Source organism: Crocuta crocuta, unplaced genomic scaffold, assembly GCF_008692635.1.
Source record: "Crocuta crocuta isolate KB4526 unplaced genomic scaffold, BGI_CrCroc_1.0 scaffold131, whole genome shotgun sequence".
Taxonomy (NCBI): Eukaryota; Metazoa; Chordata; class Mammalia; order Carnivora; family Hyaenidae; genus Crocuta; species Crocuta crocuta.
In genome coordinates, this window is record NW_027528977.1 from 15,964,734 (window position 1) to 16,036,822 (window position 72,089).

A 72,089-nucleotide genomic window follows, 5' to 3' on the forward strand; every position below is an offset into this window, starting at 1 on the left:
CTCCAAGATTAGTTTTTTTTTTAACCTATGCTACCATCACACAGAGGTTTTAAACACTGTTTCCAACATATGGAGAATTAACTTCCCAGTTACCCTTTGATAACGTGATTCCACATTCAGGTAGATTTACTGCTACCATAGCCACCTCCTAGCATATTGCCATGCATTGCAGTGCACTTTGGCATGTTAAGTGCTCTGGAGTAAGTTTGTTTTCACTCTGTCTTCCCAAAGTTTGACCATAGCATCATATGTTTCACTAAACACCTAATAAATACTTCATGATTTGGGGAATGCTGATGTCACAGATTGTTTTCTAGACAGCAGGCATTACCTGGGGGAGGATGCCCTTGGAGGGCTGATGTGCTAACACTCTGGAACCAGAAAATGGAGAAGTTGAAAGGGATGTTCATCAAAGTGACCAAGATGTGGAAAGGGACAGCTGGAAGATGATGAAAATGAGTAGACATTTTGGAGTGGGCTCTGGGGAAAGGAGAGGCAAGGGGCTTCCTTTGGAATATGTATTCCAAGACCTTCCAGGTTGCCTTCTTTCTCTCCCACCTTCGCCAGCTCCATGCAGAGGAACTGCAAAGTGCTTTTCTTCATATCCGTCGGTCTGCATATTCTGCTTGGCTTTGAAACTGTTTAATTGTACTTTTAGCAGATGGAAGTCTTTCTGTTGACTTGGGTCAATATCTCCCATTGTGTATGGAAGAAGGAGGTTTGGTGCGGGTGGGATTTGGTAGGACCAAAGTTCCTCTGAGGCTGCTGCTCCCCATCCAAGGCTCACTACTTCTGATACTTGAGGGTATTCAGGTCATATATCAGACTAAAATTAATCATTTTCACCAATGAAACTAGCTTGCTTTTATTCCATACATAGACTTATAAATACTCAAAAAGATAAAACTGTATAAAATTTTTTAGGGAAAAGGCATAGAATTGAATTTTACTGCCTGTGATCATTTTGATGACCATCTTCCATTTTCCATAATACACACACACAGTTTATGGGGTCGTAAATTTTGGTAGGCAGTGCTCTCACAGATGTTCATGTCCTGAACCCCAGAACCTGTGACTGTGTTACATTACCATAGTAATGTAACATTCATGGCCAAGGTGATGAAGGTAGCAGGTGGAATTAAGGTTGCTAATCAGCTGACCTTGAAATAGAGAAATTATGCTGGATTATTCTGGTGGCCCAATATGGTCAGAAGAATTTTTCAATGTGGAAGTCAGGGACAGAAGAGTTGTTGTCAAACTGATGTGACGCAAGAAACATTAGACCAGTCATTGATGCCTTTGAAGATAGAAAAAGGAGCTTTCAGCCAAGGAATATGGGTAGCTTCTCAAAGCTGTAAAAGCATTTTAAACTAATACATGATGTAAATACTGTTATTATGAAGAACACCTTTTTCCCCCTTCTTTCTTCCTCCTTTCTTGGTTTCTGCTTCTCCATCCCACATAAACAATTTTAGTGACCTATTATGTACACTTTCATGCATTTTAATGCTTATACATACATACACAGACAGATGACTTTGAAATTATTTTTTAAAAATAGAAGCACAATTCCCATTTGCATCATATTTGAACATTTTGGATTGTTTTACAACTAAATATAGCTGAAATGACATAATTGAGGCAGGAGTCAAGCTCCCTTACAAGGATTTTCTTGGTTTTGGAATGGAGCACAGGGATATGACTGAAACATAGAAGACAAAAAAAGAGTGATGCAAAGGGTCTGAACTATTGGGGACAGTGCTTGGGCTGTTAGATTGAGGCTTGGCTGTCTGTATGTGATAGCCACTTCTGGACTTTTCAGCTGCGTACGTCAGTAAATTCTCTTTAGTGTTTTTTAGCCATTTTGAACTGGTTTTTTTTTTCAAGTAACTTAGCAATACATGGTCCGGAGATATAAACTTCAAAAACTTGTTCATCTTTGGCTACTATACTATTACAAGGTTTGGGAGATGAGCTACTTTATCAGCTCCTTCTTCTATCCAACCATATTTCAAACTTTGGCAATTATTTTAGTCAAAAGACCAAAACAGCCTGGCTTATACCAAAAAAAAAATTATTTGAAACCAGGAAGTAGAGAACCTATTATCTTTCCATTTTCTCCGAAAAGCTCTCTTCAGTGGTCTGGAAATATGCCAGGAAGTACTTAGCTCATATCCTCAAAGTATGCCAACCAAATAAGAAATCTTTGGTTTCTTTGGTTTAGAAAATCCAGGGAAAGTTTTCTGATTGGCTGGCTTGGATCATATGCACAGGTGATGAGAAGCTATGATTGGTAATCCTGGACACCAGTCTACCTCAATGGTCCTGATTGGGGTCAAGGTCTGTTACCAATTGAAAGAGTCATAGCATAGACATTTCCAGAGGATTATTGCAAATACATTACAGGCATACTTGACCTCCAATGAGAGACCGAATCAAAGAAAGGTAAGTCAGAGAACTCTCAGATTTTGAGTGTGTCCCTCTTGGGTATTTGGAGTTTCTTGCTAATATATGAGTAAAATTTAGGACAGAGTGAACTACTTATGATGCATCATTAAGTGAGGAAAAAGAAGACACAGACAAGTGACATGGAATGCATGATCTGTTCCATATATTTAACTTTTAAGGCAGTTTGAGGCCAGAGGCTAATAGTGAAGGCCCCTATTGCCCTATGACATAGTCCCTGATAGGCTGGTAATTTTCAGAGATCACAGACCCACCTCTAGACAGAAGCATCTTTTAGATGCTCATGTTCCTAGAGTTCTCCTGTAAGGAGGATTCTGGCCATCATCTTTTCTTTCCCTCCGTGCTAGAGAAGTCCTAGTCCTCTCTCTGGCATAGGACTAGATGACATTTTGAGTCAAGCTGTCTCTTGGAAACTGAAACCATTATGAGAGGCTGGGTTGGGATAGTGGGACAACTGGCTGAGTGGGAGGATGAGAAACAAACAGCTTGCCAGATGCTGAAGAAAGTATAAGTATTTGCAAAGTATATGAAAGAGTGATGGAAGAAAAATTGTGAAAATGTGTGTGTGTGTGTGTGTGTGTGTGTGCACATGCCATTCTCCCATCCGAGGTTAGGGAAGAGACAGATGGCAGGGGAGCCCCAAACCTCCCACAGATACGGTAGGACCCTTGTGTGGCCTGGAAGGTGGAGTGGATGGTCTCTTTCTTGCTGAGGCCTCCATCAGACCATTTAAAGCCTGTCAGTGCTTGCATTACCTCTGTGCCCGTGAAGGACTCATTGCCTTTCCCCCATTTGTACACCTTAGGTGTGTAATTTAAGCTGCTTTGTGGGTTTGTTTCAGTGACTTGTCCATCCCAGGTTCTCCTCAGCTACTATCCCTTATGATGATCAAATAGGTACTGTTTATTGATCTATTATGTGCATGGACTATGGAGTCAGACACCTTGACTTCAAATACTGGCCATTCCAAGCTGTTAATTTGAATGCATCACTTAAATGCTATCAGCTTCAAATTTCTCACCTGGATAATGTGACTAAAAAGTAGTATCCAGTTGCACAGAGATGTTGGAGCAGGGAGATAATAGAAAGTGTGTAGAAGGGTAAAGTCTCCATAAATGTTACCTGTTGACATACCCAACTTGATCACTCTTCTTTGGAACATCTGACAGTCCCTGCTTGTTAGTAACAAGACATTGTGGAGGGCTGGACTTGGCATCTACTGCCGCAGTTCAAATTCTACTTTCAGGACCTTAGCAAGTCACATGTCTTCTCTGGACTTAACATTTTCTTTTCTGTGAAACTGGAATTATCACCCCTGCCCTGACTACCAAAATATTTGTCATGAGGATCTGATGAGATCACATATGTGAAAGAGTTTTATAATCTGAATGATATCATGGAAACTATATAGAACCCAGATGGAATCATCCTAGGAATTTCTGTTCTGTGAAAAGAAGGCTTCTGGTTTTTATTGTCACCTTGAGAAATTTACAAATTCTACCACATTCCCTATTCTCTCAGTCTTTACATCCTTTGCTTCCCCAGCTCAGAGATGGTACACCATCCCACTAGCTTTGTTTGTCTTGAGTGGTGGCCAAAGGCAAGTTGATGGTAACATCTAAATTGGCCTGGTGGCTGGTGTTCAGACCATCAGATGCTCAGCCAGGGATACTTAGGGGTGAACAAAGCAATATAGGGGAGGAAAACTTTTCCTTTCTTTCCTTCCTTGGCTAGACTAATAATTAATTTGAGATAAGACAGATTAACAGGAGGAAAAATAATTTAACCTTGTCTATACAGGAGCTCATAAAAATATCAGACTCAAAGAGTGACAAAGCTTTCATACTTTAGACAAATAAACAATGAAATTGTGAAGAATGGACAAGACCTAAGAAGTCTAGGTCTGAGATAGTGAAGAAGTAAAAGGTTTAAATCTTTCTTGGCCCTGAATCCCATCTCTGTGATAATGATGTCTCTTTAACTCCTGGTACAGAGAGAGAAACTTTAATATGGGAAATTTATTTCCTGTTTTCAGGGGAGATAAAGGAGGGCCAGAATGTCCTTTTTGCACTGGCTGTTTCTCAAGTAACTTTAATTTCTAAGTTATCAATATGCCAAAATGGCATCTTTTGGAACAGCTTGCCTTGAACTCCATTAACAAGGAAGGGTTTGGATAATAGCAGTCCCAGTATAGGCTGCAGAGTAGTAGAAATTTATGCCCAGAGGTGATAGTAAAAATATTTAATGACCTATAGGACAGAAGGATTGAGCAATGCCACCCGTGGTAATGGATCAGGTTTGGAGAGACTCCTGCAGTATAAGGAAACACCCCTTTTGTTGCTGAATAGTGTAGAAGTGTTGATCATAGATGGTGGACCAAGCACCCGGTATGACAGTAGAACATTCAGGGGGCTGGAAGCAATGGACATTCACTAACCAGTTTGCAAGTCAGCATTTTTAGTGTGTAACTATTTTTCAGTACTGCCTTAGCTGAGACTACCAGATGAGTATCAGATTTGCTTTTTACCCAGACATAACAAACATCTTTGGTATCTTCAAACACTAGGACAATATACCTGAAGCTGCTTCTTCCTCTTCCTTCACCTTCACCCCTCTCTCCTCCTTCATCATCTCCACCCACACCCTTTTCCTCCTCCTCCTTGTTACTTTTAACACAGTTTGAAAGAAAAACCCAAACATATGGAGAAAAAAAAAAGACGGATACATTCCTATACATTTGGAGCCCTGGTCAGAGTTTGGTCCTGTCCCTTCTAAGTCATTTATTAAAACAATTTCATTCTCTCTTTAGTCTTAACAAAATATGTTTATAATTCACCCACAGGGTTAAGTAAACACTTTATTCAAACAGGAACAAGATTCTTCCTTTTCTCCCCCAGCCTTCCTCTTAAGGCAATATTTGAAGGTTCTCTTTCTGGAGAAGGAGCCACAGAGAATAATGGGAAATCCAAAAAGATGATTAATTAGACCATGATGCAATAAAAAGCATATATGGAGAAAATTCAAATATTTACATGAAAAAGTTGAATTTAAAACTGTAACACAAGAAGTGATGTTGTTGTTCCCAAGATGAGAGTATCTGATTTGAGATCTAAAAGGTCACCTAAAGAGTTCTGGGGAGTATGGCAGCTTTACTGGGCCATTTTGTCTGAATTCATGCTCTGCCACTTACCAGCTTTGTGAACTTGGGAAAATAACTTATTTTCCTCAGTTTTCTCATCTGTAAAATGTGAAAAAAGGAATAGTTAGTATCTCAGAGTTGATGTGGGATTAAATGAGATCATTCACAAGCATGCTTAGAGCATTGACTGACATGTAGTAATTGCCTAGTTAATGTTTGTATTAATTAAGCTTCTCCAGGGAACAAAACAAATAGGATATCTATTTCCATATATCAAATCTATCTCCCTACATATATGTATGTATTTGTGTATACACATAGATAGATATAGATAGATAGATAGATAGATAGATAGATAGATAGATAGATATGTAGGGGGGCGAAGAGAGAGAGAAAGAAGAGGGATAAAGGGAGGGAGAGAGACAGAGATAGAGACAGAAAAATATCATGAAGAATTGTCTCACACAATTACAGAGGTTGAGAAACCCCACAGTCTGCCATCTACAAGCTGGTGATCCAGAAAACCAGTGGTATAATTCCATTCTGAGTTGGAAGCCATAAGAACCAGGGGAGCTAAAGGTATAAATCCCAGTCCAAGGACAGGAGCAAAATGATGGCCCGGATCAATCAGTGAGGCAGGGAGAAAAACATGGGCAAATTTCTCCTTCCTACACTTTTTGTTCCATTCAGGCCTTCAAGAGATTAGATGATGCCTACTCACAATGGATAGGCCAAAGTACTTTACTGAATTCATGGATTCGAAGGTTGATATTATCCAGAAATACCCTTATAGATACACCTAGAAACAATGTATCTAGGTACCCGATAGCACATCAAGTTAACTTAAAATTTGCTATCACAATGTTCATTATATATTCCACATCCTTACTGTGGCAGAGACAATGCTATGTGTTCACTAAAACCATGTTTTCTTTTCCTCTTGAAAAGTCACATAGCTTGACTTTAATACCCAACTTTCCTTATTGTTTTGTTCAGACATACAACTGAGTTCTGCCAGAAGTGTTAGTATAAGTGATGTGACACCTCCAGGCCAAGAGAGGTAAGAGAGGGGTAGTTTGTCCACACCCTTGTGAGCACTCTAGAATCTGAGGTAAAAATGTGGAAGGCAGCTTGTCTCTGAATGACTGTGAGGAGCAGTGCACCTCTCTACCACCATTCTCTTTTGAACTGTGACACTAATAAGAAATAATAAACCTGTATTGTGTTTTCTACTGAAATTTGTGCAGGAGGGGGATGTTTGTTATACCAGTTAGCATACCCTGCCAATACAAAGTGAGTCACTTTACTTAAAAGTTATGTAGGGAGTGATTAGGACTCTGTTTTTTCCTTCTTTTCCTTCTAATGGGCATTGGCTGTGGTTCAGCTCTGGCTCTTCCCGGATAGCATGACATCATGGAAAACATAGGGTTTGAAATCAGATATCTTGGGTTTGAATCTTGACTCTGTCACTCTTCAGTTATGTGACCCTGGATAAACTTAAACTCTCTCAATATGTTTCCTTATCTTAAAAAATCAGGATACCACAAAATTTAAAATTCACTGCTCTTGACCCCGAAATCATAATTTTAGGAATCAGTGTCACAGAAGAATTCCCACATGTGTCCAACAAGGTATGTACAAAGATACCTGTTGTACTGTTGTGTAATAACCTAAATTTAGGTCCATCAGTTAGGGAAAGCTACATAAGTCATGGTGTATCCATATCATGCAAATACCTGAAACTTTTTTATGTGCTGGATATGGAAGAACTATCCACAATGTATTATTAAATGCAAAAGCAAATGCATGATAGTAAATAATATGATCTTATTTATGTTCTTTAACATGTATGTATGTATATACACACACATATAAAAAGCTCTTGAAAGATGTAGAACATCAGTGGTACATCTATGAAGTATAGTATTCCAGTAGGTGCTTTTGAGATGTTATATTAGGTACTTTTGAGATGGGATGAATAATTGAGTCAGATAAAGAAATAAAAGAGAACTTTCATTTTTACTCTAAGACTTTTAACTTTAAGAAAAATTCATCAAGAAACTGTTAAGTCTTTTATGATAGTAAAAAATAAAATGTAAAAGGTGATAGAAGGTAAATACCTCACAGAGTTTTTGTAAAGTTAGATTGGCTTAATATAATTGGAAGTTTGGGGCATATAATAGTCCTTAAGAAAACCAACTTATTTTTTATTATTTTTACTCTTCTTGGGGATCCAAACCTACAGTGATTTGTAAACACTTTATTATATTACTTATGGTTGTATCCCAAGTGGATGTCTTATTCATTTTACTTTGTTAATCCCAGTGTTGTGTAGCGTTTTTTCTTTGGAGGCTCTTCTTATGCTATGTGACCCTGATTTCCTGCTGCCATTGTAGTCTTGACTACCCCACTTTATGTCCCCTTAACTACTTTCTACTAAAGAAGCAACATCTCACGTACCAAGCATGACCTCAAAATCCTTGAAAATTCAGTCGCAGTCTTCTTTCAACCAAGGCTAACTCCTCTGGTCATTTTATTAACAGATTGCTGAGGCCACAATGACTATGATTGAAAACCAGCAGAAGGGTTACAGAGCACTGGGGATCTTGACCCTTGAGATTCTTGAGGTTCTGAGGCTGAGTTTACATACTAACTCTCCACTTTCTTATAGATTTAATGAGTTGGAAATTCAGACAGGGCAGAAATGGGACAGTTTGTATTGCTCCAGGATGTATGGGGTCTCAACTGGAAGACTTGTGGGCTGGAGGCTGGAATTAATAATCTGAAGGCTTATTTACTCACATTTTCAGTGGTTGGTACTGGTTGTTGGCTTATGGCCTCAGTTACTCTCCTTGTGGGCCTCACCAGATAGTTTTCTCACATGGGCTTGATTGGACTTCCTCACAGCACGGTAACTGGGTTCTAAGCTCAAACATTTTGAGAGATAGCCTTTTATAATTTAGCCTCAGAAGACACAAATATCATTTCTACTGAACTGTGTTCATCAAATTAGCCACAAAGTCTTCCCCAATTTTAAGGGAAGGGAAAAGAGATTCTACAAGCTTCTGGAAGAGCATGTGGGACTAGAAATATTGCTGTGGCCATTTTTGGAAATTATGACTTTTCATAGTTTATAAGCTCTAAAGTTTGGTTTGGGAGAGATCATGACATACTTGCAGGTTTGGGAATTACAGCTGAATGAAGTTATTCTGGGGCCTCTTAGGGTGATGATTTGAGCTTATAAAGTATGCTGAAGGCTGAATATGGCCTTGTTCTTTTAGAGTTTCTCCAGTTGTTTGTTTGTTTGAATCTTTTCTGGTAAGAAAGTGAAGACCTACAGCAGCAAATCTTTTAGCATGTTTCTTGACTTGCTCCAGGCTGCAAACCTTCCACAGTAAATGTGGTCCTTTAAATAAGTTAAAGGATTCAGCTGACTAAATCTTCTGCCTTTTTGCTTTAAGTGTATTTAATTGCTGCCCCCCAAATCCCAACATTTGGATACCAAGGTCCTACTAAGTTGATGACAGGGAAGGAGTCCAGGCTGGGGATCTGAATTAGGGACCAAGTTAGAAAAGCAGCCATTCTTCTTGTAGGACAGCTTGTAAGGAACGTTCATCACTGTCCATTTCATGCTCAGTTCTTTACTCAGAAACATCCCACATAAATGTTTTAATGTGGAGATGATGATAACACATTCTACTTTTTTTTTCTTCCACAAGAGTAAAGAATTCTGTCACAGTGGCCAGTTAATGTATGTTACTGTCTTTAGTACTCAAGCTACTGAGGATTGGAAAGTAAAATTAACTTATAATGGATTTGAATTAGATATTTCACTCTTTATTTCTTGTTCTTAAATTATCTGCCTCTGGTTTCACTCCATCTGCAAAGAAGACAGGAAATTTTAATGCAGTCATGATTGTTGTGGTGGTGGCAGGTCATGGGGGTGAGTTCAGGTGGGGAGGATGCTCTTCCTTTCTTGAGGTTGTATATCTTGTCTAGAATACCATGGGTTATAGCTTCCCATCTTCAATTCATTGTTATTGCCATTGATATACTTACCATTCAAGCAGAAGAATCAATAGCTACCCAAAGGAAGTTCTTCCTAAGACAAGGACAGGAGTAGAGGATGGTGAGTGAACACCTAAAAGGGCTCTTAAGGCCTTAGCTCAGAGCTTTACAGTCAGTTCTGCTCCATTCATTCTATTTTTTAAGCAACTTTCATTGTCAGGCCCATGGTCAAGGGCAGGGAAGTACACTTATTCCACAGTGAAGCCATGTCATGGATATGGATGTAGAAAAGGGTAAATAGTGGAGGCCAACAGGTCAGTTGATTACAGTTTCCTTCCTTCATTTCTTCCTCCCTATAATTTATTTGTTGAAGAAACCAAGTAATTTGTCCTGTGGAATTTCTTGCATTCTGGATTTTTCTGATTGCGTATCCATTGTATCATTTAACATATTTCTCAGTTTTTTGCATTTCTGTAAATTGGCAGTTAGATCTAGTAGCTTCGTCTGACATGACTTTTTACAAGGACCTTTTGTAGGTAGTTATGTGTCCTTTTGCCAGGAGGAACAAAACATCTGATTGTCTCTTTTAGTGTTATTAGTTGCCATCATTGATCTTTACCTAGATCACTATTTAGTTGGGGGTTTGCAAAAGAATAATACCATTGCCTGATTTCCTACAGGACCTGTACCTCAGATAAGAGTTGATGAGGAAAAGTTTTTTCTTTATAGAAGGGTTCCAAGTAAAAAATGAAGGAAAAATGCTATTATTCTTTTGCAAACCCCTAACTACATCCATATCCATGACATGGCTTCACTGTGGAATAAGTGTACTTCCTGCCCTTGACCATGGGCCTGACAATGAAAGTTCCTTAAAAAATAGAATGAATGGAGCAGAACTGACTGCAAAGCTCTGAGCTAAGGCCTTAAGAGCCCTTTTAGGTGTTCACTCACCATCCTCTACTCCTGTCCTTGTCTTAGGAAGAACTTCCTTTGGGTAGCTATTGATTCTTCTGCTTGAATGGTAAGTATATCAATGGCAATAACAATGGATTGAAGATGGGAAGCTACAACCCATAGTATTCTAGACAAGATACACAATGACATTCCAGGGTCATCTTGTACCTTCTCTGCCTATGTTTTTGTTGTTGTTGCTCTGAGTGTTCCAAGGAAACCCAGTTATATTTGGGCACTATATTGGAGAAAAATATCAGACTTTTTTGAAATACTGCTTACGCTAATATATTTAGAGTTGGGCAAGGAAATTCAATGAGGAAATGGGTATTGATAATGGATAAGACTGAGACACTGAGAGGAAAATGGCAGATCCATACTAAAAGCAGTTTTGGGGTTTCAGGACTCTGATATTCCTATTTACCTCTTTGTGGTTCTGATTACCTGCAGATTCAAGACCCACTGTTCTCTGGGAGCTTATGGTCAAGCCAAAAAATTTGTGTATCAGCAATTAATGAGCATAATGGCTTCATCTCAAGGCAATGCCATCTCTGGACAATAAAACATAGCTTTTAGGCCCTGAGGCACAGCTTCATTTTGGAGCTGTCTGCCTGCTTGTTCAGGTAACCATTTATAGACCAGCCCCTCAGGCTTGGGTTTTGAACAGCTGGTAGTAATTTTCTTGCACCAAATGACTGCTAATTATCCTATACACACACTTAATTCATGCGTTGTTGGCTGAGTTTTGAGTTCACCTACTCATTATAATTACTTCTTGCCCTCATCCTTTTTTTAAAAAAAAATTAATGTTTATTCATTTTTGAGAAACTGAGAGAGAGTGTGAGTAGGGAAGGGGCAGAGAGAGAGGGAGACACAGAATCTGAAGCAGGCTCTAGGTTCTGGGTTGTCAGCACAGAGCCCGATGTGGGGCTCAAACTCACAGACCATGAGGTCATGATCTGAGCTGAAGTCAGATGCTTAACCGACTGAATCATCCAGGTGCCCCTACTGTTCCTTTCTCTCTTATTCTTCCTTTCATTTCCAGCACCACAATGCAGGGAGTTAGATCCAACTGAACAGAGGTTTCAAAGCACTAGCCAGTCTTAGTGGATCAGGAGGTGAACTCTGGTCTCTTCAATAGGCCACTTGATAATGAGAAAATGAAAGCTCCAGGGAGAAACTGTCATCTCAGCATCATGGTGACCTTGAAAGCATCATAACCAAGAGGCTGACACCCTAAGATCCAGTGTTAGACTGTGTTACTTTATGTCATTTAATATTTCACTCTAGAATATTTCACTCTAGGTTTTTTTCACCTCTAGAATAGGAATGGTGTCTCTTGCCCTATCCATCTCACAAGCTAAAGTGGGATAATGTATATAATTTGGATTTATACATTATGAAGTACTAATAAGTATCAATTTACGTTTTATGAGATATTACTATATCTTTACAGGAGATGGTAAAGGGGAGAAACTCTTCCAGGCATATGAATAGTAATATGTCATTTCAAAAGACTTTTTCCATGAAGACATTATGTCTAACAACATTGTTTTACTGAGTCCTCATAACAAATGATGAGAGGGATTAGAGAGGTGGAATTATCCCTGTTCTGAGTTGAATTGTGTCTTCCAAAAAAGGTATGTTGAACTCCTAACTCTCAGGACCTCAGAATCTGAACTTCTTTAGAAATAGTATATTGCAGGGATGTCTGGGTGGCTCAGTCAGTTAAGCGTCTGACTCTTGATTTTCGCTCAAATCATGATCTTATGGTTCATGAGTTTGAACTCCTCATCAGACTCTGCACTGACATCATGGAGCCTGCTTGGGATTCTGTTTCCCTCTCCCCTGCTTGCTCTCTATATCTCTCTCAAAAGAAATGAAAAAAAAAAACTGTAAAAATTTATTTAAAAAAAGAAAGAAATAGCATGTTGCAGATATAGTTAAGATGAGATCATACTGGAATAGGTGGACCCTTAACCCAGTAGGACTGGTATACCAGGAAGAAGAGGAGAAAGGAACACACACAGAGAACACCATGTGACAAAAGAGGCAGAGGTTACAATGATGTAGCTGTAAGCCAAGGAGTGCCGAGGATTGACAGCCACGACCATAAAAGGAAGAGGCAAGGAGGGATTCTCCCCTACAGATTTCAGGGAATTGATACCCTGATATTGGATCTATACTCCACAAATGTGACAAAATAAATTCTGTCACTTTAAACCACCTAGTCTGTGGCACGTTGTTATGAAAGCCTTAAGAAACTAATACAATCCCCATTTTCTGACCAGTATTTTGAGGTTCAAAAAGTTTAATCAGCAAGTATTTGTCAAGAGTCTGCTGTGTGTCAGATACTCTTCCAGGCCCTGTGCATCAGCTCTAAATAAAACAAAATTGAAAACATGCTCTTGAGTATGTTTTGTTAAAGACAAATAATATGATGACACCCAAGTCTCAGGGCTTCCAGATCAGCATTTCTGTTTTGGTTTATTTTCATTATATTCTCCAAAGTAAGGAGTGACTTTAATATTGGCAGTGCTTATACTGCTTTTGAATGTGCCTGGATTGCTTTGCTCTTATCTAGGGAGCTCAGTAACCTTATCCTTCTGGTGAATTTATATTCCCCTACAGACACAATACATGTATTATCACAGTCCTTTCTAGCCTTGGGCATGGGCACCCTTCTGTTTTTCCTTGACCCTGAATTTGGGATTAGATAATCTGATGCAAGAACAGCTGTTTGTGATGGGACCTTTCTGAACAAAGAGAGAAAGGGGAATTCCAAATTGCCACATTTTAGTTATATAAGTAGGTATTTAAGACCCTATGAAGGGTTAAGAGTCATTGGTCAAGGGCCTTGTGAAGAAACTTCCTTCTGGAGCACCTGAACTCATTCTTACAGGTATGAGGAAGTATAGCAGAAGGTAAAGTATGGCCTGACAGTAGCCTCCTGATGGAGAGAACAAATGTTGGCTTCTGAGCTCCCTGGTGAAGGTGCTAATGGACTTAGTTATTTCATCCCTTAAAAGTAAGAAAAGGTAAAATAAGTGTGTACAGGAACCTTACTTCATAAATAAAACCAGTGCAATAGCCTTGAAAGACTTATTTCAAGACCTCCTTTCCTTTCCACCTTGACATTTTAATGGGGTCAGCAGCTTGAGCTTCATTGTAATGGAAACCAGAAGAAAATCTCCAAAAGTGAAAGGCTACAATGGAGGCCCGGCAGCCTTTGTGTCTGAATGTATCAACTCTGTCCTCAGCAAATGGCAATGTTGCCTGACAGGCAATTACTGCTGTTCCTAATTGCTTCCATCAAACCCGGCTGTTTGAAATACCTAGAGCCCCATACCAACTTGTGTTTCAGCCAACAGTTTTCTTGGCTTTGGTTAATGCTTTATTTTTGGCATGCTGGTCTGTGTCTGGCAATCAAGTCCATTCCGACCCATTAAACTTTCCGAAGACCCTCTCTGATCAAAGCTAGAAGACAATCTAATTAGGTTGTTTTAAGTGGAAGACTGGCAAGGCAAAGTGTCTCCTGTTCAGCTTGTCGGTACAAGGAGACAAGATGAAAGCTCTACTTAGTACTCTGCCCACAGATATAGAGTTTATAGTAGAGCTGCCTGATAGTGGCATTTTCTTGAGTGCCTATAGAAATGAGTTTTGTGTGGGGAACTCTGAGCACCATGAGAGAGGGTGAATGGGTTTACATTTTAATCTGTGTAAGTTTTATTAGCTTGCTATAGGAAGCATGACTTTTTTTTCTTAACCCAAAATGTTTCCAATGTGATTAAATTAGAACTCTTGATATTTTTCTCTACCAGTATCCCCAACTCAGGAAAGGCCACAACCACACAGATAATTATAAGTCATCTTTGGGGTTTCCATGGCCCTCATCCCCTATTACTTTGAGTTCATTCTCTGTTTCCACTATTACATTGTTTCTCAGTTCCCACCATCTTGCACCTGGACTAGGAAATAACTTTCTAACAATCCTTACTGATTTCTCTCTTGACTTTCTCCAATTCATTCTCCACAAGGCAGGAGGGATGCATTTTTTAAAATGTACACCCAGGAGCACCTGGGTGGTTCAGCTGGGTAAGTAGCTGACCCTTGATTTTGGCTCAGGTCATGAACTCACTGTTCATGAATTTGAGCCCACATTGGGGTCTGTGCTGACAGCACACAGCCTGCTTGGGATTCTCTGCCTCTTTTTCCTTTTCTCTCTCTCTCAAAAATAAATAAACATTTAAAAATATATATACATCCAACAAAAAGCTACCTACTGTAAGATTTCATGTATATGACATTATATAAAAAGCAAAACAAGAAGGAATGAAGGAAGGAAGGAAGGAAGGAAGAAAAGAAAGAAAGAAAGAAAGAAAGAGAAGGAATTTTCCAGTGTTTAGGGAGAGGATTAACTCTTCAAAGGGGTAAAAGGAAACTTTTTTGGGGGTGATAGAATGTTCTATATTTTGATTGTGACATTGGTTATATGAGTGTAGGCATTGCCAAATCTCATCAATCTGTGTACTTAAAAAGGTCAATTTCATTGTATGTGAGTAAGCCACAATAAATCTTTTAAAAAAAATGTCAAAAAATATAAAATGCTCCTGTCTTAGGGCTTGTCTTTATTGGGCTGATGCAGAGATATGCTGTCTTTGAACAACCCTATCCCTAGGAAATTTGTCAGAAACAGTGACAGGGTGCCTAGGTGGCTCATTTGGTTAAGCATCCAATTTCAGCTCAAGTCTTGAGCTCCTGGTTTATGAGTTCCAGCCCCACATTGTGCTGTCTGCTGTCAGCACAGAGCCCATTTCTGATCCTGATCCTGTGTCTCCCTCTCTGCCCCTTCCTCACTCTCTCACTATCTCTCTCTCTCTCTCTCTCAAAAATAAATACACGTTAAAGAAAAAATCAGTGACAATTGTTTAACATGAGATTTCCTGTGGTGGAAATATCAGTTGAGGCTAACAAGAAACTTTCAGACAAACACTTGTCCATCTATAAGGAATAAAATGTAAAAATTATAAACATATATACCTAACAATGGAGCTGAAAATACATGAAACAAAAAATTGGGGAATGTGATGTCCATGAGGGAATCTGAAAACGTGTGACATATTCCTGGGAATCTAGAAGGCCCTGCATATATGCAGGACAGTGCACATGTCCAGAAGAGACATGAGAAGACCCAAATCAGACCTCTGAGTAGATGTTAAACACCCCTCTGGCTGATCTTGAGGACATGTAGAATCAGAAAGTGAAAATTAAGGCAGCATTGTGAGCTACCTTTTGGAGTGTTGAAATCATGCCCCCAACAAACACAGAGAACCTCTTGATAAAGGCTGGGAAATAAATTGATTCAAGACATTTAAGGAAATATATTTCCAGTCATTAGTTGAACACTAAGTTAACCAACCAGAGATTTCAGCAGCTCTACACAATAAAGAATAAAGACTCTATAGTACTAGTCCTGGAAAGCTACTAAGCAAATAGCAGTAATGACAAACTCTGGGAAGGGGGACAGATCTGATTTTCAAAATTGTTACACATATTATTTAAAATGTTCATTTTTCAACAAAAGAAATGATAAATGCAAACAAATGAAAAGTATGGCCTAAATACAAGGAAAAAAGAAGTTAATACAAACTGCCCCTTGAGGAATCACAGACATTGGGCTAACTGGTTAAATACTTTAAATCAGCTACTATGAATAACTTCAAAGAAATAAAGGAAACCATGTAAAAAGTAAGGTGTGAAAATGATATTTTATAAATGGAGAATATCAATAAGAGATAGAAATTATTTTAAAAAATAAGATTTCTGGAGTTGAAAGATACAATAACAAATGAAAATTCCACTGGAGGAGCTCAAGAGCACATTTGAGCTGGGATAAGAAAGAATCAAAATTGAAGATCATCACTTGTAACATTAACAAGTTTGAGGAACAGAAAGGAAAAAGAATGAAGAAAAAAAAAAACAAAGCCTCAGAAACCTATGGGAAATATCAAGCCTAAAAACATATACAAAATGGAATCCTAGAAGGAGAGAGAAAAGAGAAAGGGAAGAAATAGTATCTGAAGAAATAGTTGCCAAAAATTTTAAATTTGATGAAAAGCATGCTCATTCATATTCAAGATACTCAGTGAATCCAAGTAGAAAAAATTCAAAGAGATACATACCTAACTATATATAGTAACCAAACTACTAAAAGACAAAGAGAAGATCTTGAAAGAAGAGAAAAATAACTCACCATGTACAAGTGATCTTCAATAATAATTAAAACTGATTTCTGTTCACAATCTCCTATGAAGGCCAGAAAGCAGTAGAATGACATATTCAAAGTGTCAGAAGAAAAGATTGTCAACTAGGAATTCTATAAACAGAAAAATTATCATTCGATAATGAAATAGAATTTAGAAATTTTTCAGATAATAAAAACCGAGAGAATTTTTTATTAGCAGACATGACTTACAAGAAATGTTAAAAGAAGTCCTTTAGGCTGAAATAAAAGGACACTAGACAGTTACTTGAATTCACACAAAGATGTAAAGTTTATAATGTGTAACAAAGCTTATACATGTTTAAATATGTAATTTTTATGACCATAAAATCATGAAGAAAGGGAAAGAATGAAGCCTCCTTGAAGGAATTTATTTTTGTATAATATTGAAAATAAGTTGGTATTAATCTGATCTAATTTGTTTTAGGTTAAGATGCCAGGGCAACCACTAAGACTAACTTAAATAAATAAATAAGTAAATAAAATTATACTATATATTGTATAGAACAATAAATATATAATATATGTATATATGACAAAGAAACTAAAACGATATATGAGCAAATATGTATTTAACACAAAAGAAGGCAATAATGGAGGACTGGAGGAACAAAAAGAACATAAAACACATAGTAAACAGATAGCAAAATATCAAATGTAAATCTTACCTTATCAAGTAATTGTATTAAGTGTAAATGGACTACCCACTCTAATTAAGAGGCAGAGATTGGCAAAATGGAGTTTTTAAAAACACAACTGTATACTGTCTAAAAGAGACATATTTAAATTTAAAATATAAAACTGGTAAAAAAATAAAAAGAGCTATCATGCAAATAATAGCCAAAGAGAACTGGGGAGGAAGGGATTATATTAGAACAAGACACAATAGATTTTTTTTTTAATGTTTTTTATTTATTTCTAGGAGAGAGAGAGAGACAGCGTGAGCAGGGGAGGGTCAGAGAGAGAGGGAGATACAGACTCCAAAACAGGCTCCAGGCTCTGAGCTGGCAGTCAGCACAGAGCCCGACGCGGGGCTCAAACCCACGAACCGCGAGATCATGACCTAAGCGAAAGTCGGACGCTTAACCGACTAAGCCACCCAGGCGCCCCAAGACACAATAGATTTTAAGACAAAAAGTGTCACTAGAGACAAAGAAGATTTTGTTATGGTATAAGTATCAATCCATAAGGGAGAAAATGTAAAAATTGTAAACATATACACCTAACAATGGAGCTGAAAATACACGAAGCAAAAACAGACATAAATACAACAAGAAGAGTTAGAGATTTCAATATCTACATTAATAGGTAGAGCAACTATATAGAAAATCAAATAGATATAAAAAACTGGAACGATACTATAAACCAACTAGATTTAACAGATATCTATAGGATACCACCCAACAACGGTAGAATAGATAATCATCTTAAGAACACATAGTACATCCACCAGGGTAGAACATATTTTAAGCCATTAAAGAAGTTGAAATTTTTATTTTTTTTATTTTTATTTTTTTTTAAATGTTTTATTTATTTCTAGGAGAGAGAGAGAGAGAGACAGCGTGAACAGGGGAGGGTCAGAGAGAGAGGGAGTCACAGTCTGAAACAGGCCCCAGGCTCTGAGCTGGCAGTCAGCACAGAGCCCGACGCGGGGCTCGAACCCACGAACCGTGAGATCATGACCTAAGCAAAAGTCGGACGCTTAACCGACTAAGCCACCCAGGCGCCCCAAGAAGTTGAAATTTTTAAAAAGGATTGAAAACATACCAATTATGTTCCCTGACCATAATGGAATGAAGTTAGAAATCATTAACAAAAGTAGATTTGGGGATTTCACACGTATGTGAAAAGTATACACTGTGCTCCTAAATAACCTGTGGGTCAGAGAATAAATCACAAGAAATATTAGAAAATTCTTTGAGATGAATGAAACAAAAACACTGAATACCAAAACTATGGGATGTAGTAAAATGCAGCACTTAGAGGAAAATTTTACTTTTAAGCATTTTTTTCCTTAGTTTATTATCAAGTTGGTTTACATATAACACCCAGTGCTCATCCTAACAAGTGCCCTCCTCCATGCCCATCATCCCCCTTCCCCTCTCCCCCACCTCCAATCAGCCCTCAGTTTTTTCTCAGCATTCAAGAGTCTCTCATGGTTTGCCTCCCTCCCTCTCCCCAACTATTTTTCCCCTTCTTCTTCCACATTGTCCTTGATGATCTTAAATTAAGAGCCTAAACTGTCACTTTAAGAACTAGAAAAAAGAAGAGCAAGCTAAACCCAAAGCTATGAGAAGGAAAACTGTAATTCAGATGAGAGTGGAAATTAATGAAAATATTATTAGAAAAATAATATGAAAATATATAAAGCCAATAGTTGGTTCTTACAAAAGATAAATAAAATTGACAGACTTTTAGCCAAACTAATCAAGAAAAAAAAAAAAGACTCAAATTCCTTAATTCAGGAAAGATATAGGGGACACCACTACTGAACTTACAGAAATAAAAAAGTAGTATAAGAGAATAGTGTGAACAATTGTATGAAATGAAATAAATGACAAAAAATCATAGAAAGACACAAACTACCAAAACTGATTTAAAAAGAAATAGACAATCTGAATAGACCTACAATAAATAAGCTGAATGGATTATTAATAAAAAATTCTTTCACAAAGAAAAGTCCAGGCATGGATGATTTTGCTATTGAATTCTACCGTATGTCTAAAAAGAATACTAATCATTTGCAAACTCTTCCAAAAAATAGAAGAAGGAACACTTCCTCACATATTCTGTGAAGCCAGTATTATTCTGATACCAAAACCAGACAAAGACATTGCAAGAAAACCACAGATTAATATCCCTTATGAATATGAATGCAAAACTGCTCAACAAAATACCAGCAAACTGAATCCAGCAACATATTTAAACTATTATACACTATGACCAAGTGTGATTTATCTTAAGAATGAAAATTTGGCTTAATATGTGAAAATCAATCATTGTAATATATCATATTAACTGAATAAATAACAAATATAATAATACCATTGACTCAAAAAAGGCATTGGCAAAATAGTACACATGATAAAAATACCCAGCAAAATAGTAATTGAAGGCAACTTTCTCAGTCTGATAAAGAACTTCTATAAAATATACACTTCTAACATCATAGTTAATAATGAAAGAGTTAAAGCTTTACCCTTAAGGTCAGGTGTAAGAGAAAGATGGTCTACTCTTTCCACTTCCATTCAGTACTATTTTAGAGATTCTAGTCAGGGCAATTAAGCAAAACACACACATATGCATATGCTGTTGGAATTAATAGAAGAGTTCAGCAAGATTAAGGGTATGAGGTCAATATACAAAAATCACTTGTATTTCTGTACACTACTAATGAACAATCCAAAATTAAATTTAAAAATCCCATTTGCAGTGTGTCAAATAGAATAGAGTACATTAAGTGTCATCTTAACAAAAGAAGTACAAGATATGCCCACTGAAAAATACAAAACATTGTTGAAAGAAATTAAAGAAGACATAAATGAAAAATCATTCTATATTCATGGTTTAGAAGACTTAAGATGGCAATACTTTCCAAATTGATCTATAGATTCAACACCATTTCTCTCAAAATTCCAGTTGGTTTCTTTTCAAATATTGACATGCTAAATCTAAAATTCTTGTGGAAGTGCAAGAGGACAAGAATAGCCAAAACAACCCTAAAAGAGAAGAACAAAATTGGAGAACTCACACTTCACAATTTTAAAACTTACCACAAATCTACAGTAATCTAGACTGTACAGTACTGTCATAAGATAGACATATAGGTTAAGGAAGGGAATTGCAAATCCATAAATATACTCTCAATTTTATTATCAAATGATTTTTGACAAGGGTGCTAATATCATTCAACTGAAAAAGAATAATCTTTTACAAATGGTGTTGGGACAGCTAGATATTTATATTCAAAAGATGAAGTGGTACTCATTTCTCATACAACACACAAAAATTAATTCAAATTAATTAGAGCTAAATGTCAGAGCTAAATCTTTGAAACTCTTAAAAGCAGAAAATGTAAGAGTAAATCTTTGTGACCTTGGGTTAGACAAAGCCTTATTAGCTATAATAACAAAAGCACAAGGAACAAAATTAAAAAATAGGTAAATTGGACCTCATCAAAAATAAAACCTTTGTGCCTCAAAGGACATCATCAAGAAAATTAAAAGACAACCCCCGGAATGGGAAAAAATATATGCAAATAATGTATCTGATAGAAGACTTATATGTAGAAAATATAAAGAGTTATTCAAAATTAAAAATAAAGACACCCAATTAAAAATGGGCAAAGTATTTGAACGAGGATTTCTTCAAAGAATATATAAAAATGGCCAATAAACATATAGAAGATGCTCAACATCATTAGCCATTATGGACATGTAAGTCAAAATCACAATGAGTTACCACTCTAAACCCACTAAGATGGCTAGAATTTAAAAAGGCAGACTATAACAAATGTTGTTGAGGATGTGGAGAAATTGGATCACATATATTGCCAATGGGATTGTAAAGTTGTATAGCCATTTTGGAAAATGGTTTGGCAATTCCTTGGAAAGTTAAACATAGTCACTCATGTTACTCAGTAATTCCACTTTTAGTCATACGACCAAGAGAAATTTTAAAAATATTCACACAAATTTTTATAAAAATATTTATATTACCATATTTCTTAATAGCCAAAAAGTAGAAACAACTGAAATGCCCATCAACAGATGAATGGATAAGTAAAACAAGTCTGTCTGTACAATGCAATATTATTTAGCCATAGAAGGAATGTACCGATACATACTGCAAAATGGATAAACTCTGAAAACTGTGCTAGGTGAAGGACACCAGACACAAAAGACCACATATCAGATGATTCTCTTTATAGGAAATGTTCAAAATAGGCAAATCCACAGAGAAAGTGATCAGTAGTCACCAGGGTCTGGGAGTAGGAGAGAATGGGAAGTGACTACTAATGGGTATGGAGTTTCTTTCTGAAATAATTATAATGTTCTAAAATTAGGTAATGGTGATGATTGTACAACTCTGCGAACATACTAAAACCGCCAAATTGTACACTTCAAAAAGAATGAATTTTATGGTATGTGGGTTATAGTTTAATAAGGCTATTATTCTTAAATAGAAATTAATATTATTCTGTGTACATCTTTTAAGCTGTTCAGTAGCTTTCCTCATTCTTAGAATAAAGTCCAAAGTTTGTCCATGGCCTGCATTGTCTTGCCTATGCTTCTTAACTGTCTTATTTCACATGTTTCTTACCAAATGTGCTCTAGTCAACCTGACAATAATCTGTTCTTTGAGTTCATGTAGCTTGTTTCTGGTGCAGTCCTGGTTTTTGCTCTTCCTTCTGCCTGGAATGTCCTTTCCTACTTTACCTATGGTTTCTCCATTTTGTTCTTTCTCTATCTAAAGTAATTGCTTCCTCTTTCCATACATTTTATGGCATCATATTTAAAATTTTTCCTTATACACTTACAATCCCAAATCTAGTTTATATATATTTTTATTTGTGTATTTGCTTATTCACTCTCTAGCCTCATCCCTCTACCACAGGATATAGCTTCCTCGGAGAGGACGATCTCTGTCTTGTTCTTCACTGTATATCTAATTTTGAGAAGTGTTTGTCCAATAGTTAATGTTCAATATATGTTTCTTGAACAAATAAATAAATTCTCAAGTATAATGACTGACAGATCTGACTCCAAACTTCTCAAAAACAGTACATTTTACACAAGGACCTTCTCATAGACAAACTTTAGAAATGGTTCCTGAAGAACCAGATGGTTGATCATGTTTTTCCTCTTAATGGTATCAGGGAACCTAGAAGTTCTTGCCTCTTGCCCTAATTTGACATTTCATCAACTGAGTCCCACATTCACGTATTCTTTCAGGCTATTGGAATGCAAAGATATGGAGCCTGCCTTGAGGAGGTCACATTCTAGAGAGGGAAACATACCCAGACAATTATGAAATAATGCAATAAATGCTAATAGAGAGCCACAGGGCACTAGGGAAATACAAAGTTGAAGGTGTAAATTCTTGGTTGTAGAATATGGCTTTAGGGAAGACTTCACTGAAGAGGTTAAATTTATAACCAGTGATTCTCAGATTGAGGGTGGGGGTGTTAGGAAAAGTGGTTTTGCCCTGCAAGGCGCATTTGGCAATGTCCAGAGACACTTTTTTCTCCCCCTCACAATTGAAGGCAGAGGAGATACTACTGGAATCTAGTAGGTAGAGACTATGATGTTGCTAAACATCTTACAAGGCATAGGACAGCTCCCACAACAAAGAATTATCCAGTCCAAAATGCCAGTAGTACTGAGGCCGAAAAACTCTGATTAAGACATTAATTATTAATTATCGCTAAAACTGTTAGGTGAAGGCTGCTAAGTAATTTTAGAATGGATGGGCCAGGCTGATAACACTGATCAATCTTATCAGAAAAAAAGAGATAACTAGTTGTTCTGTGTCCTCTCATGTAGTAGGATATGAAATACTGTCACCAAAACATCAACTCTGAACCTGACCAAGTCTCTGATACAGCACTGACTGTGAAATATGTGAGCCACATATGTAATTTCAAATTTTCTAATAGCCATGTTAAGAAATAAAGAGAAATAGATAAAAATTAAGTTTAATTTTTGACCCTTGAATAACATTACTTTGAACTGTGTGGGCGACTTATATCCAGATTTTTACAGTACGGTACTCTAAATGTATCTTCTCTTCCTCATGATTTTTTTAATAACATTTTCTTTTCTCTAGCTTACTTTATTGTAAGAATATGCTACATAATACATATAACTAGAAATATGTGTTAGTCAATGATTTGTGTTTTCAGTAAGGCTTTTTGGTCAACATTATGCTATTAATAGCCAAGTTTTGGGGCGCCTGGGTGGCTCAGTCAGTAAGCATCCGACTTCGGCTCAGGTCATAATCTCGTGGTTCGTGGGTTCGAGCCCCGCATTCGGTTCTGTGCTGGCTCAGAGTCTGGAGCCTGCTTCAGATTCTGTGTGTGTGTCTCTCTCTCTGCCCCTCCCCCTCTCATGTTCTGTCTCTCTCTGTCTCAAAAATAAATAAAAACTATAAAAAAATTGTAAAAAATAGCCAAGTTTTGGGCGAGTCAAAAGTTATACATGGATTTTTGTCTGTGTAGTGGGTCAGCTCACCTACACCTTGCATTATTCAAGAATCAACTGCGTATTTTATTCAACCCAATATAAACAAAGTGCTATTATTTCAACATTTAATCAATATAAACATTATCAATGAGATATTTTACTTTTCTGTACCAAGTCTGTTATGTATTTTATACTAACAGAACACCTCCATTCAGACTAGCCACATTTCAAGTGCTTAAAAAGGACATGGCTACTGGCTGCTGTTTTGGAAAGAACAGCTCTAGAATTAAACACCAATTTGTAGGACAATTAGAGAACAGAGGGATATATTACACACACTCCAAGGATATAATCAGAAAAGATCTGGAGTGTGGGAAACATTTTAGGACAATGATCTGGTTTCTTTCACAAAAAAAGGGAGGGGGAGGGAAGTGTTATCAATTTTAAATGATTTATGAAATATACCTGTCAAATAGACTGTACGGATCTTGTTTGGATCCTGATTTGAACAAAATGACTGTAAAAAAATATATTTTGAAGACTAGCTGTTTTATGATATTAAAGAGTTATTTTTTTAGCTGTGAAACTAGTATTGTGAATACAGTCAAAATCAAACTTGTCTTAAAGACATATACTGAAATATTTACAGATGAAATGAAGCAATGTCTATGACCTACTTCATAATAATCTACTGGGAAGGGAGAAATGGGTGTGAGTATAGAGGAAACAAGATTGGCCATGAGTTGGAGTTGGTAATTCTTTTTTTTTTTTAGTATTTTATTTATTTTTGAGAGAGAGAGAGAGACAGCATGAGCAGGCAAGGATCAGAGAGAAAGGGAGGCACAGAATCTGAAACAGGCTCCAGGCTCTGAGCTGTCAGCACAGAGCGCAATGTGGGGCTCGAACCCACGAACTATGAGACCATGACCTGAGCCAAAGTCGGACGCTCAACCGACTGAGCCACCCAGGCGCCCCTGAGTTGGTAATTCTTGAAAGTAGGTGATGGGTGTGTGGGTATTTATTATACTGTCCTCTTTAGTTATGTAAATATTTTTAAAATTAAGATTCAGCAAATACCTCAATAAATATTTTTTTGTGTTTCATTTTAAAAAATATTGCCTGTGGATATGGTTTGTTGTCCTGGTCCATAGTGTGCATGTACCTCTGACACCTGATGGTGGCTTTCCAGAAGGGATCTCTGTCTTCTCTTCTCCCTTATTCCCCTACAGAAGCCACTTATGGGCAGTATTTTCAAAGAGAGTTGAAAAGAATTGATGGTTGTATTACTTATTTTCACTTGGGAATCCTAAGCTTTTAAAAAATAAGGCATTCTGGAGATTCTGCATATTCTATCATTGAGATAAGAGCAGCAATTGAAAGTTGGCATAAATGTTTATGTCAGGAACAAAAATAAAAGAGAGAAACAGAAGGAGAATTGCGTGTATTGCTAACCTTCTGAGACAGCATGCCCCTCTTTGACTTAGGAAGTGGTTTTTTTCCCCTAAAAATATTTACCCATAGGGTATGGTTTTAGGTGGTAAAAAGTTGCATCTTTTAAACATTAATATTATATTTATTTTATGTGTAGGAAAATAAAAACTAGCTAGAATACTGAACTCACAACTATATGGATGATATCAATTAGAGCAGGTAGAAAGAAGTATGAAATAGTAGATAGTTTAAATGAAAATATTAAATAAAAATAGTAGCTGGGACACAGACATAGCATAAACTCTGAAGGTGAGTCACAAATAGGTGAATTTTGGGAAATGCTTGATATAGAGATTTTCTTCTGCTAACCTGAATCATAGGGGATGAAATTTATTGAAAAGCACATAGAGAAAAAATAATACAAAACAACTCAGGCTGAGACATCATTTTAATCGAGTGATTTTAATTATGAGAGTGACATATTCCTGGATTAATCTTTTTGTGTTGTGCCAAGACATATTTTTCCATATCCTGTGCATCCCAGAATGCAAATCTGGTGGGAAATAAAACAAGAGAAAGGATGGTGGCTTTTGTTTTAGGGACAACATGTGCTCGGTAAAAAAGCTCTGAGTAGGAGTGGAGAGACCTGTGCTTACATGTGCTGTATCAGATATTAAGTCAACTGGTTTCTTAATTGTTGCCTCCTTATTATCCCAGGGTCCTGTGTGACCTGGTCCCTGATCCTCTCTAACTTCACCCTGTAAACTAGTTTCTTGGCCAGCTTTCTGTTCTCCAGCATGCAAGGCTTATCCTATCTGAGAGCCTTTTCACTCGTTCTTTCCTCTTTGCCTTCCCAAAGATCTTTGCTTGACTAGTTTCTTATTACTTTGTCTCAGCACTGTTGCTTCCTCTCAGGGTCTTTCTATTGAAAGAACCACTTCTTTATCACATTATCTCAGGGGTTTTTTTTTGTTGTTGTTGTTTTGTTTTGTTTTTGTCTTCTTCATAGAAACTAACAGTCCCTGAAATTATACTATTTGTTTACTTGTTTCATAAAAGAAGAGCCTTGTCTGCTTTGTTCCCAGTATGTCTCCATCATGTTGAGTGGTGTCTGGCATGTGGAAGGAGCTTGGCAAATATTTGTTGAATGAATACATGAATTAGATAAGCTGGGGTTTGGACTAGATCATCTCTGAGGGTATCCTTCCAGCTATGAAGTACTATGATTTTCAAAATCCATCACCAAAAGCATTCATCTTTCCAACAGAGAGGTTTTCTCCACAAATCGGCCAAGATAGGATTTCCCAAGGCTTAACTGAAATGGTGGGTAAGCAAGCTGAGTGAAACAGATGCCTCCGGGTGCCGACACATCTTTCTCTGAGTTTAGCAACAGAGCAAAGAGCAATCATCATAATCAGTAAAGAGGTGGATGAGAGAGTAAGTAGGTCCTCTGCCAAGTTGCCTTTGTGGATGTCAGAGCCAGCTTCTCTGAAAGCAGCCCTTTATTTAAAACATTACTCCAAGTGGAGCTAACCCCCAGTCCCACCCCTTCTCTCTTACTTGGGCCCTCCGACTTGTCACATATGTGTTCAATTGCTTTCTTAACATCAGTTTGGGTAACCCTGATGTGAGGGAGATGTGAGAGTCAGCCATTAGGTCTGTGAAGGCCTGATGAAAGCAACTTTAACACATAACCATTTGCTTTGGCAGGAGCTCAGGCCAAGAGCAAAAGTCCTCTTGATGTGTCAAATTATAGATAAACACAAGTTTCAAAAACATTTGTGATATAACTGCAGATAAATGCTGGTAACTGGCAGGGTGCTCCGTTTACAAATAGTTCCTGTCAACCAAACAGTAAGAAGATAAACTTGAACATGACTGACTTCCCAAACATTTGAAAACACTTTAATAGCAAGACTCTGAGACTGCAAGTATAAAACAGAATAATAATTAAGGCTTGAAATACCATCCAGCCAACAGAAAAATTACACAGGGCTGTGCCTTGGGCTCTGGGGTTTATCATGATGACTTAGAGTCTGATTCCTTGAGCCCCTCCCATTTTTCAAAGACCCTCTGATATGTCAACATACCTGCTTTTGGTTTGGATTGTCTTGTCTTCTTCACATCCCCAGTCTGAGAAGTATGACCCCTGAGAACTGGCTGGCAGAGTTCGTACTTAAGAATGGATGGTGCATTTCTTCCCTAGGTGGGGAATTTTAGGCCTTAATAAAGTAGTTTCATCTGATAGATTGTCTCTAAAGAGGAAAAATCAAAAGGGACGCTTGCCCTGTCTGTGAAGCTCTTTGGTGATGGTTGTAGTGGTAGGAGGAGAAATGGGAGTATATATCCTTCTGCTTATTGGCCACCATGAGCTTTTATCCATCCACACATCTATCCATGAGCTGAGAAATAGGTATTAAGTTCTGATGTGCCAAACACTGTACAAAATACCAGAACACATTGGCAAGAAAAACTTGGATGCTGGAATCTGATATTTTTGATGCAGTAAAGCTCTCAAAAGGAAATCCACAGGTTTATGTTCAGATCTGCATTAGCACTGAATCTGCAGTCTTAGTGCTATATTAGGAGCTTCAGATTCAGTACTTGATCGGGTAGCAAATGAATGAGGCACTCAGGGTGGAGACCATATCCATTCTGGAAAGGTCATACCCCATGCACAGTAGGTGGTGAGACCCACCTCTGGTTAAGTCTGTTTGTGCTGGAAGACAGCACAGGTTTCCATGTTTTCAAGACAAGCAGGAAATCTTGACCATTAAAATGCAAAATTCCCTCATGTTAAATATTGATGATTTCATTTTTAAAAACACTGGTCAGGGCAAAATTAAACAAATTTAGGGTATATGTCCTCTCAATTTATCCATCAATAAGAGAAAAGTCCTATATCTATGGAGTCTCATGGTCTGTGTGGTGATTTACAGCCTGCTGTTGGGGAAGAGACAGGCTGTGTCTGCAGGGCACTGCCTCCCATCTAATTTCAGTCAGTAAAGTGCTGTTCTACCTGTGTTCCCAGTTGTAATTTGGGTCTTCCTTGCCACCTGAGATCTAGGTTATATTGCCTAGAATCCATCAGTTTCAAATTTCAGTACCCTGCCCAAAATGCTGAGAAGTCCTGGAAGTGGAGTGTGTATTTTCATGGCTTCCTCTATCTCCCAGGCTACCACATTACCCCTTGAAGTGGCACTGCACCCAAACATGGGACTTGGCTGTTTCTTTGAATTCCATAAGTAAGTATCTCAAACACCTAAGTGTTTCTAGACTTTACAACAGACATTTTTGGTAGAGGTAGAGGCACAGTTAGGGAACACAGAAGTTTTATTTTGCAGCAAGCCAAATTAACTTCATGTGAGACAGCAGACTTGGGTGTTTTTAAGATGCCATTTAACCTGGTCCATGCCTGCTCCATGTTTGCTACTTGTAGTATCTGGTTAAGTTGTTTAGCCTTTCTGTTCTTCAGTGTACTTTTTAAAATGGGGACCATACTAATATCTACTCACAGCATTGGTATGAGGATGAAATGAGTTATAAAGTGATTAGAACAAGGCCAGATGTAAAAGAGAGAGAGAGAGACAGAGAGAGAGAGAGAGGGAGAGAGAGAGAGAGAATGATGGATAGATAGATAGATAATATCTCTATTATATCACATTCTATTCAATTCTATATATAAAATGAGGCTATTATTATTATTTTAATTTCTAGTTCCTCTCACTCCTCCATTCTCTCCTCTCCTCACTGACCTTTCCTTTTTTCCACTCAGGAACAACAAAAATAAATTTACCCATGACCCTTCTCTATTTTCACCCAGAATAATTTGTCTTCTTTCTCCCCTGAGGTCTTGGCTCCTGCTGATGTCATATCCCAAGTATGTTTACCAAGGTATTTTCCAAACAATGATAGTTTCCTCCCTAAGAAGGATTAATGTGTCAAATGTCAAGATAATATTTTTTCAACTTGTTATATTTATTATACACACAAAGGGTTCCATATTTTAAAAATAAACATTACAAACACTGGCTAGGTCTTCAGGGTGTTTTCAGCTTCTGAAATTCTGTGATTCCAGGGAAATAAAATTTTCTGGCAGTGTGAGATGCCTCAGTACGTGACTCCTCATGATGGATCAGGGAAGGCTAGAGCACCCAGCCTGTCCAGGGCTCCTCCAGGCACATACCCAGGAGCTTGGAGATACTGTTGGCCCTTTTCTAAGGAGTCAAGGATGCTGCAGTGCCAGAAGGCCAGAGCCTCATATGATATTCATATAATATGCCTTTCCTCACACACACAAAAAAATCTCATCCCATTACTCTTAGACTATTTCTAACCTCTTTATTTTTTTTTTTAATAGTTTATTGTCAAATTAGTTTCCACATAACACTCAGTGCTCATCCCCACAAGTGTCCTCCTCCATGCCCATCCCCCCCTCNTCTAACCTCTTTAATCCACCCGACCTTCAGATGATCAGTCACATAGATGATGTATATGGAGATAGTCTTCTCTCAGTGAAGAGAAAGAATTAAAGATTTTATCAATATTACTCTTTTGTATTGATATTGCCTTGTAGCTAGAATTAACAAATACAAAATTCCCAAAGATCCATTCTCTCCTTATTCTCTAATAAAGCTAATAATCATATATGTATATATTTATAAATTATATATGTATGCTTTATAATTTATATGAAGCATTTTTTCATTTATTACAATATTCATATAAAATAACAACACTGAAAAGAAGGTCCTCCAAGCTTGATCTCAGTTTCTAATCTGCATGTGAGTCCTTCCCTTCTTGCAACTATGGCTCAGATAAGAGGATGGCAGTCTGAGTTTTAAGCCACTAGTTGCTATCCTTGACATTTGTCAGGTTGAGAAGCTGATTTTGGAAGCACTAGAATAGAGATGTTCTATTGTAGTTTCAGGAAATAGATATTAACAAAGTTAAAGAAACAGGAAAGGTGTGTTCTGTAATCTCTTTCTCACAGGTGTGTCATGGAAATAGTATAGCAGACTTGGCTTTGAGTTTTAGTTCTGCCACTAGTTTTGTGGTCTTGGGAAAATATAAAATTAACCTGTCTCAGCATATATTCTTCATCTGTAAAATAGGAATGGTAATATCTGCCTCAGGAGTCTACACAGGTTTGATAACATGCATAGCAGGGGTTGATTCTCCTTTGTGAAACACGTTCTTCTCCTGGTGGCCTGCAACCTGCTCTTGCATTTTATTCCTACCTTTCCGGCTCCTCCTTCTCAGTCACCCTTTCTTTCCTCTAGGCTAGCTCAAGCTGAATGAAGCTCTTCACCATTTATTTCTAAAAACAATTCTCCCTTGCTACTCTTATCCTGGATGATTTCACGCATACTGTATTTATTTTTATTCTTCTAGAAAGGATAGGAAGATGGTTTCTCATTACTCCGTGGAACAGAACAAGAGGAAGGGGATATACAGTAACATATTGGCATTCTAAGTGGTTTTCAGGTTTGTATTTTTTCCCAGAAGACATTGCCCTAGGTAGAGTAGAGCCTGCCAGGGGAGCAGCTGAGGTGGGCTGGAATGGGGTCATGCTCAGCTGCCCAACAATGCAACACTCTATATTCATAACAATGCAACACTCTATATTCATATCCTGAGAGCATTGGATATTCATGAGACACTAGTAGTGAGTCCCAAAAACCACTTGGGGGAACTCTGAAGCCTGCTGCCATGCAGGAGATGGGATGGGGCACTTAGGTACAAATATGATTATACATGGCAATATGGCCACATTTGTATCCACAGGCTGGTAAGAAAATCTAGAATACCTGTTGTAGATGTAGAATGCCTAACCTACGTGTGTTCCTAACACATGTTAATACATTTTAAATCATTTCTCTCCCATTTATTTGGATGCCAGAGGCCATAAGTCCTGTTTAGAACTAGTTATTTTTGCTCTAATGATTGGATTTGATTAAAGAGTTCATGGAATTTTATAGTCAAAAGAGATATTAAAAGGTCAGGTGATCCACTTTTTCTAGTGGGATTAAAGAAGCTTGCAGATTCTTTCAGTATAAGATAAATAACTTAAGGGAAAAAAAAACTGGGAATATTTGAAGGACTCAAAAGGAGTTGATATCTTTAGGCACCTGAGTTGGGCTAATTCTAACACTTGGTGTAATACATTTTTGGCACAAGCTTCCTGGCAGTGAATGCAAAGTGGAAACATATTGGGTTATTTAGTTTTGGTTTTCTGCTGATGGAAAGCATACACATTTTTCTGTAGAGACAAACTTTTTCCTGGAACCAAACTTAGGCTTTTATCACATGAGTCACCATGGGACAGAATGGACAATATCTCCCTCCCATAGCTTCTTATATAATGTGCAGTTTTTCATCTGGATGGTCTCATCTTGACCATTTATGAAATCAAGCATGCTAGTAACTGGGAATCCCCTTTCTAATGCACCAAGAGCCTGAAATAAACCAAAAAAGGAATCAATTATGCTTCCCTCCTCACTACTATGGAGAAAAACTTTGGAAACAGTTCTATTTGCATATAATCTAAAGGCAGTCATATTTTTCATCATCACCATAACTAGCTTTTATCAAGCACAAGTACAATTTATAAATATAAGCAAGTTAACTAAAGCTTAGTAGGATTGAATAACTCTTCCAGGCTCACACAACTCATCCTGGTTTCTAACTACATTTGATTGGTGGTGTTTTCTTGAAAAATTGTGTTGAAAATTCTGAGATCACATTGTATAACAACGGGAAAAAGAGGGGCTCCTGAGTGGCTCAGTCGGTTAAGTATCCCACTCTTTATTTCAGCTCAGGTCATAATCTCATGGTTCTTGAGATTGAGCCCTGCGTTGGGCTCTGTGTTGACAGTGCAGAGCCTGCTTGGGATTCTCGCTCTCCCCTTTCCCCACTCACGCACACTTTCTCTCAAAATTAATAAATAAACTAAAAAAAATGGGAAAGAGAGCCTTGATTGATTCATGACGTTTGCATGTGAGAAGGTAGTGAGACATGCTGGCCATGCATTTGCCATCATTGTGTGATTATGTTTTCCCACTAGCAAAGCAAATTTCACATGATAGTAATTAGCAGAGAAATATGTTACCTATAATTCCTCTACATTTGTTGGTGGAAATATCCCAAGAAGTTTGTTACTTGACTGCTTTTTATTACGTACCACTGGGAACCTCAGGATGCCTAGAAGCTGATATAAACACAGAGGAATCAAACCAAATGAGAATCCCAACCTCATCACCCTCCACCAAAAAAACACCCAAACCCACAATGCAAATTAGAATTATTTATGTGAATTAAATATGTCTACATAATCTAGTTTACAAATATATTAACTAATTTTGAATCTTATCCTATAGTTAAGGAATTGTATGTATATATGTATGTATGAGATTTTATCTATCTATCTATCTGTCTGTCTATCTATCTATCTATCTATCTATCTATCTATCTATCTATCTATCTAACTGAAAGAATCCATCAAGAGTTACAAATTTTAGGGGCGCCTGGGTGGCTTAGTCGGTTAAGCGTACGACTTTCGCTTAGGTCATGATCTCGCGGTTCGTGGGTTCGAGCCCCGCATTGGGCTCTGTGCTGACTGCCAGCTCAGAGCCTGGAACCTGTTTCGGTCTGTGACTCCCTCTCTCTCTGACCCTCCCCTGCTCACGCTGTCTCTCTCTCTCCTAGAAATAAATAAAATATTTTTAAAAAAAAGAGTTACAAATTTTAGGGGCAGCTGGGTGGCTCAGTCGGTTACGTGTCCAACTTCGGCTCAGGTCATGATCTCATGGCTTCTGAGTTCGAGCCGTGCGCTGGGTTCTGTGCTGACAGCTCAGAGCTTGGAGCCTGCTTCGGATTCCTTCTCTCCCTCTCTCTCTTCCCCTCCCCGACTTCTGCTCTGTCTCTGTGTCTCAAAAATAAATAAATGTAAAAAAAAAAAAAAGAGTTGCAAATTTTACAGGTTCTCTGTGTGATACTCTGAGTGGTTAGGCAATTGCAGCCTACATGTAGCAGCTGAAATGTTGTGTGTCTATATCCTGAAGGGCTGTGGTCCCTCAAAACGAAAACTTTATTCCAAGGCTGCATGAGGCAACTGATCATTCTGAATGGGTAACTGCTGCTTTTGCCTGCCTAACCTCTCTACATTTGGTAACAGAACCATCCACTTTTTCCTCCATCCTCAGAGCATGGAGTTGTGATAACTGACTTTACTTCCTGCCCCACCCTGGCATCATGTTCCCCTGACCGATGACGGATGCAAGGAGGTACATGCTATGAAATCAGACCAGTTAAGCTCTACCTGTGACTTTGGCTGGAGCTACAAGATAAATGCCCTCACTGTTTTTGGGTTGCTAGGCTGGTAGAATAAACACCCAATAGCTGTAGGTGGACATAGTCCCTAAAAATGAATCTAGCCCCAAAGCAAATATCAGTGAATGGAGAAAGAAGAATTCAAGGCTTTGAGTATATACACAGAGCTATGCATCCATAACCATGGTCAATTTCAGAAATTTTTATTACCTAGGAAAAAAGCGGACTCGTCTTAGTCATCATCCTCAAACCCTCCAAGTACTACCTCCAGCGTAGGCAACCACTAATGTACTTTTTTTCTCCAGATTTGCCTATTCTGGACATTGCTTTATAAATAAATAAAATGTGTGATCCTTAGTTCCTTTTTTAAGAATTTTTCACAGCTCCTGTTACTTCTTCTTACAGTCCTTACTAAACCTAAAATTTTAAAACAGGTATATTCACTTGTTTAATGTTTGTCTCTTCCATTAGACCATACATTTCCATCAGAGCACAGACTCTACGTGTTTAATTCACTATTGTAGTCACAATACCCATGTCTACCCCAATACCTGTGCACTGCAGGATAGACACTTAATAATATTTGCTCAGTGAATAAATGGATGAATAGATAATAAATGGATGGCTGAATGAATAAATTAGATACCCACCCTGCTGTCACCATCAAGATTGATCCAGAAATACCAGTCTACTTAGTACAGTGAAAGAGGCTGATCTGGTTAACTTCAAAACCAGTTCCCCATGTTGGGCAGGAAGAGAAATAAATATCTATTTAACAAGACAGAGTGTGGTTACACATGCAGATGTGTAATATTTGTAAATGAGAAGAGAATTGTTTGTGTATAGGGGTAGAGAAGCGAGAGACTCAGTAAGCTGGAGCTGAGTTAAAGTAAATTATTTATTGCACTAAGCCACAGTGTGGCTGCTGCCAACTGGTCACAACTGCTCTTCCTTTTTCTTAAAGTCCTCAATCTCTGTAAATATACTCTGAGTAATAGGAAAGAAAGCATTCTGTTGTTCAGAATTTGCTCATGGCATCCTCAGTGTTTAAGGCCTTATTCTATGAGTAGGTCTGGTTGTTGTCTTCCTGTGCCTGTAATACACAGGGAAAGAATAGGATGGGAGGGACGTCAGAGATGCCTCCTTTGTTCCTTGGACAAGCAGATCTTGGAGTGGGAAGCACACTCCCCTCTTAGATGGCTTCTACACTGAGGCTTGGCAAAGCAGTTGCTGAAAACATTGAACAAAATAAACTACAGAATAGAGAAGGAATGCAGAAAGAGTCATGAAAAACAAATTGGTGATTCATAGAGATTGCAGTCTAATGGCTACAAGATTTTCCTAGCTTTGATTTAGACTTTTTCAAGACATCAGTTGTAGTGGAGTCTCCCTTGATGGTTGGACATGAGAGGGGATTTTCTAGATATAATGAGTTTTTGTTTAGGGTATTTATTTTATTTTTAATAAAGCAAATATTGTTTTTATTCCCTTCTCCACAAGAAATAAAATCTCTAAGTAATCCCAGATCCTGGATGCAGGCAGCGTAAAGAATACACACATAGAGATCATTTCAGAGATGGGATGATTTCTTTGTGTGTGCATTATGAACACTTCAACAATTATATATATACATAAATGGCAGATGTGGCAGGTGTGTGTGTGTGTCTGTGAGCATGCACTTGTGCATGTGCACCTATGTGTTTTGCCCTTCTCTTGTGTTGAGCAAATTCTTGATTAGAAATGTAGTGAGATTGATTTCTTGAATAAAGATCTCTATCATGATAGTCCACAAGGTTATAATTGATATTTTAAAAGATTCAAGATTCAAATACATAAGTAACCAGGATAAATTTTGACCAGTAGTATATTTAATAACATATTTTTTGGATTATGCACTCCAAAAGTACTGTACAAAGGTAAAATGCCCAGCCTAGCTTTGCCCGTGAAGGGCTATATACATGCCTACCTGGCGTAATACATAGAAGGAGCTCTGTAGTGTTTTCTTCGTTGACCTTGTCCCCAACCAAATATCTTACACTTGTCTGTAGCTCTTGCTTTTAAATTCATCATTCATTCCTTATTTCTTTCAGATAATTCAGAGCCTTATAAATTCTTCTAATGGTAAAAGTTATCTGGGATGCTTGTTAAAATCAGAGATTCTAGGTCCCACCCATGAAAACAGACTTTTCAGACAAATCTCTCTTTTTTAATAAGTATCCGAGGTGATTTTTATGATCAGAGGAATTTAGGAATGTAAGAGTAATAATAGTTTTCCAGTTTCATTTTAGGATAATAAAGTACTTTCATGAGAGCCTTTCATGAGATTATCATCCTGAATCTGTGACAAAAATATTATTCCTGTTTTACATAAAAGGAAACGGAACTTTTAAAAGGGAAAGTAACCTGATTTAGGTAATTCAGAGCCAGAACTTGGCTCCAGGCCATGTGGCTTCTAGTCCAGGCTTTCCCTACCAAGCCCCACTGCCTTTCAGGAGCTTATGATAATAATGATGACATTGGTATCGAGCAAGTCTTGTTTGAGTAAAGAAAGGAGATCAGGAAATTATGATAGAGACTCTGAGAGCACCTAAAGAACCTTGAAGAAAGAGAAATCCTTTAATAGTTGAAGATGAGAGAAGAGAGTAGAAAACAGTCCATGGAAACGTGAATGTCAGTCTATTGTTGGTTAATGAGACGATGTTGAAAATAGTGGGACCCTAAGAGTTTTGTAAAGTCTCCTCTATAGAACACTGGTTTCTTAAGATACTCCATGAAAGGGGATTCTTGATTCAAAAAATTTGGAAAATGTAGTGAACTTCACTGTAGTGAATAGATTCCCAAAGTACACTAACATATTAAAGGTCTGAGATGTCCAGCAGGAAAACAAAAATTAAAACTGTCAACCTGCAATATCAAAAACTTATTTGACCATGGAACTCTTTTCCCATTTTTCTATAAAATATACATAAACACCTGACTGAGCCCACTTTGGAAAATACTGGCCTAGGTTATAGATTTAGAGTTGGGAATGTATTGCTGGGGGTAATTGTAGTATTAACACCCCCCAGAGATTGTTTTTGTTTTTGTTTTCTCTAGTGTGCTTTTTCTCCTTCTAGAAAGAAAAAAGACAGACTACCACCCATAAAATAAACAACAGAGTATTTATTGCTCTGAAATTCTGGATACCTTCTTATTTCTAACACAGCAAGTGTATGGGAAGAGAATCAAGCAGGAGCTGAGCTAAGCTTTGGGATGTAAAAACCTGATCTCTTTGGAGCCCCTGACTCTCTCCAGACATCTGGATTGCAAGCTTAGTTTATCTTCCTTTCTGCCCTCACCAATTTGCCACTTTGGGAAAGAGAAATTCTATTGATATCTACTCATGGACGTGCTTCCTGTGCTTTGGGCTTAACTGTGTTGATTCAGAGGGATTCTGCATTCCAGAGGCCTCTTGGGCCCCAAGACTGCCTAAGCAAGATCTGGTTGGCCTCTAGTCAGAGAGAATAGCAGCAGAAGCATAACTAGTCAGGCTTGCCAACTGCATCAGTCTTCCCAATATGAATACCACTCTGACAAAAATGGAAATGCTATTGGCTTGTGGTTGTAAGTTCCATATGTCAGAAACCGATGGCACCCAGAGATGCCTTCTTAGCTTAAATGGGTAGTCAGGTGGAGATGGGCATGGTGTGCAACAGTTCAGATGATTGGACAGAGCTCACAAAAAAGATGGAGGGTTAGGGATGAAAGATCTTCCTTCCTCATTTTTTAAAACAACTTAGCCTTTATACCGGGAGGGAACCTATTTCAGCTGCTTGTGTTTATATGCTTTGGATATGATTGATTTCTCAAAAGTGTGAACTCTACTGTTATTCAAGTAGGCCCTGACCTTGACCTGTCATAGGTCTGACACAGCAAAAATGGCAGTGGGAAGAGGGTAGAGTGAAGAAGTTTTGTTTAGAAGGATAATGTTTATAAAATGAATTTTATGCATCCTCAAGGGATAGTTTATTACCATCTCAATGTCTCAGTAGTTTGTTGATGAATATTTAATGACAGTTCTCCAAAAATAATAAAATGTGTGTTTATGGGTATATATGTATATATGTGTATGTGTCTATAAGTTTCACAGATAAAAGGAATGTGTAGCATAAAATTTATAAATAATAATAAAATATACAATATTCTTTATTATAAATTTCATAAAGCCAATTGATCCTCACATGATTATTTCTTTCATTTTCATCAAACTCTTTTTATCCATAGCCAACTGCAACTGACAAACAAGACATTTCCAACATGAATGCTTGTTGATATTTTTATCTATGTTAACACATAAGATGAAAGTGAAACAATGAAGATATATGTCTAAGATGCCAGATTTGACAAATAAAAATACAGAAGGTTCAGTTAAATTTAAGTTTCAGATAAACAAAAAATAAAATTTTAGTATAAGTATGTTCTGAAAAGTAGTTGAGACATACTTATGCTAAAAATATTTTTGTCAGCTTAAATTTAAATTTGGGGCACCTGGGTGGCTCAGTTGGTTAAGCGTCCGACTTCAGCTCAGGTCATGATCTCGCGGTTCCTGGGTTCGAGCCCCGCGTTGGGCTATGTGCTAAAGAATAGCTCAGAGCCTGGAGCCTGTTTCGGATTCTGTGTCTCCCTCTCTCTCTGACCCTCCCCTGCTCATGCGGTCTCTATCTCAAAAATAAATAAAACATTAAAAAAAATTTAAATTTAACTGGGTTGCCTGGCTGGCTCAGATGGAAGAGCATACGACTCTTGACCTCAGGGTTATGAGTCCGAGCCCCATGCTGGGAATAGGGATTACTAAAATAAATAAACAAATTAATTCATCTATACATCCTGTATTTTACTTAGCATTAAAGAACTTCATTTGTTCTTCAATTACACAAGTGACTTCTTCACTGAATCACAAACTAGGTTTTGAATACTAGAAAACTATTGCCTCAATTTTTTGTGCTATTCATCTCATGTAATGACTGTAAAGCTAATACAATTTTAATTTTATCATCATTAATGACATTTTTGCCATTATTCTCTTCAATCTAGAAAATCAGCAAAACAATAGGCCAAACCCTGATTTGTAGCCTTAGCCAATTTCTGTAATGTCCAAACTCTCACCAAAGCCAATTTCAACCAACCAACTTGACATCACTGGGTGAGGACTGGAAAGAGATACACAGGAACACACAGGATGGCATTTCTGTCATACCAATACAATAGACACAACCTCAGAAACATAGATAAAACAACACATTAAAATAATTAGGAAGCAATGAGTTTTTAGTACTTATTACCTTTGTTTTTTAATATAATATGTAGTGGTAAGTTATTAAAGCTTTGTTGAAAGTGGCCTGCAAAAGTCCTCACGGTGTAAGAATTGGCTCTTAAACAAGCTGGTAAAACTACTGCAGTGTATTGAACCTGTCCAAATTACCCTATACCCACCCTGTTTTATTAATTTACAAGATCTGCTTGGTTCCTAGAGATATGTGAGTTTGTGACCTTTGTTAAGTTGTTGAGATTTTAAAGACAAATATATATATATATATATATATATATATCTTCTTTAGAAAATTTGAACTGTTCAAGGGAGAACTTAACATTTATTGAGTGTCTTCTCTATTTGAGGCACTGCTCTTTACCACAAATTTAAGATTACAACCTTATAAGATACCATGTTACATAAAAGCGAGAAAGGTAGAGGGGGCATTCCCTCTAGACATAAAAAGGTCACTGACATTGTAAGGTATAAAGTTAAAAGATGAAGTCAATTTGCATTTCATCAACAGAACATAAGTATTCCTTTTTCTCCATCTCCTTACCTGTTGTTTCTTCTGTTGTTGATTTTAGTCATTCTGACAAGTATAAGGTGATATCTTATAGTTTTGATTTGTGTTTCCCTGATGATAAGTGATGATGAGTATCTTTTTATGGGCTTGTTGGCCATCTGGATGTCTTCTTTGGAGAAATGTCTGTTCACATCTTCTGCCCATTTTTAAACTGGATTATTTGGTTTTTGGGTGTTGAGTTGTATAAGTTATTTATATATTTTGGATACGAACCCTTTTTCAGATATATCATTTGCAAATATCTTCTCCCATTCTGTAGGTTGCCTTTTAGTTTTGTTGATTGTTTCCTTTGCTGTCTAGAGGCTTTTTATTTTGGTGTAGTCCCAATAGTTTATTTTTGCTTTTGTTTCCCTTGCCTCAGGAGACATATGTAGAAAGAAGTTGCTATGGCTTAATGTCCAAGAAATTACTGTCTATTTTCTCTTCTACGATTTTTATGGTTTCAGGTCTCACATTTAGACTTTTGAATTTATATTTTTGTCTATGGTGTAAGAAAGTGGTCCAGTTTCTTTCTCTTGCATGTTGCTGCCCAGTTTTCACAGCACCATTTGTTGAATAGGCATTCTTTTCTGCTTTGTTGAAGATTAATTGACCATATAAATATGGATTTATTTCTGGATTTTCTACTCTGCTCCATTGAGCTATATGTGTTTTTGTGCCAGTACCATACTGTTTTGATCATTACAACTTTGTAATATAACTTGAAATCCAGAATTGTGATGCCTCCAGCTTTTCTTGTCTTTTCAGGACTGTTTTGGCTATTCAGTGTCTTTTATGGTTCTATATAAATTTTAGAATTTTTTGTCCTAGTTTAGTGAAAAATGTTGTTGGTATTTTGATAGGGATTGCATTAACTGTGTATGTTGCTTTGGGTAGTATAGACATTTTAATATTTGTTCTTCTTATTTATGAGCATGGAATGTCCTCCATTTCTTTAAGTTTTTATTCAAATTCCATTTAGTTAACATACAGTGTAATATTAGTTTCAGGTATACAATATAGTGATTCAACACTTTAACACATCACCTTAAGCTCATCAAAGCAAGTGTACTCTTTAATGCCATCACCTATTTAACTCATCTCCAACCCATCTCTCTTCTGGTAACTGTCAGTTTGTTCTTTATAGTTAGAGTCTGTTTTCTGGTTTGCCTCCCTCTTATTTTCTTCTTTGCTCATTTGTTTTGCTTCTTAAATTCCACACATTAGTGAAATTACATGGTATTTGTCTTTTGCTGACTGACTTACTTTGCTTAGCATAATACTCTCTAGCTCCATCCATGTTTTTGCAAATGCAAAGTTTCATTCCTTTTTATGGCTGAGTAATATTTCATTTTGTGTGTGTGTGTGTGTGTGTATACACACACCATATATATGTATGTGTATATATGTGTATATATATATAGTGTGTATATATGTAATGCTATATTATGTGTGTGTATACACACATACACACAATGGAATATTATATATATAATGGAATATTACTCATTAATATATATGTATATATAATACACACACACACAGAATGGTATATTGTATATATACCTCCATTCTATTTTGTCTTTTGATTTCTTTGTGTCATCTTTAGTGTCTTTCATCAGTGTTTTGGTTTTCATAGTATGTCTTTAACCTTTTTGGTTACATTTATTCATAGATATCTTATTATTTTGGGTACAATTATAAAGGGGATTGTTTCTTAATTTCTCTTTCTTCTGCTTCGTTATTGGTGGGAATCCAAACTGGTACAGAGATTGTGGAAAACAGTACAGAGTTTCCTCAAAAAGTTAAAAATAGAATCTCCCCTTGTGATCCAGTAGTCACACCACTAGGTATTTACCCAAATAATTTAAGAACACTAATTCAAACGGTTACATGCACCCCTGTGTTTATAGCAACACTATTCACAATAGCCAAAATATGGAAACAGCCCAAGTGTCCATCAGTTGATGAATGGATAAAGACGTGGTACGTATATAATGGAATATCACTCAGCCATAAAAAAGAATGAAATCTTGCCATTTGAAACAACATGGATGGAGCTAGAGAGTATTATGCTAAGAAAAATAAATCAGAGAAATACAAGTACCATGTATTGTCATTCATGTGTGGAATTTAAGAAACAAAGCAAATAAGCAAAGGGAAAACAATAAGAGAGAGCAAAATCAAGAAACAGACTGTCAATTATAGAGAACTGATGGTTACCATCAGAGGGGAGGAGGTAGGTTGGGGGGTGGGTGAAAGAGGTGAATGGGGATTAAGGGGGCACTTGCTGTGCTGATCCCAGGGTGACATATGAAAGTGTTAAATCACTATATTGACACCTGATACTAATATAGCACTGTATGTTAAATAATTGTAACTAAAACTAAAAACAATAAATAAATACAGGCATATTTTTAAAAAGTGATGAAATCAAAAGTCCTAACATAGTTGTAACATATTTGATTATCTATACTCATAACTAAGGATTGGAAGAGATTTTGTATAAGTAATTGTTCTTTTAAGACAATGGTCTTAAGAGGTGATGCGTTTTCTTCTATATTTTTCTTTGATGTTTTGTGAAGACTTTTTGGACAATAAGTACTAAATTCTTCAATTCAGACAACAAAGTCGTTAATGTAATTGAAGGGGCATTTCCCTGTGCTAGGACAGCTTTGAGGGAGCACATGGAATATAAGCTAGGTCTTAAAGGATGGGAAGGATTTAGAGAAGTAAGAATGCATTCCAGACAGGACAAATGGCATAAGTAAAGGGTTAGAGAGAGGTATTTTGAAGGAACAATAAATACAATAGTCTGTCTGGAAAAGGTTCAGATGTATCCATGTATGTGTACGGTATATAAAACTAGGCTGAGAAAGTCTGCTCTTGGCATGGAATCAAATTCAAATAACTAGTAGTTGGAAAAATTGAAACTAATTTGAATCTTCACTACAGCTGTTTAAGAAAACACAAAGACTGGAGGACTTCTGCTCCTTCTTACCAATCTTTCTCCCCTCTTAGGTTTTCATCTCTTCTGACAAATTATTCTCTCCCTATTTTAGCCCTTCTCTACGGCATTAATTACCTCAATCTTTCTATTAAGTTTAAGGACAGAGTTGAGTGGCAACCATAATTTTCCTTAGTAGGCTGGGGAGAGAAATGGGCTGGATACTAATGGAAAGATACTTTTTGTTTGATACACCTGGTAATAATAGTCACACCCAAACAAAACAGTTCTATCAAAAAGCAGTTTTTCTACACTTCCTCTCCTTTCCAATTCTGTAATATTAAATTATGTTCATTTCTTCATTTTTTGGGGTGTTTTCTCCTTAGCATTAGGTCTTGTACTTGCTACCAGCCTGCATGTAATATGCAACTCCTTTATCTTTTACCTACCCAATTTGTGTTAATCCTGAAGGATTCATTTCAGAAGTGACTTCAGCCAGAAGTCTTCCTTTATCACATGAACTGGATTAGTTGCCTCTCCCCTTTAAACCCATAGTACCAGATACTACCTCCTGGTACCTTATCTGGTATCTAGTACTCCTGGTACTTTAGTACTTATTACAGTATCTTATCACGGCCTGTTTTACCTGTTCTGTCCCTACTAGACTTTAGAAGATTTGAGGACAAGCTCTAGGTCTTATTTGGGGGATGTTATGTGTGTGTGTGTAATTATATATATTTATATTTGTATAGACATATATAACAATATATTTATGTTTATGCATGTAGCATACATTTCTGATGAATTTGTATACATACATATTTATTTTTTAGTGTCCCTTTTATATTTTTTGATAAATTAATGCATTTATAAGCAACTTCTATATATATTAAGCAACTTGCAAATATCTCTTTTCCTGCTCTGACCAACCATATAAAGTAGAAGTTACCCTTCATTATAAAAAGAGAAATCTCGGACATTGGGGTGGCTCAGTCAGTTAAGCCTCTGACTCTGACTCCTACTTTCATCTATGGTCATGATCTTGACGTTTGTGAGATTGAGCCCTGCGTCAGGTTCTGTGCTGACAGTGTGGATCCTGCTTGGGATTCTCTCTCTCTCTCCCTTTTTTTCTGCCTCTCCCCCACTTGTGCTTGCACTCTGTCTCTCAAAATAAATAAACATGGGGCGCCTGGGTGGCTAAGTCGGTTAAGCATCAAACTTCGGCTCAGGTCAGATCTCATGGTTCATGGGTTTGAGCCCCGCATCAGGTTCAGTGCTGACAGCTCAGAGCCTGGAGCCTGTTTTGGATTCTGTGTCTCCCTCTCTCTGTGCCCCTTCTCCACTCATGCTCTGCCTATCTGTCTCAAAAATAAATAAACTATAAAAAAATTCAAAATAAATAAACAGACTTTTTTTTTTTAAACACAAAAAACAAAAGAGAAATTTAGGACTCAAAGAGGTATGGTGCTTGCCCAAGGTCACACAACCAGGAAATGGCAGCAACAAAATTTGAACCTGATGTGACTGGTTCGTGTGCATAAAAAGTTGATTAGGAGACTGCCTTCAGGGGGGTGGAGGAAGAAGATGTGTTATCAGATAAGAAGGTAGGCTCTGCTTGGGACTGTGAGCCAGGATGCTGGTTGGCTGTAGGAAGAAGAGCTTGTGCTAGCTAGCTGCTGCTGATTCAATCAAATACTGAGAAAAGATGGGTGGAGAATGGATGCAACTACATATTCATCACCTGTAGTTAAGGGACTCTTGTTTGTTGATTCTTTTGCTGCCATCATGATGAGACATTTAAATATAAACAGGATTTCTTTTCAATAATGATCTCCTGTCCTCCCTCAAAGGACTGTGAATGAGCCTGTATAGTGGGTCTCCAAAGTGACAAGCATATATTCTCTTTTAAAAGTTATAACAATTGTATAAAATTGTATGAGCTTCCTACAGTGGCTGTTACAAAGAACCACATACTAAGTGGCTAAAACAACATAAATTAAGTAATTAAGTTCTGTAGGTCAGAAGTACAACATAGGGGTCACTAGGCTAAAATCAAGGTGTCAACAGAGATACATTCTTTTTTAGAAGCTCTAGGGAAGAATCTGTTTCCTTGTCTTTTCTAGTTTCTAGAGATGACCTGCATTCCTTGGCATGTGGCCCATTCCTCCATCTTCAAAGCCAGCAACATTAGGCCAAATCCTTCTCCTGCTGCTATCTCTCTGGCCTACTTCTGTTGCCACACTGCATCAAACAACAACCAGGAAAGATGCTCCACCTTTAAGGATTCATATGATTAGATTCGTTGCCCTGGATAAGGCAGGATAATCTCTGGATCCCAAGGTCCTTATTCTTAATGATATTTGCAAGGTTTCTTTTCCCATATAGGGTAACATCTTCACAGGTTCTGGGGATTCAAATATGGACATATTAGGGGTGAGGGACTATTATTCTGTTTGCCACAATGTAACTCATTCTGCAGATGAGGAAACTAAGTCTCAGAGAGGTGAAGTGACTTTTCCACAGTTCCAGACCTAGTAAGTGACATATTTGAGATTCAGACTTGAGTCTGTGTGACTCAGAAGTGCTCACTCTTTCTGGAACAGCAAGCTACCTCTTCTAACCTTTCTGTAGAGGTCATAGAACAGGGTGGCAGTCTTGAAGAGGTGGCAATTTATAGAATGTAATGAATGGATGGCTTTCTAATTGGAAGCAGGGAAGCATCCTTGAACAATGAGAAAACAGGGACCCCTTACTGATTATTTTTTTTATGTTTTATTTATTTCTGAGAGAAACAGCATGAGCAGGAGTCAGAGAGAGAGACACACACACAGAATCCGAAACAGGCTCCAGGCTCTGAGCTAGCCATCAGCACAGAGTTCAACGCGGGTCTAGAACCCATGATCTGTGAGATCATGACCTGAGCTGAAGTCGGACGCTTAAACGACTGACCCACCCATGTGCCCCGACCTCTTACTGATTAAAAGGATAATGTTGCATTTTATCCCAGGTGTCTTTTTACAGTTTCCTAGCCCAAGTTACACTGTGGGTGAGCGCTACCACATACTAACTGTCAGAACATGGCACATTTATTAGTCAGTTTGGGCTGCCATAGCAAGATACCACAAACTGGGTGGGTTGCACAGAATTAATTTTCTCAATGTTCCGGAGGCTAGAAGTCCAAGACCAAGGTGTTGTCAGGGTTGATTTTTTGTGAGGCCTCTCTTCTTGGCTTGTAGATGACTGCCTTCTTACTGCATCCTCACAGGGCCTCTCCTCAGTGTGTGCAGATATAGATTTTGGGAGGATGAAATTTAGTCATAATGCATATAAGAACCAACAGAAATATTGGCTAAATAAAAAATTGAATTATTTAACTAATTTATTGAGCAAATATTACATACCATATATTTACAAGGACTCAACATTTGTTGTTCTTTCAATCCTTAGAAAAATACATGGTATAAGGTTTATTATCCATACTTCTCTAGGCCTTGATACATTAACCTGTAATCCAAAGTAATCTCATAATTTCCTTTCATATTTAATAATCTGTGATCTTGTTCATTGCTTTCTGTGTCCTGTTCAGGGCCCCATTTTCCAGACCAAAGATCATGATGGTTAAGGGTCTTGGCTTTTTTTTTAATAGTTTATTGTCAAGTTGGTTTACATATAACACCCAGTGCTCATCCCCACAAGTGCCCTCCTCCATGCCCCTCCCCTCCTACCCCTACCCCCCCCATCAGCCCTCAGTTTGTTCTCACCATTCAAGAGTCTCTCATGGTTTGCCTCCCTCCCTCTCCTCCACTATTTTTCCCCTTCTTCTCCCCCATGGTCCTCCATTAAGTATCTCCTAATCCTCCTATATGTGCAAACATATGGTATCTGTCCTTCTCTGCCTGACTTATTTCGCTCAGCATAACACTCTCAAGTTCCATCCATGTTGCTACACAAGGCCAGATTTCATTCTTTCTCATTGCCATGTAGTATTCCATTGTATAGATAAACCACATCTTCTTGAGTCTTGGCTTCTCTTAGACAAGGCTTGTAGGTTATTTTCCCTTGATCTTGTATGTAGATCAGCCGTCCACAGAAGGTATAATAATACTGAGTCAGCATTTTCATTGACCTGGAGGTCAATAGAGCACATTACTTGGAGTGCATTACCTAAAGAGCTTATGATGGAAGAGGCCTATGTAAGCAGAGAAGTGTACCACATATACCCCTGCAAAGCACCAACCTACTCAGGTGCTTACTTTGCATTGACTCATACTAATCTATTGAACATATGTTATATTCCAGGTGCCAGGATTATAGAAATTTTCTACCCTAAGGTGTTTCTAGTTTATCCAGGTAGACACACAGGTAAATCAGCAAGTACAATCTAGTACGCTATAGAGTGAAGGGCTAGGGCTATAAAAGTATAGAATAGGGGCATCTAAACAAGTCTGGAAGGGTTGGGAAAGGCTTCCTGGGAAAGGTGATGCTTCGACTGAGTATACAAGGATGACAAATGTTTAGCCAAAGGAAGAAAGTGGAAGGAGGAAGAAAGTGTGCCGAATTATAAATGTCATTCCTGTTTGTGCACAGCAAGAAAGAGGGCAGTATGTATCAAGATACTTCAAAATGAATGTAACTCTTCATCTGTTAATTCCACTTCTATGAATTTATCCTGCAGAAGTTAGTAGACATGCACTTAAAGATTTATGTGTATAGATTCTCTTTGCTGTATGATTTATAATAACAAAAATAGAAATAGCTTAAATGTTTATAGTGAATTGGATAAATGAATCCATATGATTGAATATAATAATGCAGCCATTAAAAGCTATATTTAATAAGAGGAAAGTGCTCAAGCTATAGTAAGTAGGGAAAAAGTAGTTTGAAATATGATTCCAATATTGTGTTAAAATTGGATGTAGAGTAGGACAAATGCATATTAGTTATGTAAGTTCTGCATGGAAAAATATTGGAATGAAATGCATCAAAATGGTCAGTGGATAGTAGAAATATTGATTTGAAATTTTTCTCTTTGTATTCCCTTAAATTTTCTACAGAATAATTCATTATATCTATAATTTTAATGTAAATTTAACCCCTCAAAACTGCAAAGTGTTGTTTTCTGCCACCCACACATCCCGTAAGCATCCTGTCAGATACCCCAATCATGCTGGGGCCTCAATCTCTATGTCACCTTCTCTACCTGGGTTTGTGCACATGTCTGCAAGAGATACCAGAAACAATTTCAAAATGGTATTTCTATTCCAGAACCCACAACTTTTCTTTTTTCCACATCCATTTCCACCCTCTTGTCTCTCTTTTTTCCCAGAAGTATCCCATTCTGCCCAAGTGCCTCTCTTGATCAACCATACTTTTAGGGAATAAAATAGAGCTATAGGGATAGCTAAATATTCCTAGATATTATTATAACCTCCATCTTACTGATGGGTGCACCAAGGCCTGAGGGAAATTCAAGAACAGGCCCAAGTTCACCTAATTATTAAGTGCTGGAACATGGATTTGAGTGCAGGAAGTCCTTGTGCACACTACAAACTCCTAAAGAGATGTTGATATGTAACCAGGAGCAGAACATTTCCCAAGAAGGTGTGTATTTTAGTAGAAGACAAAATTCTCAACTGACTTAGACCAATGCAATGGGACTGAGATGAAAAAGTTACTATTAGAGAGTGCTGGGCCTCCCATTCCAATGAGATGCTAAGGGTCTTCTGTAGACCTGTTGACATGTGGATCTTTATGTTCCTATTTCTTTGAAGCTCACTTCTGGGCAAAACGCCCATGGAATAATAAGAATTAGGCTCCTGCATGTAGCTGATAGGGTGTGCCTGTAGAAAGGGCACATAGAACTGTGTTCCGTGATTCTGCAATTTCATGAGCCTCCGTGTTATTATTTTTCCCAAGTTACGGAGGAGAAAACCCAATCTGTAAATGGTTATATGAAGAAAAAAAGAAAAAAAAGCTAGCTTGCAAAAGAAGCTGGCCAGAGCTTTTAGCAGGTTGAGAACCCTGGATGGATCAGTTCCTGTGTGAGCAATCCTGAAGAGGTCCCTCAGTGGGACAAACCCTTTCTATTCAGGTCTGCATGGGCTGCAGAGGCAGAGGCCTAGGCTTTATGACGAAGTTAGCTGCCAGCTTTGCGTAAGCTGAAGTTCCAGGGAGCTTCAGCTCATTGGCATTCACCAGCTCTACCGAGTCCAAGGTGACCTTTTACATTTATGCCAGTGTGTTCCATCCAACTCAGAGTGCTTGGTGGGTTATGCAGCCCTCTAAGGGAACGTTTTGGACTGCCTGAAAAGAAAATCAATTGTTAGAGGGCCAGGCTTCTGGCCAGGAGATTTCTTTTGGGCTTTAATGTAGGTAGCCTAAAGCCAGGATAATAGCTGCAGTAATATTAATAATACCCAGTTCAGTTTCGCATACATTGACTCAGGGGCAAAAGAAGCATTTTAAAGCCTACACTGAGATGCTCAGCCTATTGTCTTTTTCACGGGAAGGCATTGCCTTATCAGTCATTTGATTTCCTCTCCATACTTGCTTTGTACCTTGAGTCAATAGGACAGGATGAGTATGACCCTAAAGGCCTGTCCCCACTCCACCGTGTTTCTAACACAAGGTATGAGTCACCTAATACAGAACCAAGACACAAAGACCATAAGCCCATGCTATCAATTTCCAAAATGTGAAACAGAAAGATCATTCTAATGGATACCTACAAAATTGTTGTCCCACCTTATGACTAGAAAAAAGGCAGTTGAGTTGAGAAAAAAGTAGGAGATTCAAAACTGTGAGACTGATAAACACAGCAGACTCCACTTATCAGAAGGAGCCAAATGGCAGCTAAAATAGCACCCATTTCTCTTTGTCACTGTCAACCAGTGAGGATGAACAATCATCGGCTGGGTGGTCTCCAGTAATCAAGAAATGATTGTCTGGGCTTAAGACCTCCATTCAACCACCCCATGCACACAGCCCAGGATTTAATGGCCCAGGATTCTCAACATCCTTGAATGGACTTTGTACTCCTAGAGGCCATGTCTTGGTATGAGAGGGAAGCTCTTGTCTCATCCTGGTGGGACTAGATAGAAGCAGACATGGAATTCTTTTTTTTTTTTTTTTTTNGGAATTCTTATGATACCGGAGGCAGAGGTGGAACTCACAGACACAGGTGTGTGTGTGTGTGTGTGCGTGCGCACGCGTGCATGCACACCCACCCACTCTGTTATCCTCACAGTCTCAGCAGCAATGAGTAGTTGGAAAGAGTCCCAAGCAGGGTATAGAAACCTCCATTTGGTAGTGACTCACAAGGAACTTTCCTATGTCTTAGGGTAAGTCTTTCCAGTTTCCTCTCTGCATATTGGCTACCTTAAGCAAAATAACAGTCCAAGTGATTTCCATCAACTCTGCAGTTAAATCATCTGCTCTCCCTTTTCCTAACATATGCCCTTGGGCAAACTGACCTTCACCTCTATGAATGTCAGTTCCTCATATATTCATTGGGGATTGAAATGCTTATTCAGGAAATAAAATAAGACATACATAAAACAATTGTTTTTCAACTCTGGTGCATGTTGGAGTAATCTGCAGAGCTTTAAAAATACTGATACTTCAATCCCACCTCCAAAAATATAATTTAGTTGGTGTGCAGTGCAGCTTCCAGGTGATTTCAATGTGAAGCCAAAGCTGAGAACACCTAATATAAAAAGAATAGCACATTTTCTGGCCCCTAAATATGCATTTGATGATGGAAGTTCTTAGATAATGTCCCGCCACCCCCTCCAGGAAGGTTCCTGATGGTAGAAACTTCAGTCTTGGTAAAGAAATCTTTGGCCATTAATGTGACCACTAAAGCCATGGCAAATGCAGTCAAATGTGTCCATGGCAGAAGGATTCAGATGAAATAATATGTGTTTAAGCCCTTTTTTTAAAAAAAAAATAAGTAATACTTGTTCTCAATGTAGAAAATTTGGAAGCCATAGAAAATTATGAATTCCATCACTGAGGGCCAACCACCGTTAATAATTTGATATATCTTCTAGTTTTTCCCTACTATAGCTAAACTGAACAATTATGCTAATCAATAGGTATTTACTAGTGTTTATTATGTATCTACCATATACCAGCACTTTTTGGACTGCTAAACTAATTTATCACAGTGAATAAGACAAACTAGAATATAATTTTGCATTCTACTTTTTTCACTGGACATTTTAGTTCAAGTGTGTTTTACCACCTTATTAAATATTCTTATAAATCCATAGTTGTTAAGGGCTAGATCATAATACATTTCATGATCATACCATGATATAGCCACTGTTGGACATTTAAATTACTTCTTATAACTGTTCAGATCTTGGAAATAAATTTTAAAGGATTTCATTGGAGAAATTTTAAAATATTATTTCTACATCTTAGCTGACTATCTTTTACCTTTTGAACTCAGCCACTTTTCATGAAGCATGTTTCCCCTGATATCCGCATGGCTCCCTCCCTTCAGATCTTCACTCAAGCTTCACCTTTGGAATGAGGTCTTTCTCTGGGTCTCCCTAACCACATCTTGCTTTATTTAACTCAGTAGCACTTGTGTCATACTGTTTATTTTGATTTTTGAATTTTGTTTATTATCTGTGTGTGTCTATCTGAACACAAACTCCACAAGAGTAGAGATGGTTCTTCAGTTCTGTTCACTACTATATCCCTGGTGCTTAGAGGATTTGCTGTATGAATAAGAACATTTGTCACAGACCATGCCCAGCAAAGATGAGAAGGACTGAATTGGAGGTACTGGAAGAAGGCCTGTGTGGCAGAAACCTGGAGAACAATAGAGCCCAATTTCAGAATAATGTTCATGAGTAAACTCTCTTCTACATTTGACTGTTCTCTTACCAAACTTGTCTTGGGACCTAGCATTAGAAATGCCTTGCTCTGGGAAGCTGAGAGTAAGTTTCCTGCATCAGCATTGAAATCTCTTTTTCTTCAGAAAAGTTGACCCTGAGATTGTTTACAGTGATTGGTCCAGCTCAGTATCCATAGGTAGAAGTAACTCCCAAGATTTAAATGGCCCAAAACAGCCATAAAGGCCTGGGCTCAAGATGTCAACTGTTGGTAGGAAGTGTTTAGTATCAGCCAAACAAGGCCTTTGTCTTTTTGGCAGGTGGGTCCCTGAGAAGGTGAAAGGATAACTCGTGTTCCATGAACCTGAGTCCAGCCTCCTTGGGGAACTCTCTGTTTATTTACACTCAGAATGGCAGACAGATCAATGAAATCCATTCTCAATCCCTAAGCCTTGTTAAGACATCACTATGAACCAGCCTAGGATTGAGGCATTTAGTGAAATGTTCTAAAGACAGCAAAAGGGCAGGGAAGGTGCCCAGTAGTTATGTTGTGTCTGCCAAGCCAGGATCTGATTTATTTATTTGTTTATTATTTGTTTGTATACTATAACTCAAGATAAAGCACACACAATTTTTAAAAAAATCAAATAAGGTAAAGTATTAAAAGTTGAAATTTTCCCTTCCCCACATGGCTGTCAGCTCTCTACTCTCCTAGCTTTCCCCACCCAAAGGAAACCACTCATACAATTTTTTATACAATATTTTCAGAAATGTGTGCTTGTTTGTGTACGTTTATACAAATGGAAGTATACTATATGTTTTATGTATAAAACTTTTTTTCTTAATATAGCATAACAAATGTTCCATAACCAAATAGATCTTAATTTTTTAAGTACTTTATCATAATCTATTATTTAACTGAACTATAATTCATTTAACCAACTTTCTATTGGTGGAGTTTAGATGTTTTGAATTCCTGCAATTATAAAAATTGCTATAATGAATAGCCTTACATATGTTTTTAATAATCTTTTTTCCTGATTATGAAAAAATACTGATCTGTATAGATAAATACAGATAAAGAAAATAATAACATTTATCTAGAGATCACCATCATTAATATTTATTTCCTTTGTCTTTCTTCTTAGTACTTTATTTTTATGTTAATTTGTACAGTATAGTATTCTATTCTTAACTTTTACTTGTTGTGATCATTTTCTCATGTCGCTAAACACTTCAAAAGCAACGTTTTAAGTGTTTTCCATCATATGGCTATATTTTGATTTATTGAACTATTGTCCTACAATTGGACATTCTAGTTGTTTTTGTTTGTTTGTATATGTAGTACTTCAACACATTTCTTCATAATCTTTGTCTGGGTTTCTACTTCTACTAAGGGAAGGTTACTTGAAAAGGAGAATGAACTTTGCTTTAGACCCTTACCACACATTTTCTTTATTTTATTTTATTTTTATTTATTTCTAGGAGAGAGAGAGAGACAGCATGAACAGGGGAGGGTCAGAGAGAGAGGGAGACACAGACTCTTAAAGAGGCTCCAGGCTCTGAGCTGGCAGTCAGCACAGAGCCCGACGCGGGGCTCGAACCCACGAACCGCGAGATCATGACCTAAGCAGTCGGACGCTCAACCGACTAAGCCACCCAGGCGCCCCCTTACCACACATTTTCATCTTGCTTTCTAGATAATCTGTGTCAATTTACGCTGCTGTCAAGATGCCAGTAAATGCCATCTCACCTACCTTTTGCTAACATTGTATGGTAGTTATTAGGCCTGCTCACAAATATTTTCCTTCTCCTCCTTCCGGGCATAATGTCAAATGGTTACATTCCTACTGCCTTAAAGTTAAAAGTGACTGTGTAACTTGGTTTGGTCACTGAAATGCAAGTAGAATTGACATGTGTCATTTTTAGGTAGAAGTTGATGAGGCAGTGTGAAATCACTGTTTTCCCCCCAGTCACATCCAGAGACTTTCTGGATGGTGAAGGTACTATCTGCCTAAGTTTCTGAAGGAGGAGATGCAGTGTAAAACTCTCAGCCAACCCTCACTGGACACTTTGCATGAATGAGAAATAAACCTTTGTTTTTAAAAGGCACTAGAACTTAGGGTATTTTTAAATGGGGTTCTTCATGAGACTTAAGCCTTAATGCCCTAAGGATCTGTTGTATATGATGAATTATCTTTTCTCCTATTTCTCTAAATGGTACTAGTTATGCATTTTCCCCAAGCTTTGTATATGCCTCTATAAATAGAACAATTGAATTCCTTCAGTTAATATCATTAAATGTGCATCTGTTTCCTGCCAGGACCTCAACAGTTATAATAATTAACATTTATTGTGTTCTCACTATGTACCAGGTGTGGGTGCTATACACTTCTTATTTATTACTTAATGCAATCTTTATATGATTTTATTCCTGTTTTGCAGAGAGTGAGATTAAAACTCAAAGAGCTTAAGTAATCTGCTTTTAAAATGTAACCTTACTACACTGGTGGTCAATGGTATAGTTAGCTTGAAACCATGTCTTTCTGACTCTAGGTTTTATAGTACATTAACTCTGCTTCTCCATTCCTAATTTTTTTTTACTGTTTTTTATTTATTTCTGAGAGAGAGAAAGAGAGAGCGTGAGCAGGGGAGGGTCAGAAACAGAGGGAGACACAGAATCTGAAGCAGGCTCCGGGCTCTGAGCTGTCAGCACAGAGCCCCATGTGAGGCTCAAACCCATGAACCATGAGATCATGACCTGAGCTGAAGTCAGATGCTTAACCAACTGAGCCACCCAGGCACCCCAGCTTCTCCATTCCTAACAGTCTGCACTGGGTATCAAGAGCAGGGGTCATAGTAGATCTTTTTCAGACAGGACCTAACCATCAGATAAATTTAGTTTTATTTTTTCTGGGTTTTAAAAATTGTAAAGTTTCATAGAAGCCTCTGTTTCTGGCTTTTACTGATAAACCAGATCTGAAAACAATGGGGCTCAATTGTGCAGAAACAGTTGTCTGGACCCAAATAGCAGCTTCCTCCTTTAGGTGGAGTATGAGACCTGTTGTCTCTAGAGTCCCCACCACTCCCTTTTATCTTATAACTAAATCACTGGTTCATGACTGCTACCCATTCAGCCTCTAGGGTCACTGGGTTTGTGAATCCTGACCTTGAATCTCATTGTGGTACTGCGCAAAGAGCGCCTCACTAGAAAGTAAGCTCTCGAAGGCAGGAATTGTCTGTTTTCCAACTGTATCTCCAGGACTTGGAATAGTGCCTAGAGGATTCTAGATTTGCAGTAAATATTTGTGAATGAATGAATGAATGGTGTCTTTGGGTGGACCAGGTGTTTTGAGGGTGGAGCAGCAATCCAGTTGAGGCTCTCAGTAGCAGCAGTAGTCAAGAAAATTCCTCTGACTGAGAAATATGTGCAAAGCCATCTCATACTAAATCTCCTTTTTTGTCTGACTTCATACCGTGAAGGTTCCTGCTCTTCTCCTGGCTGAACTTGAGTTTGAACACAGATGTGCTGAATGTTACAGACTCCACTTCCCTTACCTTCCCTTTTCTGCCCACTGGAATTTCTACCCTGCTATCCTGAGGCCCCTACAAGTATAAGCTCTTAACATATCTGAATTGCAGATAATTTTCGTTGTTTTTCAAGAGCTTTCTATTCCCAACCTCCCTTGTGAGATTCTACCATCCAAGAAAATTGCTTTACATTCAGAACTCAAGATGCTTTGGGTAGGTTCTAGGCAAAGAAAGGATATTTGAACGTAGATGAAAAGTGTTAAGAATAACTGGGCTTGAAAATCACTGGGCTGCTGCATTAGTGGAGATGGGATTTGTTGGATCCAGAGACAGGGACAGAGGAGATCTTTAGAGACTTTCTCTTCCTCTGCTTAGATCCATGTGGAGCCCAGAAGACGTGAATTTCATCCTCCTGTTTCTGCTGTGACTCCATAAGAGGGGATTTGGGCACACTGGGGCAGTGGATCCTCTATCTCACCTCTGTAGTGTGACCCACACAAAGCATTTAGCTTGTGGGCTTGCTCATTCCTCAGCATGTGCTTGTGGAAATAAGTTTTCTCAGCATGTGCCAGCAGAAGTAAGTTTTGCTGCAATATAGTAGCAACTTTCTGTTAACAGTGCAGAGCCTTCCTTGGGAAGAAGTGAACCCCAGTCACTGGAGGTTCTCAGGGGAGTAGCAACCCTCCCCAAGCCTGTGCTCTGTGCTTGACAGAAAGCTAGTTGCATACCTATTATCTCTTTTAATTCTTACCCTATTTCATAAATAGAGAAGCAGAGGCTCAGAGAATTTCAATAACTTGCCCAAAGTCACATAAACAATAAGTAGAAAAGTCAGAATTTAATCCGGAAGTCCAAAATTGCTTGCTCTTGATATCTGCATAGAGAAGAAGGAAAGGCCATCCTGGAAGAGATGCAATGTGCCTGTATTAGACAGAGATATGAAAGGATGGGATATTGAGGCAAGTGGGGAAATTAGATTGCAAATTGCACCAGGGGTACCTGTCATGGGGAGAGGGGCCAGCTTTCTTTTTTAAACAACTTTTATAATACTTTTAGAAATATGAGAAACAAATATATAAGCTGTTCTTGGATATTGCAGTTAAAGAAGCTGAAAGATTTTTAAGATCCAGACAGTGAATAAGGAGCCCATGTTCACTTAACATTTTCACCACTTAATCCTTAAATCTTCCTTTGCCCACCCACACTCTTGCAGCTAGGGCCAAAGAGGCCTTGGCTTCTCTTACCCAGAAACTGGAGCTGCTTCTGTGGTGAGCCACAGCTCCCTGGGGCCTGGCCTCTGATGAGAGTTAGTGACGTCATCTTCAGCAGGAGTTTCAGATGGAGAAGTCCCCAGGGACCTTACAATCAGTATGTCTCCTGCCCCTGTCGCCTTCCCAGACAGAAAATATGTTCATTCCATGAGTTTTATATGTTGCTCTAATATCTCAGCTTGCCACTGAGCTTGACATCCCTTCTTACTCTCATCTACCCTCCAGCCCCACCCTATTTCATCAAAGCCCAGCTCAAGTTTGGTGAACTTCAGAGCATTTCAGCAATAAAAATGCCCAAAGTTGGAACATACTCCCTTTGTCCTTTGTGGCTTCTTCAGTGACTAGGGAGGAGAGATGGGGCTCCAGAGTAACTCCTCCCTCCTCACCTCTTTTTAAGGACAGCAGATGCTCTTTTATCTGTTTTAAATTTTGAGCTTCTGCATATAATTATTTTTGAACTGGGACTGAAAGAATTCAAAACCTACTTCCTTACAGAATGTCTCTGCAGAGGTGGTAGGGATTCTTGGGAAGCTGTCTAATTGTTTCATATTTCCCAATCCTCCTTTCCCTCCTGTTTTTCCTTTCTTGGACAAAGCTGTATGGGACCCATCTGGCAGGGCAAATGGGAGCCATAATGTGAGCTCATGGAAGGAACATGAATAACTGTCACTTCCTGGCCCCACTTGCATTACTGAAAAGGTGGATGGAGGAGAATTATCATGCATCTCATTAAATCAATATTTTATTTCCTCCCTGCCCCCAGCTACTTTCCCAGCTTTGATCTCTGTGCCTCTGGAGCAGAGCTGAACAGGTGACTTTCACAATGCAAATTAGGATCACTGGGCTCTCTGCCCAGTCTTTGATCTCCTACCTAAAGAGAAGTCTCATAGGGAATGTCATGTGCCCTGGTCCTTTCTCACCCACTGTAACCTTGGGTTAAGGTGGAGCTTGTGGAAGGACTTTCCTTTCCTCATGTAGAAGAGTAATACAACTCATAGCAGCAGTCATTAAACTATCGGAGTTATATAATTCACACCATATGAGGCACTGGAGGGGCTAGAGAGGAAAGGGCATCTTGTTGAAAAGATTTTATTTATTTACTTATTTTTACTCAAATATAGGTTAAGAAGCTGTCTTTCGAGCAAGGACAAGAGCATTGGGAAATAATAGATTTCCCCACCTGCCTTATATTGAGGGCTGCTTTACTGAGTCTGATCAAACCTATATACCCTCACCCTCCATTTCCCAAATGTTTGTAATTCTTATGGCCCATTTTATACTGTCTGCCTTGATGCTTAGCCCTGAGTCTGGGGTAGAAGAAGGGCAGGACATAGAGGGAGTGGGAAGCCTGGAACCACCTTTCCTTAAGAGAAGTGCACGTTGATCAAGAAAGGGAGATAAAAGCATTTCCTAACCTTTTCAGTTTTGGGGCTTGTGGGGAAAAGCAGAGAGATAGAGGGAGGAGAGTGAAGGAGAGGCATGACTGTTGCCAACTCTTGAAAACTTAGAATTTGGTGATGAATACTTGGTAGGTAGGGATTTGATACTATCCTGCTTCACATTTCAGACTCTGAGTGCATCAATTTGCCCTCATTAAGTTGAATAAATTTAGGTTCATGAACAAAAACTCCTATGTTGTCTTTATATTTCTAATTACATTACAGAGTTGTGAAAACCCTAAGTAGTGCAAGTATTTATCCATGCACTATCTTCTGGAAACTTCTTTCCTCCTCTATTGCCAGGTATTTATTTCAGTGTCTTTCTAGTTGTAGTTTGTTTGATTGATTGATTAGATTTTTTTTTTTTTAAGAAAGGAGATCTCCTCAAGTTTCCTCAAATAAAAGAATGGTATTTTGAATATTGATGTGGCACTGCTAAGGGGTAGAAATCTTGGACACCATGGAAACCCTGGGAACTGACACTTCTCTTGGAAACTGTACTTCTCTCTGTCCATTTTCATCCTTTTCTGTAGACCTGCTCTGGTTATCTATTGCTGCCCAAGCCACTCTGAAAGGTAGTGACTCAAAATAACAATCATCATTATCCTTCCTAGTTTTGTGAGCTGACTACAATCTCCAGTTCTGACCTGAATTATTTTGTGTAGTTGCAGTCAGATGGCAGCTGGAGATAGAGTGATCTAAAGACTCAACTGGTCTGGACTTCCAAAATAACTCTCTCACATGGCCTGCACTTGATTCTGGCTGCTCTTACTGGCAGTTCAACTGAAGCTGTTGACTGGAAGAACTACATGTGGCCTCCCTATGTGGCTTGGATTTCTCTTTACATGACATCTGTGTTTTCTAAGAGAGACCATCCCAAGAACCAGCATTCCAAGAGACCTAGGTAGAAGCCACAAGGCTTCATTGGTCTATCCTTGGAAACCACACTCTATCACTTCCACCATGTGTGACAGGTAGCAAGGTCAGGCAAATTCAAGGGGAAAAGTCTGCAACAGAACATGAATACCAAGTTGGTATTGGGGTTGATTGGAGGGCCATTTTTGAAGACCAGTTACTATAGGACCATTTATTTGATTACCCATAGTTTCTGCTCCCTCATAACTTTGTTTTGCATGTAATCCCTCCCAATTGCTGCCCTGGCTTCTCTAGACTTGTTCCAAGACATTCTTTCAAGTTCCTATCCCTACTCTCACTGGTTTAATCACCTAGTTCACAAATTCCAATTTTTTTAATAATGGTTTTGTATTGTGCTTTATTTGTCACAATACATTTTTGTACATATGTTTTTTATTATTAAAGTATAGTTAACATACAATGTTATATAAGTTTCAGGTGTACAACATAGTGATTTGATAATTCCAAACATTACTCAGTGCTTACCGCAATGTGTAGTCACCATCTGTCACCATACAACATTATTCTAATATTATTGATTATATTCCCTAGACTCTACATTTCATCCCCATGACTTACTTATTTTCTAATTGGAAGTTTGTACCTATTAACTCTTTCACCTATTTCTCGCATCCCACCACACCCCATGTTCCACATATACACTTATTACATCTTTTATATCCATTCATCTATTAGTGGACACTTCGGTTGCTTCCATATCTTGGCTAATATAATAATGCTGCTGTGGGGCACCTGGGTTGCTCATTTGGTTGAGTGTCCAACTTTGGCTCAGGTCATGATCTCATGGTTCATGGGTTTGATCCCCGTGTAGGCTCTGTGCTGACAGCTTGGAACCTGGAGCCTGCTTCAGATTCTGTGTCTCCCTTTGTTTCTACCCCTTCCCCAAATAAATAAACATTAAATAATGCTGCAGTAAACATAAGGTTGCATATATCTTTTTGAATTAATGTTTTCATTTTCTTTGGGTAAGTACCCAGTAGTGGAACTACTGGATCATATGGTATTTCTATTTTTAGTTTTTTTAGGGAACTCCATACCGTTTTCCACAGTAATTTTACAAATTTACATTCCCACCAACAGTGCATGAGGGTGCCCTTTTCTCCATATCCTCACCAACACTTGTTATTTCTTGTCTTTTTTATTCTAGCTATTGTGATTAGTGGGTGGGGTGTTATCTCATTGTCATTTTTATTTTTATTTCCTTGATGATTTGTGATATTGACAAATTCCAAGTTCTTGATGGAACACTCTGTCCAGAGCTTCCCTGGACAACCTATGGATTGTTTATTTAATTTCTGTGCTATCAGTTATAGCCAGCTTTATGTGGGATCCAGTGGTACTAACATAGCAACCTAGGTTTGCCTTCTCATTAAGGTTATAAGTAGGACAATCACTCAAGAAGACACATCTTATACAAATTATTTTTGCTTCTCTCTTGCTCATAGGGTTTGATAATTAACTTTTAATAACTCTAAAGGGATCAAGAGTCCACAGAGGTCACTTCCAGAACCTCTGTCTTATATCTGACGTACAGTTTGCAGCTCTTGAATTCTGCCATATTATTCTATTAGGATAGCCTCTATATATCCTGGCATTTAACCTTGGCCTTTATTGTGTCTTATTGTTTGAATAGAAGATGGGGTCATGAATTCTGGACCCCTCCTTTTAGAGATGCAGAAATAGTGGTTTCAGAAGCATATTGATTACAAATTCCCTAAGTACATAAAGGCAGAGACAGATCAAACTCATTTCCTAAGACTCCAAATCTAACACCCCTAGTGTACCCTAGGAACAAGCAACTCAGGAACCAGCTAAAGTAAGTACACAGAGCGAAAATGATAACAGGTTGGCCTATGCTGATGCCACCTAACCCCATTCGGACAGGAAATACTACTCATTTTCCTCACAACCAGGTCAACTCCATGGTTGGCTGCCGGCATCTGCAGGTCCACCTGACCCTCACTCTTAACTTGATATGTAAGTTTTACTTAGCTCAATTCTCTACCAATCCCAGTGACCAGCATTGGCTCTGAATCTCCCATATTTACCCATGCTTCTCAAAGAGAAAAGGTCAGCATCTTGGCACATCTCTTTAAAGCCATATTCATGTGCTGCTATAGGCTCTCTGGGGATTTCAATAATATTCTGGGCTCAGTGACTTCAGCCTGTATAAATTCATGTAGTATTTACTTATATGGGAATTTTCAACCCCACTTTCCACTCTGGGCTAAAGAATTAGGCAAAATGCCTTGAATTTATCCTGGGAATCATAAAATGGTTTCTGCAGAGTGGTATTGGTTAAAAAATGGTTCTCCATATGGAACATAGAAGAGTGCTGGAGAACAACCTTCCTTAAAGATTTTTAAGATAAAAACAACAATGTTTATGGTTTAAGGATAAGTTGGGTGACAGGAGGAGCAAGATTTGTCAAGTTTCTTTCCAGGTGCAGCTCTTAGGAAGTAGTGTTTTTCTTAATAATGGTAAAGAAGAAGATACTACATTTCCCAATTTGATATATTTTTAAGACAGAGCTGTGGCTTTAGAGTCAGTCAGCTTTAGAGTCTAGTTGGACAAAATTGTGAATTCAACGGATCTACTGTTTTACCATTCCTTTAGGCACATTTTCACTTCCATATCATGGAAATCCTTTTCTCCCCCTTCCAGAGGAATTTCATTCCTTTACTCTGTTATCAAAACCTACTAAATTTCAAGCATAACCTAATGTATATTGAGTGATGATCATCATCTAATATATTAATTAATTTAAGAGAGGGAATTCTCTGATATTTCTAAAACTATGTTTATGTGTTGAACGTGGACCTCTCTGCCTGGTATGATATCATGGAAATAGCCAGACAGACCTTGACTGAATTTAAACAGTTATCACTTCTTAAGCCTCACTTTCCTCCTTTGTAAACCAATAGCTGTTAGGATGAACTCTGTGAAATTGTCAGTTTAGTGTCATATCCCTGATATTTCTCAGGGTTGTCATGAGTTTTAAATGAGATAATGTATGCAAAGTGTGTAGTGCATGGCTGACCACATGTCAGATGCTCCTCTGGTGTTAGTTCATTACTCTTGCTTATGCAAGTCTGTTCTAAAGCCATGACAATGGTATTGCTCTTTTTTTCTAAAAATGAAAAACAGGTCCCACCAATTCTCTATGGAAAGTCCTTTTATCTTTCACTTCTGTTTGTGGTTCACATGTTGAAACTTTGCTCATCTAAATAAGAGAGAGCTACCAAACTGGTAGGATTTCCTTATATCCAGAATTTTGTTGTAATAACTGATAATGGCTTCTTCCCCTCCCCTCCCCCTGCCTTTTTTCCCCCTTGAAAATATGCTTTGACCCAGAAACTGGTTATTTACAATACGTATGCTCCAGAAATCCCTTGTAATGAACCATACAAATCTATTTGTCCTGCTGCTACTATAATTGCCTATATCTTATTATAACTTAATATGTAACAGATTTTTTTTTGGCGAAGCCAGAAGCAACTGAGCATTCACTGAAAACGCAGATGCTGAAGGTTGTTGAGGAGCCAGTGAACCTACTAATTGGATAAAGGGGGGATGGTGTGGAAATTTAATTAAACTGGCATTTGCTCTAGCTGCTGAAAATATTAATCAGAAAATGAATTTCATAAAAAAAATAAAAGGCGGGGGTGGGGAGCTGCATGAAAAATGCCATAGGTGCCATTCTTTCTCGTATTGATGAGAAAGTGATTCTTTTTTTCTACAAGATATGGGTCATCTGTCCATTGGGCTCTGCCTATAGTTTATTTGGGCAGAGATCACAAAGAAAGGCACTTGGAAAGCTGTGATTTGGGAGGAGGAGTGTGAGATTCTTGATTTGGGGTCCAGATGCATCTCTTGGCAATCCTTGATACAAACATAAAGATAAAATATGTGTCTGGGAAAAGAAAAAGAAAAGAAAAAAGCCAATTTCCCCCTTTCTTCTAAAGAAACACTCCTCCCAACAAGAGATGAGCTGAACATCTGCATCCATTCAAGCAATAATGCTTAAACAATTGTCAAATTTGAGAGGGGTGGATGAGGATTTTGAACAAGGCATTTAAATACATTCCATTACCCAGGAGCCATTGGAAAGACATTGCCCTCCCTAGGCTTGCAAACAAGAGTGATGGAGGGCAAACACAGATGGGGACTCTTGTGTTTGATTTAAGAGCTGCTCTCATAGGTTTGTTTAAGTGCTTTGAGTGGCGTGGACAGTTGTTCCCCTAGAGATCCTTGCCCCATCTCCAATGGGGACAGCTGGGCCCTACAGGAAACTCTGGGTTAATAGACTTAGCTAGCAAAGCAGAAGAAGATAATTCTTAATTCAGAAGGCCAAAGACCCCAGAGCATTCTCCTTAGGCTTGGCCATTTGGACTTCAGCTTCTAGAAAAGACTTTCTGGGCAATGGATGCTTTGCTCAGAGTTTAACCTTGCTCCAAGAAAACCTATTATACGAAAATAAGAATGTACAAAATCACAATGTTCTTGCTACTTTGTCATAGTTGCTTAAAAAAATTTTTTTTTAATCAATTGGGAAAACTGATGACCAGGGCTAATCTGGGACAGAATGTGTGGCAATACTTTTATATTAATTTTTGACTATTTCTTGTGAGTGACCAAGGTCCTGAGAACCGTGAATCTCAAATGAGCAACTCCTGAATGGGGCATACTTTTCTATAGCCTCTGATGTGCAGGTCCTCTGTCACCTCCCCTGCCCTTTCTTTGGCCGTGTAGCAAGACAGCAGAGCCAAAAACAGGGAGGAGAGGAGGTATTTTTCTTTGGCTTCTTCCAGTTCACCCAGAATAGTCTCTGTGTTAGTTTCCTAGGGCTGCTGTAACAAAATACCACAAACTGGGTAGTTTGAAACAACAGAAATTTATTGTCTCACTGTTCTGGAGGCCAAAAGTCCAAAATTAAGGTGTTGACAGGGCCACGCTCCCTCTGAAGTCCCTGAGGAGAAATCCTTACTTGCCTCTTCCGAGCCTCTGGTGGTTCCTGGCAATCCTTAGCATTTCTTGGTTTGCCTCCATCTTCACATGGCCATCTTCCTTCTATGCTTGTCGCTGTCTCTGTGATGTTCTCCTTTCTCTCATAAAGATACCAATCCCTGGACTAAGGACAAGTTATGACCTCATCATAACTTGATTGCATCTACAAAACTAGTTCCAAATAAAATCGTATTTACAGATAGTAAGAGTTGAGACTTCAGCATGTTTCTTTGGGTGACGTAATTCAATCTACTAGTCTTTACTGAAAGAAATGGTATTATTAGTTATATTGTTTCCATTTATGTCCATAAGCCTATGTCAACCTGGAATTTACATAAAGTCCATGATAATTTTTTAAAAAGTTGAATGTTTGAGCTTTAATTTGTGTTCTCCTGGAATGTATATTTCTAACTTGACCAAACTTGTACCAAAATAGATAACATGTAAAGTAATACCACAAATTTAAAATGTATTCTGAAATTCTTTAATATTTAAAAGGTGTTTAAAGAATAATTCTATTGTACTACATACTCAAATGTAATACACCACTGTATGTTTATACTTGAATAAACAATGTAAAATAAAAAATAAATACATAAATAAAATTTGATGTAAAAAATCTATTTAAAAATCAGTACATCACTGCCAACTGTTGTTAATTCTTTGCAAGATTATGGCTTTCTTGCATTTTGATGTTCAGATGTCCCTCCTCTAATGAAGTAATGGTGATTCTAAATGATACTGACTTAAACATTTTTTTATAATGTCATAACTTGGCAAACTAAGGTGTTGACAATCTTGTCAATCCCTAAAATACTGTGGGCCATTTTGTGTTAAATTTATATTTATTTACTTTTTAAATTCCAGTATAATTTATATACAGTGTTACATTATTTTCAGATATACAGTATCAACAATTCTATACATTTCTCAGTGCTCATCATATTAAATGTACTTATAATCTCCTTCATTTATTTCACCCATCCTCCACCTGCCTCTCTTCTGGCAACCACCGGTTTGTTTGTATTTAAGGGTCTATTTTTTTATTTGTCTCTTTTTTCTTTGTTTGTTTTATTCCTTAAATCCCACATATAAGTGAAATCATATGATATTTTTCTTCCTCTGGCTTATCTATTTCACTTAGCATTATACCCTCTAGATCCATCCATTTTGTTGCAGATGACAAGATACAATTATTTTTTTTTAATTTTTTTTTTATTTATTTCTAGGAGAGAGAGAGAGAGACAGCATGAGCAGAGGAGGGTCAGAGAGAGAGAGGGAGTCACAGACTGAAACAAGCTCCAGGCTCTGAGCTGGCAGTCAGCACAGAGCCCGACGCGGGGCTCGAACCCACAAACCGCGAGATCATGACCTAAGCAAAAGTCGGACACTTAACCGACTAAGCCACCCAGGTGCCCCGAGATACAATTATTTTTATGGCTGAATAATATTCCATTATATATACATATATACCACATCTTCTTTATCCATCCACACATTAATAGACCCTTGGATTGTTTCCATATCTTGGCTATTATAATGCTGCTGTAAATACAGGGATTAATATATATTTTCAAATTAATGGTCTTGTTTTCTCTGGGGAAATACCTAGTAGTGGAGGTACTGCATAATATGGTAATTTTGTTTTTAACTTTGGTTCATTTTGCAGCCCAGTAAAATTCAAAAGTATAGGAATCACTGTAATAGGAAATTTCTATTTTAATTCCTTATGATTAAATAGTTCGTTTATTAAAGTAATCTCTTAAATAGAGGCCATCACTAGTTTCTTAAAGCTTGGGTTTTTGTCACTGTTGTTGTTGTCCAAAAATTAATTGTCTAGGGATGGGATGGCATGGGAATTTAGAGATAAACCCACGACTGACATATTGAACCAGAAATTGAGGATTGTTAAAATGTAGTCGACAATATATATGGAAAGTTTATTCTGGTTTACAAAAATTCTGGATATTCCTGGCTTTTCAGAGACTCATCTTCTGTATCAAATGTACTGTGTCATTTTCAAGTTGAGATGCTGATACCTAAATGTGTGGTAGTGATTCAGTATGTGTATAAAAACCAAAATGCCACAGGCTCCATCTAAGTGGTCTGAACATCTCTTACAATTAGTCATGAGATTGGAAGGCCCAGCATGGTTATAGTCTTGAATGGTCCAACAAATAAGTAGGTCACAAGTGAGATAGTTAAAGTAGTCATATAAAATGGATTTCTAGATATTTTTTTACTGTGAAAACTAATTCAGATGTACACAGTTCAGCAGGAACACCTTCTCATCATGTGAAGAAGGTGAGGCAAGACCTGATGATTAGACAAGATTGATTCTGGATATCATACTTAACCTTATCAGAGATCTTTAGAGCTCTCAAGAGAGGTTGATTAATTATTGACAGGCAGGGTATGAATAAATCCTGCTGGATTTGGTTACCTAGTGACAGAAATCAAAGCTAAGGAATGACCTAATACAGTCTGTCCTATGACCTAAAGAAAGAAAATGGATTCCAACTTCAGTGAGGATCGGGGAGAGATAGGACAACTGGAAGAACTTCCTACCAAGACCTTGAGGAGTTTTCAAGTGAAATGTTGATGTTATTTTCCCAGAGATATTTTAGATTTAGATGAAGTGACACATCTGGGATAGGTAGACAAGGTTTCTCCTATGTGGGCAGGGGAGTATCGGTGAGTTGTATACCACTGTAATGATAGAGCTGGAAATTCTTTTTTTTCTGTCTTCTTCCATGGTCCCTATTATGTGTTCCTGTGAATACAGGAAATGAGGACTTGGCTGTCTCCATCAGGGCTCTCTCTTAAACTGTGTTCATTGACAGAGTAGGCGCATTTAATGTGTAGACACATCTTCACTCACTTATATACAACCCAGGGTCAGTTTTAACTTCAGTAAATGATCTTTTCAAGATTAGGTCATTCATAAATGGCAGAGGCTTTATTTTTTGGGGGTGCAGGGACAGCCTAAATTGAGAAAAATCCTTTGTATAGGGAAGCAGACTTACTCTCCTCTCCTTCCACAATTCCACCTAAGTCTAGAAGAGAGGAAACTGCATCTTTCTCCCCATCTCCACATACATATTTTATCCTTCCTAAGGAAGTGCTGCTAACTCAATTGGTTGAATAAAAAGCATTCACTGGGCCACGTAATGCTAGTGAGTGAGTTAGTTGCCTCAGGCCCCAGGTGGTCTTCCTTCTCTTTCTGCCTCCTTATGCTACTCACAGAGGCCTTGGTCTCTTCAGACAGACTGGTCACCCCTGACCAAAAATATTGTGGGGTTAATAAATTAGAGATATGCTCTGCATACCTAGCTATATCTATTAAAGGAGTACGTAGACAAAGCCACATTTTCTAGCATCATCTACCGGCTAATGTTCCAAATTGTGGGAAAGAAAAGGAATGGAAGATGAGAAGTAAATGGCTTGGTAATACTTTTCTACATTTCGCCCACAGCTTTGGAATTATTTTTTTTTGGCAAATAAACTTTATTCAATGAGCGTGCCCCTGGGGTCCTAACTGATAAGATAACCCTTGTATAAATGTCAGTGTTGGAAGATTGATTTTTATATATTATATCACTAATTGCTTTTCAAAGGAGATCTGTCTTCAAATTTGACTTTTCTTAACATTAGTAGCTTCAGAATTCTTCACCCTTCTCCTAACTATGATCCTTGGATTACTAAATGGTAGACGTGTTATGTTGTTTTAGAAAAACCAGTTTTCACTGCCCCACCCCCTGACACATGGCTTTGGAACCTCTTGGGGAAATAGATATAGAAGACAGAGAGGAATCATGATTTTACTTTTATTGCCTATTGCCTACTCCCTTTTCATCTGAAATTAAACTTCTATGCCCACCCATATGTATGAAGGAGAAGCCCTGATCAGGTGAGTTTACATTCCACAGGCCTATAGGAAAGCAGAGAACACTCATATTCTGTGGGCAGGTGCCAGGGAGCCAACTCAGAAGGGAATGACCCTCTGCAAGTTTTGCTCCGTTTTCCATTTCATGAATCAAACCATTCCTTGCTCTTTGGCAAGGGGCAGAGAAGGACTTAAAAGGAGGGGAACCTGTTGTCTTTCAAGTATTTTGGAAAAATGAGAAGTTTCTATTTTATGGAACAAGGTAAGAGTACTGGAAGTACTATATAGAAATAGTCATCCATTGGTGGGGGGATGGGTGAAACGGTTGGTGGGCATTAAGAAAGGCACTTATTGGGAAGAGTGCTGGCTGTTATAAGTAAGTGACTCATCAGTACTCCTGAAATCAATGATATACTGTATGTTAACTAACTTGAATTTAAAAAAGAAAAAGAAACAGTCTTCTAATATCAAAACCTTCATCTGGGTTGGCCATAGGTTGGCAATGTGTGACTTTTCTGATGTTTTAAAATGAAAGTTTCCTCCCCAGTCCAGTCCTAGGGAAATGTATCCTGCTCTGAGCTGCTATCATACTTCTATTCCTCAGGCTCTTTCTGAATAAAATTAGTATTATCTTTCAGTAAGAATGAATGAATGAAATGCTCTTTAATTCAACAAACTTCACTCAGTGTCTGTCACATGCTAAATTCTATACTAGATGGTGATACCCTATCCTGAGTATGTTTACAGATCAATGGGAAAAATAGATGCATAAATATAAAGTGACCATACAAATGATAAGAATAATGATAGTTCATACTTATTGAGTGTTGAATGTGCCAGATATTGATGTAAGCACTTTACATGTATTATATAATTTAATCCTCATACAAGCCTACAACGTGCATACTTTTATCATCCCTATTTTACAGATGAGGAATCTGAAGTACAGACTTATTAAGCAACTTGTCCGTGGTTAAATGACATAGTTGGAATTTGAACCCAAGCAATTTGACCAATGGCCTGAGCTACTGATTCATACAAACATGCTATGTTAGAGATAAACATGGGTAACTCAGAGCATACAGAGGAAGGGTCCCTAACCAGGCCCACAGAGGTTCGAGAGATTTTATCAGGGGACTTCAGGGGTCTCAACTTGTTTCTACAACCTTTGGGGGCAGCAGGAGATTACCATGAAGAGGAGAGCTTTCCATTCATCCTAATGGAAAGTCCAGGGGAGTTGGAGTCTCTTCTGAGATCCACTTGGCTTTGTCTTCCGTCTTTAACTTCTAGAGATGGACTCAGGGACTGAGCCAGAAGAACAAAGCTCCCCTTTCTTCAAAACATCTCCAGGGGTTAAGTCAATGTCTCTCTATTAGGAATCCAGAAATGGGTCCTCTCTTTTTGCCATCCTTTGTTACATAGAACAGAGTTTCATGAGCAAATCTGGCCGCTTCCTGTCTAATGACAAAGTTGTGAGCATCTCTCTGCTGTAGTCAAATGTGACCTTTGTGTGATTAAATCAGCTTATGCCCTTGTAAGAACTTGGACATGCAGAGCACTCTGGAGAGTGTCTTATTGTTCCAAGATGTTTTGGAGACAGGTTGGGAATCCTATGAGGAATTCCATTCAGATTCCCCCATGGACTGCAAAGTAAATGCTCTCTGTGCTGACACCCACAAAGTGACAGATGTGGTTAGCAACTGTGTAAAGTCTCTGTTTGCTCCCAACTCAGCTTCCTGGAATCCCTGCAGGCCAAGACTGTTGCTTATCTCCAGGACACACTTTCTGTTCTCACACTTTCCCTTAACACTGAGGTGAAGAGAGTAGGATACGGAGTCCAGGAGCCCAGAGCTTGAGCTCCCTTTTCTCCACTTATGTTGACTGTTGGACCTTGTAAAACAACCCCATACAGTTAGTGGGAGTGTCAGTGAGCAAGGCAGACTGTGTTCAGTATATTGTTAGCTTCCAGTAAGCGATGGCGAGTATTATTACTGTTACTGTTTTAGCTATTAAATATTAAAAAATAAGTGTGCATAAATATCCTAAACTGAAGACACAAGCTTATCCTATAGAATTCTCTGAAGCCTACCTTTCCCAGTCTCATTTTTTCTTGGCTGTATGACAGGTAGTCAGGGACCAATGGGGCCCAGGTAGAAATTGATGTTTGGGGCCGAGGTAGAAATTGATGTTCTTGATGCCAGCTGTATATCCTAAACACACTGCTTTTTATCTAGGAGTTTACTTAAATCATTCTTGGAGTTATTTGTAGTTATATACAAAAGCTAAAGAAGATTCCTGTCCATTTTGTAAAACAACATTTCAGCTGCCACTGATCTGACCCTTTGAGGTCTAGTTTTCTAGTACTTACAAACCTATCTTTGTTTGCTCTATCCATGCCCAGTGTGATTTTATACACTTGTCATTGGTTCTTTCCCCTAAGGAAGAATTTCTTCACAAGTACGGATGCCTCTTTAAAGAGGCATTTATGGGACGCCTGGGTGGCTCAGTCGGTTAAGTGTCCAACATAGGATCATGTCATGATCTCACAGTTCGTAAATTGGAGCCTTGTGTAGGCTCTGTGCTGACGGCTCACAGCCTGAATCCTGCTTTGGATTCTGTGTCTCCCTCTCTCTCTCTCTGCCCCTCCCCTGCTTGTGTTCTGTCTCTCAAAAATAAATTAACATTAAAAAAAATTTTAAAGAGACATTCACACATCTTTCTTCTAAATCTTTGGTGTCCAATAAGAGGCAGAAAGACTCTACAATTTTGGATTGTCTTTCTTATGAATTTTAACTCCATTCTTGACTGGGATGCCTACATCCCAAAGGATAGAATAATTTAGTGACCAAACATGTGCCTCACTGTGTAGGTTCTTTCGAGTACTAGCAGTATGACTTCTCCAATCATACATCCTTATCTGTAAATGGGGAGGATAATAATAATTTCTACTTTGTAAGCCTTTTATATGATTTAAATGAAACAGTTAAAGAGCTTGGTACAGCAACTCACTCATAGTAATCCTCAACAAATGATATATTAGGATTAGCAATACCAATTAGAACTGGGATTAGAATTAGGATTAATATTAGTACTCCATGTCGTTACATATTCTATGCTTCTGTCTGATTGGCCCTTCCCCTGTGTTCTTTGTAGATACCAAATCATCCTTCAATATCCAATTTAGATGCCATGTCTTCTAGGATACCTCCCCTGCTCTCCCAGGTAAAATGTATCCATCTTCTAGTACCTTTCAATCTTCCTCCATTGTAATAATTGATCCCTCTAGATGGCATTCATATATTAAATGTGGACTTTTTTCATGCTAGACTGCTTCCTGAGAGAGGGCACTGAGTCTAGGTCATGTCAACACGACCTGTCAGAAAATCTGTTAGAACTGCTCCTTCTTAAATGCTTTATAATTTGAAAAGAATTGTAGGGGCTGCTCCGGAGATACACAGACTCAAAAGTGCACAGAGATCTGATGATGATAGGAAAATCAGGATGTAACCCTCCAACCCAGCTGCATTGTGCAAATTCCAGACAGTGTTTCTTTTCACAGGAGCTAGGCCAACTGTGCCAGGTTTGGGACACAACAAGGAAGTTTCCGAAAGTTAACCAAGTCTCTGCCTGCCCTGAGAGACAGGAAGTAGTGAGTGACTGCCTTGTCATGCTGTCAGATGCAGTGAAGACACCAGGGCACATGACGGAGTGTGGAATGGAGGCACATTACTCTTAAGTTGTTGGCATTGCTTTATTTATTTGCTTTGTAGGAAGGCAAGTTGGGTGCTTCATGGCAGTCTCATTCCTCTTTTATTCATGAAGGCCTCCTTTCTTCTTGGTATTTATTGCTGTGAGTCACTTCTCTGTGTGCCAGATGGAAGATGCAGAAGCTCAGGCTCCTGTGAAGAAACATGAAGTTTAGGGTGGGGGGATCAGGCTGAGAGTGGGGGTTGGGAAGAGAGCTGGGATGGGGACATGCAGATTTGTTTTTAGATGGAATCACACTCCCAGTGTCCTCCCCCTAGTCCCACAGGGTTTGATCAATTCTCTAGGGATGGTTATTTGCATGTGTTTTCTTTCTTGCTCTTTGAGCCCATCTGCACATTGCAGAGAAATTTAATCCTTATGGGCTCATTCATTAAACTCATTAAGCTGTTGTTTAATGAGAACAATTTCGTGACTATGAATCCTTCAGAGTTGACTCTTAGCAGCTATGATTTCCTGTCTGTGAAGAACTCAGGCACTCAGGTCTGAAATGGTTGTTCCTCAGGTCTCTTGTTCCAGAAATTAGACCTCTGTATTTCAGAGAGGGCTGGAGAGGCTGTGTCTCCTGGTTACCAGATATAGCACTGGTACCATATCTGTCCTTCTAGGTCAGAATAACCACATAAATCTAGACCTGGAAGATTATTTAGACTCTCAAAAGCCAGGGTCCTTTAAATTTATGACAGGTTAATCCCTTCTGTGAAGCTTGCTCCAATAGTTGGACTGAACATTTCTTCCTTGGTTTGATTCTCTTTCTACCTTTCTTATATCACGATTTATTTGTCTTTTATAGGTAAAACTGATTTCCTCTAC